This window comes from Rattus rattus, chromosome 4, assembly GCF_011064425.1.
Source record: "Rattus rattus isolate New Zealand chromosome 4, Rrattus_CSIRO_v1, whole genome shotgun sequence".
Taxonomy (NCBI): Eukaryota; Metazoa; Chordata; class Mammalia; order Rodentia; family Muridae; genus Rattus; species Rattus rattus.
Window position 1 is genome coordinate 111,193,828 of NC_046157.1, and position 72,089 is coordinate 111,265,916.

Here is a 72,089-nt window from a genome sequence, read left to right on the forward strand (position 1 = left end):
CTTTAAACTGGGAAAGTGAAAAAAAATAACTTCTGTCTCTCCACAAGGTTTTGCTGGACTGTGAACTGTTTCAGTACATTTCATCAAATGGATGCCTTCATAGACAGTCAAGCCAAGCATGAGCACTGTGTCTGGGATTTCCGCCCTCTCCCCCTCCACCCCTGCACCTCCCACCATTAACAATGCTAGCCAACAATGGACACACATATGGGCCAACAACACACAGACACAGACACAGACAGATATTTAGACATACACATATACACAGAGAGAGAGAGACACCCAGACACATATTCACACATACACAGAGACACACAGACATAAACACATACAGACACACACACATATATACAGACACACACATAGACATATACACACAGAAAGACATACACAGACACACACACAGACACACATAGAGACACACATAGACATGGATACACACAGATACAGAGACTCACACAGACACACACATAAACACAGACATACACAGACATACACAAACACACAGGCACACACAGATACAGAGAGAGACACATACACACACATACATAAAGAGAGAGAGACACACACACATAGATACACAGACACACACACATATACATACACAGACACACAGATACACATGTACTCCTGAACTCATGCATCCTGGGCAAGTACTTTGTTAATCTCCCACTGGGCAAGAGATAAGGCCACTACCACAATTTTGAGCCAAATTTGAAGCAAGCTTTAATTAAATGCTGGCCAGGATGATGGGCCAGGTTTAGTCCTCTGTTCACAGAAAATGGAAATGAGTCACTTTTGTAGAGACTTACAAAGGCAACACCATAAGGCCACCATATTTCCCATCAGGTCCAATCAGGGGCAAGTTTATATCCTGACATATGTCCTGCCTGAGCTCCTATCACCTCCACCCAGTCATGAGCAAGTGTACACCCTGATATATCTCCTGCCCCTGCACCTCCCACCCACGTGGGATCAAGCATATCTGGTGTAGTTGAGTCTAACGAATTTGTTTAGGGGAGCAAAAGCATGTTACTTGTTATCTCACATCAATAGCCTACAGCATTTCAGGAGTCTCTGTCCTTGGACAAGGGGTTTATAGGTTAGAGGCCTTTTCATTTCATGGAGCTCTAGAATGAGCATCTCTGACAACAAGACCAACTTAGAAAGCCTCAAGCCAGCAGCTCTCACCCACTGAGGCTCTCAGGGGAAATGGTGCCATGTACACCCAGCGCCAAGGGGATGATCTGGCCTAACTGGCACTTACTTCCAAGTTTGTTAAAACCCTTGTGCTTCCTCTTGGTGATGGGTTCAAAGCCAGAATTGTACCTTGACAAGTAGATGCCAGACGGTTAGATGTAGAAGACACTAGAAAAAAAATACATAGCCGACACTGACTTCTGACATCCACACACATGTGCATGCACCTATGCCTGCATGCACATGTGCACTTATGCGCACACACACACACACACCACCACCACCACCACCACCACTACAGCCCACCTCACCAAAATATCCTAACATAAAGTTTATCACCACAAAGAAGAGTAGCTGTGGAGTCTGGGAATGAGAGCACTCAGTGTCTTAGGGTTTTATTGCTGTGAACGCACACCATGATCAATGTAAGTTTTATAAAGGACAACATTTAATTAGGGCTGGCTCTCAGGTGCAGAGGTTCAGTCCGTTATCATCAAGGCGGGAGCACGGCAGCATCCAGGCAGGCATGGTGCAGGAGGAGCAGAGTTCTACATCTTCACATGAAGGAAGCCAGGAACAGACCGAGCATCCTCAGGCAGCTAGGAGGAGGGTCTCCAAGCCCACCCCCACAGTGACACACTTCCTCCAACAAGGCTGCACCTTCTCATAGTGCCACTCCATGGGCCAAGCATATGCAAACCATCACACTCAGCTACCTTCTAGCCTCTGAGCCCAGTGTCCCTGGTTGGGTTTTGCCTTTGGCTTACCCAGCTCTATCACTAAGAAGGCTTGATGGCCAGGGCAATTTCATGCTGTGGTGTAGCAGGTAGGGAGGGGCTCTGAGCCAAGTGAACAGGCATAAATCCTGTTTCTGTCCCCTAATGGTGGGTATGCCTGGAGCTGGTCACCTGGTCCCTTTGGGTCACTGTTTCCTCGGCTAGAAAGTGGGGACAAATCACCACGTCAGTGTTTGTGACAGTGACACAGAGTAAGGTCAGGTCCTTTCCCCCCTGTTTCCTCCAAGATGTCCCCAGAGGCATTGGGCAGTTCCAGAGAACTCCTTTTGATTGATGGAACCCACCTGGCTGGCCGGCATTTCATTCTGGTTGAGCTGACCTGGGGGTTTCTATTATTTCCAATTTGCTTAGCCTAAGAGGCAGTGAATTTATTTTAAGGTAATGATCTTGCTCTCTTTGTCTTGTTCCCATAAATTATGACCCAGTGGGTTGTGTGCAAACAGTTTGGTTTGATATTTCCCATTAATCTTTGCTTTCTTAAAAAAAATTCTTTTAAGGCAAACTTCAGTTCAGTAGACTGGTTTTAATTAAAACTTGAATTTCCAGTATTTCATGACTTACTCCTGCTGGATGATTAAAAAGGGCAGTTCATACAATTTCAGGGAGCAATTCCCTTAACTACAGATGTGCCAAGTAGGACCTGCTTCCTTAGTCTTGCTAGGATGTTGTTCTTTCTGGCATGGATGGGGCAGTCAAGGTTTCCAGGAAGGGGGGAAGAAGAGCATGATGTGAAAAGGCTTGCCCCCTTTAAGACACTGGCCACCCTTAGCAGCCACATCCCATAGCCTGAATACATCTGACCCCTATGCCCCTCTGCTGCCCCCTGCAAAGACATCAAACCCAGACATTTTCCTTTCTTTGGACGATTTCTTTGAAGACTCTCTTCTTGGCCTCCTCCGTTAGTTGTCTTGTCCAAGGTGGCAATCTCTCTGTCATCTTAAGCTATGCTTCTTAACGAAGCTCCTCCCCAGGGCTTAAGAGACAGCGATGCTTACCCTTTAAGGTCCTATTGTGCTGTCTATGATATGAGTACTGTCCCTTTTCAATGCTTCCCCTCCTCAAAGTCTGTTCATGGCTCCCCTGGTCACAGTGTCCCCTCTCCTAATAAGCTTACTTCTGAGGGGTAATTTTGTATTAGCTCCCTTCCTGAACCACCTGTGGCTGAACCCTCTCTCCTAAGAGAGGATAACATCTGTGTTTCTTTAGACTGATTTACTCCTCGGTGCATCGTCTTCCCACCCAGATGCCAGTGCCATGGTAACAGCCCCTGCTGTGAACACTGTGGTCGATCAAAGATGGCCATTTCCAGAACTCCAGGGTCACTCCCAGGAAGAAATACCCATGTTCTCGAACTCTCAGAATAACCACCGGCATCCAGAAAGTGGTGTGGTTTGTATATTGGTCACCTGAACCAGAATTCTGCCACCATATCTGCTCATCCCATGGGACGACGGTTTACATGATTCCTCTAAAACCTACGTTGAAATGTAAGCACTGGGCTGGGGACCCCCATCCGTTGGAAGGGCACTTGCTGCACAAGTGTGAGAACCTGAGTTTGATCCCTGACACCCCCATATAAAACTGGATGTGGTTGTGCACATCTGTAAAGTACATGTTCCTACAGTAATGTGGGAAGCAGAGGCAAGAGAACCCTTTAAGTCTCATAGGTCATCTAGCCTGGAATATACAACAGAACCAACAGGGGACCCCCATCTTAATGAAGGAAGGCAAGAACTGACATTCAAAGTTGTCCGGACTTCCACATTTTCGCTGTGATGTGTGTTTACTCACACTCATACATACAAACATGTACATACACACGTTCACACATATACACATACCACATTATTATAAACAGATATTTTTTACAAATAGATTTATTTATTTTATGTGTATGAGTACACTATCAATGTCTTCAGACACACCAGAAGAGGGTATCAGATCCCATTACAGATGGTTGTGAGCCACCATGTGGTTGCTGGGAATTGAACCCTGGACGTCTGGAAGAGCAGTCAGTGCTCTTAACTGCTGAGCCATCTCTATAGCCCCCAGAATTTTTTCTTAAAGAGGTAGAAATGTTGAGATCAGGACTTTTCAGAGTTGACTTCCTACAGGGGTGATGTCCTCATAAATAAGGAATAAGCTCAGACCCATTTCTCCATCCTGTGTGCTTCTGTGGTGTCTTGAAGTAGCATGAAGGCTCCCCAGATGCCTGTGTCATGTTCAAGGGCCCCTCAGCCTCCAGATTGTGAACGGAATAAGCAAAATCTTTGTGTTCATGGAGTAGGAGTTAAGAGTATAGAACCTATATACTAGAATGTTCCTGCAGGTGTCCTGGAGGAGATTCAGAGAGAGCATATATGTTGGCCATTCCTGTGTGTGTGTGGTCTGTGAGAGTACGTGTCAGTGTGTATAGATGTGTGTGTGTGTGTGTGTGTGTGTGTGTGTGTGTGAGAGAGAGAGAGAGAGAGAGAGAGAGAGAGAGAGAGAGAGATATGGTGTATATGGACTGTGCGGAAATATGTGTAAATGTAAATGTGTCAATTTGTGTATGCATTATGCCATATGTATATGTATGACTAAAGTACATGGAATTCTGGGCTGAGTTTCCAGGTTCTCCCAACACCAGCTCTCCTGTTAGGTCAGTCCCTAAGCTGTACAGGCCATGATATCTAAGTCCTGGGGATCTACCCAGTGGGAACAGCTCTTGCTTCCTATTTAAACCTAAGCACCTTGCCTCTACTCACAGGAATAAGCAGGGGCATACATACTCTTTGAACAAATCAGTACCTTGGACAGTGATAACCCATGTTCAGCTGTCTCCACTATGGTCCTTGGAGTGGTTTGCCCATCAGAGAGTGGTTTGTTCAGAGGAAAGGAGGGGTGAAAGCTAATACCCCTTGTATCTAAGTATCCACTTATTGCCCCCAGAGAGGTAGGGCTATCTTATATTACAGAGGAGGAATCTAGAGTCACAAAAGTTGGGCCCATTTCCTGCCCTTATCCTTCCTTTGCTATGATTCAGTGCCACCATCCAGGAGGGGTTTTAGCACTCCTCTGCAGATGAGAATATGGCGGCTTATAGTCTTATGGAAAAGGTCTTATTAAATATCACCTCAATTCCTGGTGGCCAAGGGTTTCTGAACCTCAGACCATCTTATCTGAAAGTCTTCCTACCCTCCAGAGATGGAAACCACACTTCTACGAACCGAATTCCCAGAAACAATCCACACTTGTTTTAAACATTAAGACTGTTTAGAAACTTCCATGACTGTGGGGGAGACGGGAGAGTGCAGATCCAGGTCCAAATAGCTTGTTTATTCTTAGTCCCTAAATACTCATTTATTTCCGCCTTTGCATCTGACTGACATCCTTGTGATGATTGGGTACATCCTTTGGAATGTGTAAACAGAGTGTTCACATCTACCAATCCAAAAGCCAAGAACACTACGCCCAGTTCACCCTCCCCAGTTTTACGTAGTCCAGAATACCCAGTCCACCGTGGGCAGAGCTTCCCACGTTAATTAACACAATTAAGACAACCTCTCACAGACTTTCTCAGGGGTCCATCTCCATCATTCTAGACTGTTCCAAGTTGACAATTAAACTGATCACCACATTGACCGTGTTGGAATGTGGCGCTTGGGGTAACGTTTGGCTTCATCCCACAGTGGGTGATCAGGGTTTTCAGACTGCAAGGATGTGTTTTCTGGATTCTCTTCAGGCTCTGTGGCACCCTTGCCAGCTACCAGTGCTCCCAGCTGTATTTTCATCAGAATTACGCTCAATCATACTACCTATCCAGGGCCTCGAGGGAAAGGAGAGGCATGAATGCTGCCTGTGAGAGTCAAGTAATTAAAAACCCAGCATTTTCAAAAAACAAAACCAAACCAGAGCAACATGAAGTTCTGGAGGTAAACAAGATTAACTGTCTTCTCAGGAATTAATATTTAATCCTCATTCTTCCCAGAGCCCACTAGATGTTGAGACTACTCCTTTTCTGGTCTTGGGCTAAATGTCAAATTTACATTTAAATAGGTCTGTTTTGCAGGGAGCCTGTAGCTGCTGGAGTCCTAATGAGAGACTTAATTTATCTAGTTTTAGATGTTCAGGTTTGATGTGAGGTAGGCCTTGAGACAGGTAGTGAGGTCTGATTTCAAGGGTGCTCTTGGGGTTACTGGAAGAACACCCTGTCTTCCAGAGAACAGGCACTTCCAGTGGAACTTACCGACCGACTGACTTCTGGGGATGCAGATTTTACCCTCGTCCTCTGGTCCCTGCCTCTGTGAGAGGGAAGGAGGCGTTAACCAAGAACCCCCGGAAGTTCCGGACTGCTCAATTGTTGTTGCTATGTGGTCAGGTGGTAATACTCTGGAGCCATCGGTCCAGTATTCTTTGGATATGGTGACTTTCCCTCCAGAAGGTGTCATTTAAGTCTGGAGTAACAAGCATTGGCATGCTTTGGATTGGAGCAAGAAAAAGACAAGTGCGGTGGGGCATGTCCCAGCATTCACTTTGGCGTCACTGGTAGCCTTTGGATGTCAGGGCATCCAGGTGGGAAAGTCAAGTGTAGGGGATAGTTTAATAAAATGGGAGCTTTTACTGTGTTGGCTTATGCATCTCCTCCTCTTCTAATAATGCACTCGGCAGCCCAGTTCCTTTACCTGTGGCCGCATGAGCGTGTTTATGCACATGCGCATGGACATGCGGTGCTATAGAAACCTAGCTTGAGGATCAAACACTGGGATAAGTTCTTCTTCTTTTAACAACTGTCTACTTTAGATAGTTTCTATTCAAACAAATTCCCAGTGTCTTCAGTACAGAGGATGGAAAGGCTGATCTCGCTTGACATGACTTGGGGTACTTGTGCAAAACTGGGTCTCCAACTGAACTTTTAGGGAGACTGACCTGTTCACCATCTTATGCCTGTGTGTAGTTGGGCAAGCATAGGATTTACATCAGATGCATTATGGGAAGGGACACACACAGGAGAAAAAGAGTCTATACCCTGATCTACCAACTGAAACAGAGAGTCATCCTCACCACACCCATTAGTAACCATTCCTTTGAGTCCCATAAAAGGAAGCCCCAAATAATAGTCAGGACCCTTGAGTAGCCTCATTCATGTGGCCTGCTGTCAATCTTGACAGTACATCACTCTCTACAATCCTTTTCCTACAAATAAAATTATCTGACTCTGTTTGCAAATCAATATGGATTTATTTTCAGTTCTTTGACTAGCATGTCAAGAACTGAGAAACACCCAACCTCAACCACCTTAACACTGTGAGTGTTTATGTGTAGGGCACATACTTGTTTATGTTTGAAAGTGTGTGTGTATGTGGGCAGATGTGCACATGCATGCATGCGAAGGCTCAAGATTGACAGCAGAAATTATCTCCCTTATTCACTGAGGCAGCCTGACTCAATCAGATCTAGAATTCACAGATAATGGCTACCCATTGCCAGAAATGGGTAGTCTTAGTAGCCAGCCAGCATCCTCAGAGGACTGGTTTCTATCTTATCTGTGTGCTGCCTGAGTTGCCTGTTGTACCAGCTGTTTTTGTGTGTCAACTTGACACAAGCTGAAGTTATCACAGAGAAAGGAGCCTCTCTTAAGAAAATGATTCCATGAGACTCAGCTGTAAGGCATTTTCTCAACTAGTGATCAAGGGGGAAGGATTCCTTGTGGGTGGTGCCGTCCCTGGGCTGGTGGTCTTGGGTTCTATAAGAAAGCAAGCTGAGCAAGCCAGGGGAAGCAATCCAGTAAGTAACATCCCTCCATGGCCTCTGCATCAGCTGCTGCTTCCTGACCTGCTTGAGTTCCAGTCCTGACTTCCTTTGGTGATGAACAGCAATATGGAAGTATAAGCTGGAATAAACCGTTTTCTTCCCAACTTGCTTCTTGGTCAAGATGTTTGTGCAGGAATAGAAACCATGACTAAGACAAATTGGTACCAGCATAGTGGTGTATTCCTGTGACAACCTGACCATGTTTTGGGCAAGACTGTATAAAAATTTTGGAACTTTGAGCTAGAAGAACCATTAGGATTAAGAGTTCTGTGGGATGTTTGGTAGGAGCTTAGAAGAACAGTGCAGAAGATGGAGGCCTAGTTTGTGAAATTTCAGAGGGAAGATTAAAGATTCTTATCAGGGCTGTTGCTGTTTTGATTGTGAAGATTCTGTGGTTTTGGTTAGCTGGGGAAGAAGAATCAGTGATTAACAAGATACCAGAACTACTAAAGCAAACCTTTGAGTTACTGTGACTATTGATGCTGGTCAGCTAGAGCTAAGAAATTAGTGGTGAATAAGAAGAGACCAGCATCATTGAGGTGAAATCTTCTGGAAAGTGTTTTCTCAGAGCACAAAGAGGCTGTGTTCCAGAGATAGCCAAGGTTGTACCTTGTGCTATGGCTGGACTCAGTAATGTGTAAGAGTCACCCAGGTGGTACTGGTTTTGAAGGCATGAAAGGGTCATGAAGAGCAGCTGAGGCTGGGCACTGTGAGGCCATGGAAGGCCATTGGTGAAAGTGCATCCTCAGTTGCAATTGATGGCCCAGGACTCAAGGAGTCATGTTGAGGCTTGGCACCATGAAGAGAGCCTGTGAGAGGCTGTTAGTGAAGCCTAGTTGCAGCAGAAGAGAGCAGCATTTTGGAGATGCCAGTACCATGAGATGACCGCCAAGAGCAGCAGCAGCAGTGGAGAACAGGCATCTGGCGCCTAGAAGACAAGGTGTGAGCTACAAAGGGCAGAGCTGGAGGAGTGACTGCAGCCCTTGGAGGAGCCTAGAAGATCGTGAGTGGATCCCAGGCACTGGATGGTTAGAGTTTGACTTCACTTTTGATTGTGACTCTGCCCTGAGATTTTCCCCTCTTTAGCGAAGAAAATATCTTAGTGGAGTCCACTAGCCCAATAGAGACTTTGAATTGTAAAAACGACTTTGAATCTTAAAAGAGATTAGACATTTTAAAGGGCTTGATATTTTAATATGTAAGAATTTGTAAAGACTGTGGGACTCTTAAAGTTATTTAGATCTTGGGGATCAATAAGAAAGTAAGGGTTGAGGCTTAATAGTGATGTGTTTGTGTGTCATGTTGACAAGGGGTCAATTGTACTGATTGGTTTTTGGTCAACTTGACACAAGCTGGAGTTATCACAGAGAAAGGAGCCTCCCTTAAGGAAAGGCCTCCATGAGATCCAGCTGTAAGGAATTTTCTCAATTAGTGATCAAAGGGGGAGGACCCAGCCCATTGTGGGTGGTGCCATCCTTGGGCTGGTGGTCTTGGTTTCTATAAGAGAGCAAGCTGAGCAAGCCAGGGGAAGCAAGCCAGTAAGACACATCCCTCCATGGCCTCTGCATCAGCTCCTGCCTCCTGACCTGCTTGAGTTCCAGTCCTGACTTTCTTTGTTGATAAATAGCAATGTGGAAGTGTAAGCTGAATAAACCCTTTCCTCTCCAGTTTGTTTCTTGGACATGTTGTTTTGTGCAGGAATAGAAACCCTGACTAAGAAAGACACCTGTGGTAATTGTCTTTTTTTTGTATCACTTGCTGATATTCTTCAGGTGTCCAGATCTCTCTCTCTCTCTCTCTCTCTCTCTCTCTCTCTCTCTCTCTCTCTCTCTCAACACAAGATATTGTGTCTGCATTCCACAAAGCCCTAGACCGCACATGTCTCCGGCTCGCCTTTCATTCATGTCCCAGGCACCAGCATTGAATTCCATGCGAGATGCACTGATTCTTCCTTCAACTTGTGCTACTTCAGCAGATTTCAGCCATGAGAAATAATATTCCAACAGACACTTATTGTTCTGTTAATTAAAGTGTTTATCTCCTGGATATAGAAATCAATAGTTATTTGGAATTGTGAATAGTCTTTGGGACACAAAGAAGGCCCTAATGGAGAAAGTGCTGCCAGGAAAGTTCTAGAAGAGAGGAGGGAGGAAGGGAGGGAGGACAGGGTCTCTTCTCATCTCGTGATGTGTGTGTCTTTAACAGAGCAACAGAATCTGTATTAGGTACTTGCAAAATACCTGACAAAAGCAACTTAAGGACGGAAGGGTTTACTTTGCCATTTTGGCAAATGTGGCAGCCACAGAGCATCTGCAGAAGTGAGGAATGGAGAGAGAAAGGGAGACAGGGAGACAGGGAGGGGGGATGATGTCATAAAGGTGAGGCAGGTATGAGATAGAATGAGGCCTGTCATTGGATGAGAAGAAGGGATGGGTGGGAGAAAAGTTTGAGAGAAGAGGAGGAGATTGGAACGGAAAGGACGGCAGAATGGAGGAGACCGCAGGGAGAAGCCGCTGCTGAGAGAACATGGAGGCTGATGCAAAGATTCCACTCTGTGTATTTACAGGTTGTTATGAATGTTCTTAAGGGATGGATGTGTACAAGTGTTGGGAGCGATACCCTTAAAACCCTCCATTATTGATGTTAATATTATAGTTAGAGTTAAGTATGACTGGGTTCATGGAAAATCCCCAGCCAGCTGCAGAAGAATAATAAAAATCTGGTGGTCAGGATGACTAGTGATATGGCAAACTTGTGATCTTTCTGAGAAATATATCTGGTGGTCAGGATGCCTAATGATATGACAAACTCATGGTGGTCAGGTTGCTTAATGATATGACAAACTTGTGGTGGTCAGGATGCCTAATGATATGACAAATTTGTGACCTTTCTGACATCCTGTTGACATCAGCTGATTGCCTGACCACAAGAGCTTCGTCCTTGGCCTGCATAAATGTTTCCCACTTCCCCCCTCCCTCTGTTACCTCTGCTATGGTATAAATTCAGCCTTGGGAAAAAAATTGTCTTGATCAGACTCTTGTCTTGGCGTCCTTCTTTGCATCTCTTGTCCCCCATTCTCTTCCAGGAACCCTCTGCACCCTCGTTGACTCTCCTGCAGGACGGAACATGTTTAGGTGGGCAATTATATATTATCAATTGGATCAGAGGTTATTGGGTTGTGTGTTCTTTCTTGTGGCGATTTGACTTTGCGAGAGTGTGTGGCAGTAGAGACACTAGGCCATCACGGAGTTGGGATGTGTGTTTCTGTCAAGATATCAGCAGATTTCTTGGGGCACTGCAGTGCTGGACCTAGTGGGGGGGAAAGACAGCTCCATTTATAATTTTACAACAACAGAGAGAGAGAGAGGGAGAGAGGGAGAGAGGGAGAGAAGGAGAGAGAGAGAGAGAGAGAGAGAGAGAGAGAGAGAGAGAGAGAGAGAGATATGCTGGTGCATTACTTTTCATAGAAAGGTGCCACTCATCTTAGGGGCCATCCTTCCATTCTGACTAAAGTGATCTAGAAAATTCTTCACAGACATGATGTAAGTTTATCTGTTGGTTCTAGATCCTGTCAAACTGACAATCCTCATTAACCATTACAGCATATAATATAATTGTGCATAGTCCTGACAACACTTGCCATCTGGTAGAATGAGCTTTCCATAGGGATTGGGCCAGCCCTACTAGACATGGCTAGATAAAACAGCAGTCTTCATTTTACTGAAGTCATTCTTTCCTTGCAGGGGGTGGGTGAGGATCCCCAAGATATTCATTTTTTTAAGTTCTAGAAGAGAAGGAGGGAGGATAGGGCCCATATTTATCTCATGATAAGTAACTCCTCATTGCCTGTGTCTGTGACCCATAGGGGCTCTGTGTGCAGGAAGATGTGCCAGCCATGTCCTGTGGCTTCTTCAGTTTGTTCTTGGTACCCACAGTGGGATGTGTGCTGACCTTTCTCCATCTCGACCCAGTTCTAGAGTCAGGCTGGTCAGAGAAACAGAGTACCACTCTGTTGAAGGCTGGGGCAGCCCTACCTGGTCATACTCAGACTGGGGTGATCCAAGGTTGGAATATGAGAAGAGATCAAGAGGTTCCACATGGCCCTTAGACTAGACATGACATCATTGCTGGGCAGATAGGAAATGAGAATCCTAGACAGAACCGGTCAGATATTCACAGAGATGATGTCACTTATTTTATAGCTTCAGACCTCAAGGTTGTAGTCTGGAAAAATATCAGCAGGATATCCTCAAGTAATTGGCTTTTAATGTCTTAGAGAAATTGCAGGTCCTGGCTGATAGAGCATTGAGTACCTGGATAAATAATGCAATGTTGCATTAACTTTTCCTGCCGTGATGTGAACATCCCAGATAAAACACCGATGACAGGCTAAAATCATGACTCCGCCAGGATTCAATGTGGTCAACCAAACCAGTGGGTTTTTTGGGTTTATTTGCAGTAGGGTGGGTAATCCTGAAGTAGCTACATCCCTTCTAAGTCCCACCCCATCATAGATGATGACCTCCTGGAAGCTGCATCACGGGGTCCAACCTTTGGTTAATTTTACTCTTCTTATTTACTCTGGCATCTCCCAAGAAGCACTTGGAGGGGAGCAAGGGAAAGGAATGTTTGGAATCTCAGGTGAGATTCCCAAATTCTTATTACTATGCAATCATACAGGCCAAGTAATCACTGTATTGTACTGCTCAATTGGTTGTCATGGCTGTTGGTTCACACTAATCTCTACTCCAGAAGTGGCAAATGTATGATATGTTACAATCCCAAAAGCTATGCTACAAGTGAATGACCAGTATGTCTGTACACATGCCCTAGGCTGGAGCAGTACTGCCAGGGAAGAAGCAGGAACTGAGCACACTTCACTCTCCTGGGACTCCTTCCTGCTGAACATCACGGAGAATGTGACAGAAGTGGTCGGTCTAGAAAGGAAGCTGACATGTAATTCATAATCCCCCTCCTGATGAGGTTTATTAGAATGAGATGGCTTCAAAGCAGGAGGGAGATATTAGATAGAAATAATAGAATATATGGAGATCTTAATAAGACAGGGGCTTAATGGGAAGGAGAACAGAGTCGCTTCCTTTTAAAGCTTGGAGTGTAGCCTTGCTTAGAATGACAATGGGAGGCAGAGAGAAGTTGAGAGGGCGAGAGAGATAGAAAGACACACAGAGACACACAGAGACAGAGAGATACAGACACACAGAGACAGAGAGACACAGACCCACAGAGAGAGACAGACAGACAGAGAGCTCCTGTGTAGGCTAACTTTATGTCAACTTGACACAGTTAGAGCTACCTGAAAGGAGGGAACTTCAATAGAGAACGCCTTCATAAGGTCCAGCTCTAGGGCATTGTATTGATTAATAATTGATGGGGGAGGGCCCAGCTCATCATGGTTTGGGCCAATCCTGGGGTGGTGGTCCTGGGTTCTATAAGAAAGCTGGCTGAGCAAGCCAGGGGAAGCAATCCAGTGAGCAGCACCCTTCCATGGCCTCTGCATCAGCTCCTGCCTCCAGGTTCCTGCCCTGTGTGAGTTCCCGTCCTGACTTCCTTCAATGACAAACAATGTTTGGGAAGCAGAAGCCAAATAAACCCTTTCCTCTCAAGTTGCTTTGGTCATGGAATTCATCACAGCAATAGCAACTGTAACTAGGACACCTCCCAAGAAAGGAGTGGTACGAAGAGGCCAGAGGAGCATCTTCAGAGAGCAGTCTTCGGAGTAGCAGTCCTTCCAATGGCGTCTACAGAGCAAATCTCCAGAACAAAGGAAAGGCCTGAGCTTTTATGGCTCGCAGGAAATTTTATGTGGTGATCTAGCTCAGCAGACTACACATGGCACAGCACAGAGGAGCCACATGTTGTGAACCAAAATCTGTCAAGCCACAGGAAATTGTAGGGACACATGGCTTGACTTGGGTTGTAGGGTCTGACCTAAAGGTATATGCTGTGTTCTGATACTTCCCTAACTGCCCAAGATGGCTGAAAGTATCACCAGTGAGGGAAACAGGACAAGGGTGTCAGGTAGAACAATGGCTAGCAGCAACTGTTCAACGAGGGCTAGATAGTGGGGGACTAAGCAGATGGGTAGGGTCCACACTCCTAGGTGTGTTTATCTGGATGAAGAAGTCAACTGCTGGGGCAGGACTTGTTCAGGTGGGGAGGCTGTTGTAAAAGAAAGGTGGTGCATGAGGTGTTGGGCCTGGCCTAATCATCTTTTCTAGTTTCTGTATCCTGAAGCATTGGCACGCAGTCTGGATGTGAAGGAGTCTAGTTCTTACTAAAGGGTAAGAGCTATTAAGAGGCTTGGCCTGGTAGAAAGTAGGTAGGTTATGGGGACCCTAGGGGCTTTCACCAGTTTTACACCCACCCACTCAGGTCAAGATTAGGCCAAATACGAGCTTCTTGCCTCAGGTCAAGGCTAGACCAAGTTTCATTCTCCACCCACGATTCTTGGGAGGAGCAGGGACAGGACATTCTTGAAAAACTGCAGAATGTACTGATAGTCACCTGACCCTCTGGTCCCAGATAAGAGTTTGAATACATGTCATATGCTTGCTAGCTAATATATTCAAAGGTCAATATGCTTAGCCAATAAGTTTAAACTATAACCTTGCTGATGCAACCTATACCCCTAAAAGGTATAAAGACTGCTTGTTATAGCCATTCAGGATCGCCTTCCAGTCTTTCGCCATGAGGGGCTGATTGAAGGTTGACCCTGACGCTCTGGAAAATAAACCTCTTGCATTTTCACCAAACTCTGTTCTCGTGTCTCACTTGGGGGTTCTCCGGGTAGTTAAGACTCACTTCGAGCCTTACAGATGCTAGCCTTGTCCCTCTGTCTTAGTCAGGGTTTCTGTTGCTGTGATGAAACACCATGACCAAGAAGCAAGTTTAAGAGAAAAGGGTTTATTCAGCTTACATTTCCACACTGCAGTTCATCACCAAAGGAAGTCAGGACAGGAACTCAAGCAGGACTGGAACCTGGAGGCAGAAGATGATGCAGAGGTCATAGAGGGGTTATGCTTGCTGGCTTGCTCCTTCTGGCTTGCTCAGCCTGCTTTCTTATAGAACCCAGGACCATCGGCCCAGGGATGGCAGTAACCACAATGAGCTGGGCCCTCCACCATTGATCACCAATTGACAAAATGCCTTACAGCTGGATCTCACAGAGGCATTTTTCTCAACGGAGGCTTCTTTCTTTCTGAAGATTCTAACCTCAGTGTTCAGTTGACACACAAACCCAGCTAGCACAAGCTTTGAAAGGACATTTCTTCTAGGGTTAATCATTCCCAGGAGCCAGTGGGAAGTCATTTGAAAGCAAGCCTTTCATATGCAAACACTGACCCATGACCAGCCCCCAGCAGCCTTCCCCACAGGGTTTTCTCAGTGGGACAGCATGTCTCCTCTCATCACCTAGGGCCAACTTCCATAGCCTCCGCCTTCCCCACAGTGGGACTCTGTTGCTGTCCTAATTGCCTAGGGTCAGACTCCATAGCTGGAGACCATTCTAAGTCACTACCCTGTGAGGGAGGAGGCTGCCAGGGTTCTGCTTGCCGCCCTTGTTCCCAGACTCTTCTCTAATAGTTTAACCTTCCATCTCATTCACAGTGTGGTAGTTTGAAAGGGTTCACCTCCCACCCCTCATGGAGGGGTTTATTCAGCTTACCCAAGAGCTCCTGTGTTTGGGTGCTCAGTCCACAGGGATTAGCACTGTCGGAGGAGGGTGCTGCTGTGGGGGTGGGCTTTGGGGGTTCTCATGCTTAAGCTCTGCCCAGTGTGGCATTCCAGTCTCTTTCTGGCTGCCTTTGGATCAAGATGCTTAACTCTTGGCTCCTCCCGTGCCACGTCTGTCTGCACGCTGCCGTGCTCCCCACCATGATGATAATAGACTGAACTTCCGAAACTGTAAGTCAGCTCCAATTAAATGTTTGCCTTTTAAAGAGTTGGCTTGGTCGTGGTGTCTCTTAATAGCAATAAAATACATGGATAGTCTAAGTCCACACACCGGCCTCTGTGGGACCTCTCTCTCTTCCCCTACCTGAGCCGACCTTCAGAGAACGCACACATTTGGAAGGAAAGAAAGACGATGCTTCCCATGAAGACCCAAGTCTGGCCGACTTCTCAAAAGAGAAGGAGGCGGGTCTCCTCTGGAGAGACAGGTCTATCCAGGGTCAGATTTCTGTCACTGCCTGTTGCCCTAGTTTCATGTCTGCTCCTGTGATAAAATATCCTAATAAAAGCCAACTTAGTGGGGGGAAATCTTTTGATCAGGACTCTCAATCTTTTCCCATCACCTGATCACATCTGCATCATGTCTCCTGCCAGCATTGCAGCCATAGTCTTCTCCCCAGTCATTCCGTGCTGGGCATCCAAAGCCCTGTCACGACACTGCACAATACCTTCCAGGGATTCTCATGGCACTGGGAGCAAGTGCAGCCTCATGTCTGGGTGCTCAGGAGGGACCCTGTCTACATGAGCCTTATGACATCCACCCATACTTGCCTTCTTGTTCCCTCAAACATGCAAATTGTACTCCTAATCTGCCTCTCCCCTTTGAACCTCTACTCCGTGTGCTCCCTCACATCTGCACACATCTGCCATTGCACATTACTCAAGCAGCCTTTTAGGGAGGCTGTCTTTAGCTAGCCCTAACAGAAGCTACTGTCCTCAACCTTCTGCAATGTACCCATTTGCATCTTCTCTATACAGACATTGCCCCTTTTATCCGTTTGTTTATTGGCTTCCTTTTTTTATGTGTGCATACATGTGCACACACATGAGTTTGTATGTATGTAGAGGCCAGGGGTACCTAAGTGCTGCCGCTCAGAAACCAGCCACTTGATTGAGACAGCACCTCACTGGGTTCCGGGGCTTGCTGATCCTTCTAGGCTGGATGGCTAGCAAGCTCCAAGGGTCTGCCCATGCCTACCTCCCCAGCACTGGGGTTACGAGCACAGAGCATCACACTTGCCCTTGTAGGTGGGTGCCTGAGATTGAACTCAGGTCCTCCTGTTTGTGCAATCATTGAACTGGTAGGCTGAGACATGTTTCTAGCTCCATGGATCATCATTTTCTGGTGGGCATAAAGCCCTCTGAGAGCAGCCATTCTACCTTATGTACTGTGCTTGCACCCAGCATACAGTTTCTTCATAAATACACCGTGTACCAGGTACACAGCTATCTCAGTCCTTGGGGGGACCAAGGCAGGATCTTGAGTTTTCTGAGGCCCTGGCTCAAATACTCAGATGTTTCTTTGAAATGAATAAAAATGTCCCCTTCCATGATCAATTAGGGCAAAACAAAACTAACAAAACAAAACAAAAGTACGTGTCAGCTTTCCAAAGACACAGCGCTGTCTCCTATGTTCACCTTCACTTTCCAATCTGGAAGAGGTTGAGCATGTATTACTCTTGCTCCTTTGTGGGGTACCCAGCACAGTCAGAGTCAATAAGGGGAGCCCAGAGCCCTGCAGCCTCTGTGAGTCGGCGTGGAACCATGTTGGATACATGTCCACACTGAAGGATCCGTCCATCTCAGTTGTGCCAGCTCCGAGGAAGAAAAACTGATCCAGCACCGTGTCCTGGGAACAGATCGACACCTGGTTGCAGGATCTATAAAACAGGCGAGGTCTTAATAAAGGAGAAGGAAGCAGATCCAGTTCCAAGATGAATGGACAGTTCTCTCAGTGAACTCACTTCTTACTCCCCGAGCTCTGGAAAGCTCTGTAATTTAAAAAAAAAAAAAAGTCAATCTATGTGGGATCTTGAATAATTGATCGATGCTTAACACCCTGTCAGTGAGGTGTCAGGTAATATTTAATTTCCTGTCCAAGGCAGGCATCATGCAAATAGCTCTGCAGACTGTTAATGTGCACCAACCAGGTCTCTCGATAAACAGTGCAGTTCTTTTTAATTAGTAAATAATCAGAGACTGTAAACAATGAGCTGATTACCTACTTTCTCAACTGTATGACTTTCTCTGTGCTGCAGGAGCGAGATGGCCTAGATTTGTGTAGGGACAGAGTTGCATGTCACAGCTAGTCCTGGGAACCCCAGGGTTTGGGGATAGCAGGATTCCTTCCAACACAGGGAGCACATCTTTTACAAGACTGAAGTAGTTATTAGTCTAAGCAAGTGTAGTGGGTTAAGAACCCTGAGGAGGAGGAGGCTATCCATCTGCTGCTAGGGATCATGGCAGACATGTGGCTGGTGGAAAGGGCTGCTTTTAAGCCACATTTGAGCAGTGTTGTTCACTTGCAACTTTTTCCTCCAGGGTCTGCGTTTCTGACAGAGTGAGGTTGTTCATGAGACAGTCTTTTGACTTTTTCCGGGAAGGCATGAACAGAGAGATGTCTGTTCATTCCAGGTAGAAGCTCAACGGCAGACTATAGAGATGAGTCCACCCAAGTCTAGCTAGGTAAGTCGGTGAGTTTACTGGGGTTCCCTACACAGGAGCATGGATGTGCCAAAGCCAGCTGCATCACTACTGAGCCCACCCTAGGCTGGGCGAGACTCTACAGAGCTGTATTCCTGGAGCTCCCTCCAGCACTTGTAGGGAGCTTGTGTTTCTTCTCTTGTTCACAGTACCTTTGTTGCTACTGCTTACGTTACCTGGGGCCCAGGCCTTGTGCACTTCTAAGGGTCAGACCCTCCTCCTCCAACCAGTGTGTTTTATCTGTTTTCTGACATTTTTTTCTTCATATTTATTAACTTGGGTATTTCTTATTTACATTTTGATTGTTATTCCTTTTCCCAGTTTCCAGGCCTCCCCATCCCCTTCTCTATGGGTGTTCCCCTCCCCATCCTCCCCCATTACCAACCTCCTCCCAGCAATCACGTTCACTGGGGGTTCAGTCTTAGCAGGACCAAGGGCTTCCCCTTCCACTGGTGCTCTTACTAGGCTATTCATTGTTACGTATGAGGTTGGAGCCCAGGGTCAGTCCATGTATAGTCTTTGGTAGTGGCTTAGTCCCTGGAAGCTCTGGTTGGTTGGCATTGTTGTTCATATGGGGTCTCAAGCCCCTTCAAGCTCTTTCAGTCCTTTCTCTGATTCCTTCAATGGGGTCCCGCTCTCAGTTCAGTGGTTTGCTGCTGGCATTCGCCTATGTATTTGCTGTATTCTGGCTGTGTCTCTCTAGGAGAGATCTACATCCAGTTCCTATCGGGCTGCACTTCTTTGCTTCATCCATCTTATCTAGTTTGGTGGCTGTATATGTATGGGCCACATGTGGGGCAGTCTCTGAATGGGCGTTCCTTCAGCCTCTGTTCTAAACTTTGCCTCCCTATTCCCTGCCAAGGGTATTCTTGTTCCCCCTTTAAATGTTTTCTGACTTTTAAAGAGCTTCCTTCCAGGATGGCATGCTTAATCAGGAAGAAATTGCTATACAACAAAAGGCAAAGGCCTGAGTTACTACATTGGCTGGTGGATCTCTGAAGCTCAGCTCTGTGCCAAAACCTACTTTATAGTAGCTGGTTTCTCTCTTATTAAATTAATAAGGGCTGGAAAATGTAGATCAGTTTGTAGAGTCCTAGCCTCACAGGTTGGAAGTCCTGGGTTTCATGCCTCCAGTACCTTACAAACCCACCTTACACGTGTCTTTAATATTAATGGAGGCAGAAATTCAAAGTTATCTTTAGCTACGTACCAAGTTCAAGACCCACTCTGGCCACATCAGACTGCTCTTTAAAAATTAAACTAATGTACATCTGGCATACCATAGCCACTTGGTGTTAAATTTCGTCCCTACTAGCAAGGGCCTATTATTTTTTATTTATTTCCTTAAACGAGTCATAAAGAAGGCGCTTACAGCACACGCATCTGTAGTGCCAGCATTCAGGAAGCTGAGGTAGGTGATTCATGAGTTTCAGTCTAGATTCGGATTCATAGCTGGACTTTGTCTCAAAAAATTGATCTTTTTTTCCCCTCTGAGTAGGAAAGCAATGTCACTGTGTGTAAAAGAGAGAGGAACACTGTTTTAAGGACGACTGGTGATCTGCCTGCAGTACAGTCTCAAGAGACACCCTAACTGGTACTGGGGACAGTAGCAGAGGGTGATTTGTAGAGGGACATGACATAACACAGTCATCCTGTACTAGAGCATTCTGTGGACTCTGATCAAGGCAGCATGTTATTTTATAAGCTCCAGAGAAGGCTCCAGGCTGGTGGGACGGAAGGCAGGACAAAGACAGAAATGCGTGAGGACCGGGACCCTGATGCATACAGGGCCTACTACTAGCCAGCAGCCCTGAGTCCTGGGGCCTAGACTATACTGAGGAAAGGCCCAAGTCCTAGATGAGTAAGATTACAGGAGGGCAGGTAGGGAAGGGAGGGGACTCTGATCCAGTTCAATTTCCTGACACCCCTTCCTGTCTCCTCCCATACGTGATCCTGCCCTCCTTTCTCCCTCCCCTTCCTCTCTTTCTCCCAAGTCCCTCCTACTCTCTACCTCCTGTGATTATTTTGTTCCCTCTTACAGGTAGGACTGAAGCATCCACACTTTGGTCTTCCTTCTTCTTGAGTTTCATATGGTCTGTGAGTGTATTATGGGTAATCCAAGCTTTAATCCTAATCTCCACTTACCAGTGAGTGCATACCATGTGTGTTCTTTTGTGACTCTGTTACCTCACTCCCTCTAGGAAGAACAGCATTATCAACCAACCAGACCCCTAGAGCTCCCAAGGCCCAACCAAAGAGTACACATGGAGAAACCCATGGCTTCAACTGCATACGTAGCAGAGGATGGCCTTGTTGGGCATCATTGGGAGGAGAGGCCCTTGGTCCTGTGAAGGCTCAATGCCCCTGTGTAGGGGAATACCAGGGTGGTGAGGCAGAAATGGGTGGGTGGGTGGAGGAGCACCCTCATAGAAGCAGTGGGGAGAGGGTGGGATAGGAGGTTTTCAGAGGGGAACTGAGAAGGGGGATAACATTTGAAATGTAAATAAATAAAATAACCAATAAAAGAAATAAAAGAAAAACTTCTGATCCAGATCTACAGAGAGAGAGAGAGAGAGAGAGAGAGAGAGAGAGAGAGAGAGAGAGAGGAAGAAGGAAGAAGGAGGAGGAGGAGGAGGAGGAGAAGAAGAAGAAGCAGAAGCAGAAGCAGCAGAAGAAGAGTAGTTATTAGCACATTTTTCAAGGCCTAACTAAACGTGCTTTGCACACTTTTCAATGTGATGCCTGAACTAAGGACAAAAGGAGCCCAAAAGCAACTGTAATCCTTAAAGAGAAAACTCAAGAACTCTGCATTGGAAAAGGTGCCTTGGGGATGAGATCCCACCCCTAAAGACTTCACTTTTTGAAAATGCGAATTCATTTGTGAGGAAGGAACCCAAACAGAGAATGCCTCTGAAGGGTCCCTACTCAAAACACTGCATTGAAATTTCCCCGAGAAACATAGCACAAAGCGCTGGCACTGTGGTCCAGTGGGGCTAAGCTCCAGCCATGTCTGGCAAAAGAAGTAAGCTGTATAGGTCCACCCCCCCGCCCCCCGCGTTGATTTTCTAGGAGGGAAACATGTCGGAAGGATGGATTCTCGAGTGCGGCGGAAAGGCTCTAGAGACTTACGGAGGCCCTGAACTATGGCGGTGTCGGAGCTGCAAGAGAGCCCGTGAAGGGGAAGCTGTGTGGGGGAAGCCTAAGTTTCAGTGGAAAACCCAAGATGTTGGAGATGCCAGGACGACCGGGCATCTGCTGAGCGTATCTGAAGGCATGGGCTAGAGCAAACCTAAGAGGGAGGGTATGTGTGTTACCGGTAGCAGAGATGGAGGAGCAGGGCTATCCCAGCCCTTTGGGATTCAGGTGATTCTATAACCAGCCACATGCCTATAAGTACTTTACCCACTGAGCTGTCTACCCAGCCCTTATTTCCATATTTGAAGCCACAAAATATGCAGTATTTTGTGCCAGCAGCCCCAGAAAACTAAAAGCAGAAAATAGCGTTCCTCAACTTTTCCTTTTGCAACACTGAGTGAACGATTAGTGGTTCTTGAACACCATTTTGGAATCAGTTCTTCATAGATGGTCATTGGGCTCTCAGTAGACTGAATTGAGTTTTAGATCACCATGGAGGTTATTGTCATTTTAACTGTCTTAAATCTTCTGTTCTGTGAACTGATGTTTTTTTTTTTTCCATTCAATTAAGTCTTCTTTCTTTTCTTTAGGAAATAAATTATTTTTTAACATGAATATCTTGTTGAGTATTCTTGTTAAACTTATTCCTAGGTATTCAGAAAAAGTATTACAAGTGAGATCACCTTCTTAACTTTTTTTTTTTAGATTTTCTATTGCTGCCATATAGAAACACAATGGAGTTTTCTTCACTGATTTTTATATCTTACAGCATTCTGAAACTTGTTGATTAGGACCAACTGTTGGTATGGGTTCTTGGGATGTTTAAAAACATTAGGTCCTGTCAATATATGAATGAAACAGATACATTTCTTCATTTCCAAATTACTTACTTACTTACTTACTTACTTACTTACTTACTTATTGTCTTAGAGTTTTGATGCTGTGAACAGACACCGTGACCAAGGCAACTCTCATAAAGGACAACATTTAATTTGGGCTGGCTTACAGGTTCAGAGGTTCAGTCCATTACCATCAAGGCGGGAGCATGGCAGCATCCAGGCAGACATAGTGCTGGAGAAGGAGCTGAGAGTTCTACATCTTGACCCCACTGTAGCTAGGAGAACACTCTGTCCTCCAGGCAACTAGGAGAAGGGTCTCAAAGCCCACTGCAGTGGCACACTTCCTTCAACAAGGCCCCCCCCCTCACTTTGCCACACTTTAGGTCAAGCATATTCTTATTATTTGGGGTCACACTTAACTATGTGAGGTTAAATAGCAGCGATGAAAGCTCTCTGTCTTGTTTTCCATCTTTTGGGTAGAAGGTTCTAGTCTTATCACCACTCAATATCATGCCAGCTGTGGGGATTTCATAAGAGACCTTCGAGGTCCTCTTCAAGCCTTAGTTTTCTGAGTGTTGTAAATTTAATTTCATTTATTTAAATGATGATGATGATGGTGGTGGTGGTAGTGGTGGTGGTGGTGGTGGTGGTGGTGTTGGTGTTGGTGGTGGGATGGTGATGTATGTGGGAGAATGCACATGTGCCGTAGTATACACAAGATCAGAGGACAACTCTGTGGAGTCAGGTCTGCCTTCCCACCACTGTGTGAGTTCTGGGGACCAAGCTCAGGTTGCCACGCTTGTGCGGCCAGCGCCTTTACCTGCCGAGCCATTCCACTGAGTAGTTTTTGAACCATGGAATGGTGTTGGATTTTGTCAAATGCCCCCTCACCCCAGTCCTGCAATGTGCATGCGTGACACAATCGTGTTGCTTCTATCAATAGTTATTTTTAAAAATGTTGATCCAAGTAAGATATGTTTAGAAAACTGAAGGGAGACCAGTGTAAGGGGAAGGGAGTGTGTGCAGCAGGTGACGCAGGACAGCAAGGCAGGGAGAGTGGCTGGTGTCTTAGCGTCCAAGAAGCTAGCATGTAAAGAGAAGTGAATGGTTGCCTGTATGGGGCATTCTGAGAGGTAGAACTGCCACCAAACAGGTGACAGGGATGGAAGTGAGTCTCATGTGGGAAAAAGTGGGGTTTAGTAGACAGGAAGTAGAGGTGGAAGGGTCTATAATTACTTTGGAGGGATTTACAGTGAGGGGAAGAAACAGAAATGAGGAAGTCACGCAGCACCTGCAACTAAAACAACACATAGCGAGCCAGGTTATCTAGAGGAAGGGAACTGGCTGAGGGTGGGTGCCTGTAACAAAAGGGGGTTTATTAGAATGAGAGCCAACAAAGGCTGGGCATCACAATGGCTGGCTGCATGCTGCAGAAGCTGCTAAGTCTGTGACTCTGGATGCCATAGCGTGCAGTGTCCAGTAGTAGTAAAGAACTGACTTCCATGTTGCCTCTTACTGTGAATGGTTGCATTTGGTTCTTTTCCTGTCACTGGGATAAAATACCTTTGATAAAAGTTTGACTGTGTACATTGCATAGCAATCCAGAATTCTCCAGCCCTTCCAGTGCTGTCTGTGCTCTCAGACGCTCTCAATGGCCTTTGTTATTCTTGTCCCATCAAGGGTCCCAGTTGGGGAATTTAATTGGCATGAAGACCCCCTGATCTGCTGGATGTTCTGGTTCCCAATAGTAGTGTGGACTTCCTAACCACTTTCCCTCCTTCTCCACAGAACAGATTGCTCTGCATAGACAATAATCTCCCCCTCCCCAATCCCCATATAAATCCAGGCCCTGAGAACTGGCTTCATTGGTCTACCATCTCAAGAGAGTTCTCTAAGAGTGGCTTAATCTCTTTGGAAGGTTTCTTAACTCAGAACTAGTAAGGGGAACATTAAAAAAAAATCCAATCCCTTCTCCTAGGGGAACTTCTAAAACTGGGTCTCTTTTAGTTAGGGTTTCATTACTGTGGAGAGATACCATGACCAAGGCAACTCTTATAAAGAAAAACATTTAATTGGGGCTGGCTTACAGTTTCAGAGGTTCAGTCCGTTATTATCATGTAGGGAAGCATGGTGGCATGCGGGCAGACATGGTGCTGGAGAACGAGATGAGAGTTCTACATCTGGATCTGTAGGCAGTAGAAGAGACTTTGCCACACTGGCCCTGACTTGAGCATCTGAGACCTCAAAGCCCCTACACCTCTTCCAACAAGGCCACACCTACTCCAACAAGGCTGCACCTCCTAACAGTGTCACTCCTTGGTGAGTATGCATCCAAACACAAGCGTCTATGGGGGCCATTCCCATTCAAACCACAACAGGGTCACAGTTCTTTGGGGATCTGAAATGAGAGCTTTTCAGTCTCTCACTTAGATTCCTCAATTGTTTTCTAGCACCTAGTGAAGGATGCCTATTTAACATGAGAGCTCATGTTTGTTCAGGGTCTGTCCAAATGAAAAAGGGTTTTAGACAACTGAGGAAGAGAAAAGGGAGCAGAAGGTATAGTAGAAGTCTTGCCAAGTATCTATGGGGCCCGGAATCCGGTCTGGATAATAGAGTGGGGATAATCAAACAAGGGTTCCATCTATGCTCTCACCTGTTCATCTCTGTGGTTAACCTGATCTTCCAGCTTTTAAGGAGAACAGAGTTATGATACCTTTCCTCCAGCAGAGGGCATAATCAGGCCTCCCTTGGGAGACAGGGCTTTCTGAATTTCATATCCAATTAAGAGCTGGGAGACCCAGTCCTTGTCTGAGCTTAGCAGTACTTAGGGCTTAAAGACTGGCTTTTGGGTCCAAATAAATTATTTATTACCTCTTCTTAAGGACAAGATAACATTCACAGTGCAAACCAAGATGAAGGGCTGTTGATAGGTGGTCCAGTGAGAGTCCCATTTAGCATTTCTTAAAGTTGCCTTACCTGGGGTGGCAAACCAATCGCATAGTTCGCTAGAGGGGCTGTGGCATAAGATGTATAGGAGAAGGAAGAAACACAAGAAAATTGGCTTTCTTTGAGGAAATACAAAATGAACGGCTGGAGGAAGATGCTGAATGTAATGTCATAGCCAAAGAGACAGCCTTGTTCCTATCCTTCACTCTACAGTGGGAGAAACCAGGGGGCCCAAGATCTGCTAGTTTCCTTAAGGACACCATACTCCATGAGTCAGGGTAGTTCCTCGTAGCCTGGTTCTGCATGCTCTGTTGTGTATGTAGAAGACATTTTCTATGCTTGTAGCTTTAATTATTCATTATATTATAATTCATTCGATTTAATTAATAAATATTTAAGTATCGATTGGTTTTTCATTTTGTCTTTTCCTCCAAGTAGAACCCCCATTAAGTTCTTACCTGTTGCTTTATCTGATTTTATATTTTTAGCAGAGCCACGCCCAGGCCTCATGGAGTATGTCCCTCACACCCCTGTTCTGATCTGTAAACCAATAGGGTAAAGCGACCTGGGGGAAAAGTTATGTTGTCTTCTTCCCCCTCCCAGGTCAGGAGTGACAGATAACAAAGGCTGGGAAATTAACGGCTCTTTCTAATAGCTTGATAATTAGTTTGTCAATACCAATTAACTAAAAAACAACTATCTGAAAAGGTAGGTCAGAAAATCCTCTTGACTCTTTCTTGCTTACTGTATACATTGCTTGTTATATACTATACTATACTATACTATACTATACTATACTATACTATACTATACTACTATACATGTCACTGTATATATCAGCTAAGGATATCCTAGCCCAGGGCCGGAAGGACGTAGCCATAAAGTCTGGGTACAATTCTTCCAGGCCCTGGCCAGTGTCAGTGAGCGACAAGGTTTTCCTCACTTTCTTGGGCAATTCTCTCCGTTCCTTTAAGGCAGGTATGTTAATTTGTTGGTAAGCTTGCAAAGAGATGGATGTGGTTTTCTGCTCCTTTGTATCCTAAGGGGGAGATGACTTGGACATGGAAGTGCTTGACAACCAAGAATGAGGATTGGAGTTGGGATCCCAGAACCCGTGTGAAATCTGGGTGGGCGACTCGACCTGTATCCCTAGCATATAGGATCGTGTGGTAGGAATCCTCAGGCAAGCTGGCTGTCGAGAGTAGCCAGAACTCTGAGCTCTAGGTTCAGTGGGAAGCTCGATTTCAATATGTAAGGTGCAGAAGGATTGAGGAAGATATCCCATGCACGTTTTCGGCGGACACACACATGCACCTGCACCTATAGCTATCCACATACACACATACATGTATAGTACTGTTCAAGTAGGAACTGAAGAAAAAATACATTTTAGATAGAACCAAAAATAATACTTAGGACTAGATCTTACCCAGGAGGCGAGATATTAATACTCTGAAGAGTGTGAAACTGTCGAAAGAAATAAAGTTTGAAAATGGTGCTGGGGGTGGGGTGGGCAAGCATAGCGGTCCATGCCTGATATCTCAGCGCTTGTAGGTAGAGGCAGGGAGATCTGAGAATTTGAGACCAGCTTGGGCTATGTAGTGAGGCCTATCTCAAACAAAAATAAAAAATAATGTTCTGGTTTCGTATTAAAAAACTTAACGTTGTTAATACTAACCAAAGAATACTATGGATTCAGTGTGATCTTTATCAAAATTACAAATTCTTTTTCAGAAAAGAAATATAAGAGTTTATCCTTAAGTTAATAGAGAGTCTCATGGGGATTTATTTTGTATGCCTGTCATGGCTATTCTTGACTGCAAACTGGGCAACATCTGGAATTAACTAAACACAAGCAGCTAGGCATACTTCTGAGGAATTTTCAGGATTGGGTCGTTTGAGGCAGGAAGACCCACCTTAAATCTGGACCATACCTTTTAGTGTCAGCTCACATAAAAGGATATTTCCTTCACAAGTGGCAAGGTTATATGAGAGGGGTCTCTTCTCTCTCTCTCTCTCTCTCTCTCTCTCTCTCTCTCTCTCTCTCTTACTTTTTTTTTTAATTCTTTAATCCTTTTTCACAGTCCAGACTTCATCCACCTCCTGGTTTGCCCATGCCCACCCCCAACACATATCTCCTTCCCCCCCACTGTCCCCACCCCCACCCCATCCCACCAGGCCTTCCCACTCCCTGGGGCCTCAGGTCTCTGGAGAGTTAGGTGCATCTTCTCTCACTGAGTCCAGACCCGGGACTCTGCTGTATCTGTGTTGGAGGCCTCATGTCAGCTGATGTATGCTGCCTGGTTGGTGGCTCAGTGTCCGAGAGATCTCGGGGCCCAGGTTAGTTGAGGCTGCTGGTCTTCCTCCTCCTCAGCTTCTTTCAGCCTTTCCCTAATTTAACCACAGGGGTCCCCGACTTCTGTCCATTGGCTGGGTGAGGGTATCTGCATCTGACTCTTTCAGCTGCTTGTTGGGTCTCTCGGAGGACAGCTATGCCAGGCTCCTGTCTGTAAGCTCATCATAGCATCAGTAACAGTGTTAGGGCCCCAGGCCGCCCCTTGAGCTTGATCCCAAATTTGGGCCTGTCACTGGACCTCCTATCTCTCATGCTCTTCTCCATTTTTGTCCCTGCAGTTCCTTCAGACAGGAGCAATTCTGGGTCAGAGCTTTTGACTGTAGCCACTGTCCCCACTCCTTGGGGCTTGTGTTTCTCAGGGAACAGTGGGAGTGGGAGAAGAGAAGCAGCTTTCCAGGAGAGCTGGGGAGTGAGTAATGAGTAATGTGGGGCTTTGGTCTGAGTTCTGACACCTCTGAGTTTTAAGGCCACACGATCTATCCGCCATGCTAAGGACACATGTTAAGAAATATGACAGTGGCGTCAGCTCACCTGAGTATCCTTAAATTTCTTGGAACACATTTTTAATATTTTGTGAGTTGTTGCAGACCCTAAGGGGTCATAATCCAGGCAGGGACTTAGGAGGAGGTAAGAAGCATGGAGTCCCTGCTTGGATTATTCTCCTCTTCTTCTTCCTCCTCCTCTTCTTCCTCTTCCTCTTCCTCCTCCTCTTCTTCCTCTTCCTCCTCCTCCTCCTTTCTGCTTGCTCCTGGTGCATAAGCTCTGCCTAATCTCTTGTTTGTAGAGCAGGGGACCAGGGAACACGGCCTGTAGTGTTCATCTCCAAATCTTTCCTTGTGGAGGCCAGGGTTGCAGCTCTCTCTTGCAAAAGGTCCTGGCAAGACACAAACAAACAAACAAACAAACAAACAAACAAAACCAAACAAAGTCAATAGCAACCTGCTTTGGAATAAGACAAAGAGGTGTCTGGTTGGCAGGTGTCACGGTAATTGTCATTGATAACATTTCAACATGCGAGTCTCCGCCAGGCCCCTTCCTCTGTGATTTGAGATCCAGCTGTGTATATTTTTAGACTTTGCGGTCTATCATAAGCTTCAGGCACTAGACTGAAAGAAGAGTGTCAGCACAGTCATTTCACATCAGGATGGAGCATGTGTGGACGAGGAGACGTGTGTGACAAACCTAGCGTGCTTTTCATGGGGACACTGCTCCAAGGACCGATGTTCTATGGGCAGCACAGGACAATTGAGGCTTGAGTGGCACTTGAGGTGATAACCTACTTTGGGTCTGATGGTCCCTGAGACCTGCTCTTACATTTACGACGGCTCAGGCTTAGAGCAAGCACCCACAGAGGCCAAGCTGGAGGCTTCTACAAGATTCTCCCAGCATTCACATTCAGAGCACCAGGTTGGTTGGTGGCACCATTCCTCTGATCTCTTTGGGTACCAGGTTAACGCAGGGCAAATGGAGGCCAGGGTCTATGGTCTGACATGCCCCAGTTATCCAATTCTGTACTGGCACACATGGAAACATCTGAGACCCTTAGGCTTGGCACCATTTGGGGACAGCTTACCACATACATATTTTTATAAGTGACAGTTGGTTGAAATGTTATTTATGTAAAATAGCACCCCCACAAGAAAGATCGCTCTTGCTTGACAAATCTGGGATGCAAAAAATTCTGGAGGCAAACATCTTTTACTGCCAAAACCTTTCTGGAGGTCCCACAGAATACCTTCCTGGAAGAAATCAATTCAAAATCGTGTGTGTGTGTGTGTGTGTGTGTGTGTGTGTGTGTATGTGTGTGTGTGTGTGTTGAGGCACATACTCCCTAAATGGATTTTGGAGGTGTTAAATGCTCAAGAGTCAGAAAGGGTGCGGCTGTGACGTCAGGATGGATGACATCCAGAGCAGGCTGTGAGAATGGAGATGGCAAAGAAAGAGAGGGTGAGAATGTCAGACTTAGACTGAGAAAACTGACAAGAAACAAACCTACACTCTCTGAGGACAAAGGTCAGGTTCCATGGATATCTGCCAGGCACATTCAGGCCTTACAGCCGAACCCCACTGCTGTTGAATCAGGGCTTCTTTAAGTGAATGTTTCACCACCTGCAGCCTGGAAGGTCTTGCCCAGGCGTCGTGAGGCTCCCAGGCTTCACCCCCTGACCCCCTACCCCTGTCAGAATTCAGAACCAGGGTCAGAGCTCAGGAGATGGGAGGCAGGCAGGTATTCCAAGATGTCCGCTTACTTCCAGAAAAATCTGGAAGTGAGGGGGCTGCTCCACTGCCCCTTACTTTCTCTCTCTGTCTCTTGAAAAGAACTCTTTGCTGGATCCCCGTTCTTCCCTGAAGCTATTTGTCTTAGGGTTATGATGTCTTAGGTTGCAATGAAAAAGCACGACCAATGTAAACTGGGAAGAAATAGTTTATTTGGCTTACATGACCATATTATCATTGAAGGAAGTCAGGACAGGAAGTCAAGCATGACTGGAACCTGGAGGTAGGACCTAAAGCAGAGGCCAAGGAGTGCTGCTTCCTGGCTTGCTCAGCCTGCTTTCTTATAGAACCCAGAACCACTAGCCCACGGATGGCCCCACCCACAGTGATCTGGGCCTCCCCGTCAATCTCTAATTAAGAAAGTGCCCCACAGGATTGCAACAGCGGGATCTTATGGAGACATTTCCTTCATCGAGGCTTTCCCCCTCTCAGATGACTCTATTTTGTGTCAAGTTGACATAAAACTGGCCAGCACACTACTTTCATGTTCTGATATCAGAAGTGAATATGGCAATGATACACTTCTGGGACAGGGTTGTATCTGAATAGACGCAGAAGGATGGGGTAGCATTGCCTATGACAAACACACATAGCATTCACAGCCAGGAGGGAAAGAGGTTGGAGCCTCTTCTCAGTGGATCTCACAAACATAGGTAAGACTGTTCTGTAGCAACTTTCCTCCTCTCCCTGCCCTGCCTGCTGCCTCTGTGGTCTCTTGCTACTTTGTGTCTGTCTCAAGTGTTGTTCTCCCGAGGATCAGAGTCCCGCCCTTCTTAACCAACTGTGTGTCAGATGGCTCATTCAGTAAGGAAGGCAGCAACGGTAAAGATGTGAACTCCCAGGTCCTTATGTCCTCCTTAGTATTGATTCAGAATCCAGATGAGGCAACCAGCATACTCCAGAGCAGAATATCACTTACTAGAGACTATTGATGACCGAAGGTACTGTTGAGGAAGAAAACACTCTTGTGGAGAGCTGGTATCGGGCAGGAAGTTAGATCTTATAGGGACTGACCAAGATTCCCCCTAAGAGGATATAGATTAGAATGAGTGGTAGTGGTCATTCCAACTCAGACCCACATGATAAAGTAAAGAACAGTCATTGACTATAGCTATATGACTTCAAACAGGCTTCAGGGGTTCATTCACCTATGGACTCTCATGTACCACATCCCCCCTTTTATGGTTTTCACCTATGAGCTATCACTCACCCCCCCCACCCCCTTAGTGTAGTAAACCAATGTAATCTGGATCTTCCTCTTGTTCACCTGTCAGTCCAAAGTCGAAGGAAGGAAACTGATACTTTCAGTTACCTGGACCACAAAGAAAGGATTCCATCCTCAATGGCTTCTGGCCTGCTAGTCTAACAGTAGTACCCGCTGAGCTCTCTGACAGTTGCACTTGGAACTCGTGCATCTGGAATGCTTACCGTGCCTTAGGTGAGGCAGGTTAGAAAGATGGAAAATTAAAGGGGCTTCGAGAAGAGAAAGGAGGCCCTTCCTCTGAGGATGATTGAAGCAATCACTCTAGCAGTCAGCTGTTGCTTTAAGGCCTCTCTCCTATCCTCTCTCCTTGGAAACTTCCTGTGCAGTCCTAGTGGTTCCTGGTTTCACCTTATCATATTACAACCTCATCCAAGGCACCTCAGCAGCCAACCTGGGCTCAAGAGCCACCAATTGGTCTATGGTCAATGCTAAGACGACGAATTGTTACTCCCCCTTGAGGAGCCCACACCCAGTGTATGCCTTTCTGAGTACCTCTCTTTCTCTTAACTCTCATGCTTAGTGTCTACATTAAATTATTTGTAATAAAATTGCCAGCTCTACTTCACACTGACCAGCCCTGAAATTTTTTTTTTTCTGTGTTGAAGTCATGAATCCTATTTTGACCTTGGTTCTTACAAGATGAGAACTCCCTGGGTTGCTGAAGGTGACACCATAGAGCTATGTCTTCGTCCCCTTATGCTGACATAAGGCATAAGACAACTCACTTAAACGTCTCAGCAATCCTCAGAAGTAGTAGTGTTAATCATGGGACACAGAAAGTCCGATGAACTTATCCAGAGCCACACAGCAGTAACCGGGAGAGAAGAATCCCGACTCTCCTGTGGTTGCAAGGAGCCAGTGCTGATCGTAAGGATAAAGGAATGGGTGTACAAGTTACTGTGAGTGGAGGAAGATGTTCGGTTGAGAGGCCGCGAAACCTGGTATAGAGAAAGGCTTTATTAAATGGTTGCTTGGCTTGGCAGGATGCTGGGGAAGTGGGTTGTTGGTAGAGGCTACCAATTCTCTGTCTCCTCTGGAGGTGCTGGCGAATAACAGCTCCAGATCGTGCCCCAAATCAGCCCAGGATCAAGCACTTAGGTTTTTTGACCTGGGCATGATTGATTCACTCCTAGAGCCCTGGCGGGTACTTTTGAACGCAGATATTGCACATGAGTGAGTGCGTGCGTGCGTGCGTGCGTGCCTGTTGGGGTTGCTTACAAAGTCTCAGGGGGTGAGTGTTGAACAGACAAATGACAATAGCAGGTCAGGAAAAAGAGGTGCTACAAAATTACCCTGCAAAGTGAGCGACCAAGTGCGCACATACGCAGGGTGTGGGGGGTGGGGTGGGGTGAAGGCCGAGAGAGAGAAACAGAGATAGAGAGACAGAGAGTCAGAGACAGAGAGAGAAAGAGATAGAGAGAGACAGAGAGACAGAGAGAGCCCTTGACAATGAGAGCCAATGAGAGTGTGCCTTGCGACCATGGGAACCATAATTGGGCCCTGAGATGGGATAGGACTAGGAAGGAGAATACATCCCAACAGAGCCTCATAGAAGAGCGAGCTTAAATCAGAATAAGAGAGACAGCTGGCGGTGAAGTCTAAAAGGAAAGAACCATTAGATCAGGGATTCTCAACCTGTTGGTCTGACCACTGGAAAACATGCATTTCAGATAGTCTTGGGAACTTTGTTGCTCCTCTACAAAATTACAGTTACAAAGTAGCAATGAAAATAATTTTATGGTTGCTGGGGGTGGGGTGTGTTTCAGCACAACTGTGAGGAACTGTATGGAACAGCATTAGGAAGATTGGGAAGCACTGCTTTGGATAAATGTCCCACACCAAAGGGGGGATATCTGACTTGTATGAGTTTATTTTTATTTTTCTATTTTTTTTTTTTTTTTGGTTCTTTTTTTCGGAGCTGGGGACCGAACCCAGGGCCTTGCGCTTCCTAGGCAAGCGCTCTACCACTGAGCTAAATCCCCAACCCCTATTTTTCTATTTTTTATGGAGGAGGAAGAGTCACATCACATTCATTTTGATTTTTAGTCTACGTGAATCCAGGCATGAAGCCAAATTCAAGGTAGGACTCTGCTGAGACACAGCAAGAACACCGTTCTGGAGTCAATGTGTCATGCATCAGCTGTAATCAGTGTTTATAGCACCAGCAGAAATTAATAGAGACCCCATAAAACTGTCAATTTGGGGTCACCAAAGGAGATTTTGAGAAAGAAAGTCATCTCTGCCTTCTCTGTGAGGATGAACACCCCATTAGCTGTTTCAACAGTCTTTGTGTCATGTGATAAGTCCATCATGTGATAAGTATGTCATGTGGTAAGTATATCATGTGATAAGTCCATCATGTGATAAGTCCGTCATGTGATAAGTATGTCATGGATAAGTATGTCATGTGATAAGTATGTCATGGATAAGTATGTCATGTGATAAGTATGTCATGTGATAAGTCCGTCATGTGATAAGTCTGTCATGTGATAAGTATGTCATGGATAAGTATGTCATGTGATAAGTACAGCAACTATGCTGGAAATGGCTTGTCTCTCAGTTCTTCTCAACAATGCTTTTATTCCTCTTGAGCTTTTTCGTTTCTTTCCCTTTCCCAGTCATTGGGCCAGCCTGCCCCAGGGCGGAAGTTTTAGAGGACAATTTGTAATAAATATGCTGAGGTCTGAGGTGGGATACCCAAATCTTCAGAGCCAGCTTCTCAGGGAGTTCAAACAGTAACAAGCACTTGGCAGTTTCCCAACACAATCTATTTACAAAAAGGCTACTGCTGGAAGGGTCAGAGAGGGGAGAGGGGACCCAGAACTCTACACCAGACGGGAGACTTGCAGTTTAGTCCCAGTGATGGAAGACTGGACCCACAGTGTCTGCCCTTTCTAACCTGTTTGGAGATGGCCAAATGAATCTTATCAGCTGGGTCATGCACTTGGGATAGAAACATCATGTATCAACTATAATTAACACTTATGCCACCAACATAAATTAATAGAGAAAGCCCCCTAAGACTGTCAATTTGGGGGACAAGACACAGAAAGCATTTTTTCTTAGAGTATTATCAGACAGATTTTTTTGATTTTGGAGGACCTTCCAAGGCCTGACACTATTACTGAAGCTATGGTGTGCTTACAGACAGCAGCCTAGCTTGGCCACCCTCCGAGAGACCCAACAAGCAGCTCAAAGAGTCAGATGCAGATACTTACACCCAACCAATGGTCAGAAGCTGGGGACCCCTGTGGTTGGATTAGGGAAAAGCTGGAAAAAGCTGAGGAGGAGGGCAACCCCATAGGAAGAGGAGCGATCTCAACTAATCTGCGCCTCTAAGATCTCTCAGACACGGAGCCACAAACCAGGCAGCATACACCAGCTGATATGAGGTCCCCCTATACTGGTCTGGCCTCAGTGAGAGAAGATGCACTTAACTCTCAACACTCCCTAGGGAGTGGGGAGGTCTGGTGGGGGGTGGTGAAGATATCCTCTTGGAGATAGGGGGAGGAAGTATGGGATGAGGAACAGTCAGAGGGTGGACTGGAAGGGGAATAGTGACTGACTGGACTGTCAAAAAAAAAAAAAAAAGATAAAAAAATAAAAAAACAGAACAAAACAAAACTACATAAGGTCATGTCAGTCTGCATTTATGACCAGGACGGATCACATTGCCAGAAGTATCTGCCTTTATCCAAGTCTAACCTGACATCCTCCCTTGCTAGACTTGGTTGTGAACAACTTCTTAGAAGCCTGTACCTGCATTGTTTTGTATGTCTATAAAATAAGGCAGACAATTAGGAAAACTTAACAAGAACCTCCCTCCTATAAAAACTAAGGGCCTTTCTCTCGAGGCTTTGAGAGTTAGAATATTTCCAGTTCTTCAGGAGGCCAATGACCAGGGAGTCAGGGAGAATCTTGCAGGCAATGGTTTCAGTTTGTAAGTAAAAGCAAGTGGGAGAATTGAGGGGGTGTGTCCTTTCTTCTACTCCTTTTCGGTCCATGTCTGAAAGAGCACATCCATCCTGGGGGGGGGGTTGGGGGGGGAGAGAGAGAGAGAGAGAGAGAGAGAGAGAGAGAGAGAGAGAGAGAGAGAGCTCATCATGCTCAGATGTGATTTTATCCTCCTGAAGGGACCTGAGCTGGAGAGAGGCACAAGTGGCCTGCGTTTAGCTGTGACTTGTAGCTCTGTCCCCTGATAGCTTTGCCTATACCCTAGATGTCTCTGATCCCACCTCTAAAGGGAAAACAAAACTGGGCAAGATCAATGGAGTTAATTCTTCTCTGGTGTTTCATCCCTCTGCACCTAGAGGTGACTTGGGCCTATGGTGTTGTGGTGGTTGTATATGCTTGGCCCAGGGAGTGCCACTATTTGGAGGTGTGGCCCTGTTGGAGTAGGTGCGTCACTGTAGGTGTGGGCTCTAAAACCCTAGTCCTAGTTGCTTGGAAGCCAGTCTTCTGCTAGCAGCCTTCAGATGAAGATGTAGAACTCCCAGCTCCTCCTGCACCATGCCTGCCTGGATGCTGCCATGTTCCCGCCTTGGTGATAATGGACTGAATCTCTGAACCTGTAAGCTAGCCCCAATTCAATGTTGTCCTTTATAAGAGTTGCCTTGGTCATGGTGTCTTTTCACAGTAGTAAAACCCTAACTTAGGTTTCACCAGTGTTTAATCAGTGTGATCCAACTGGGTGTCCCTAGGATAAGCTTCCAGAGTAGGACTGACTCTTGCTTTCCACTGCCTTTGATCCTGGTCCTTGATATTTTTGCATGCAACTTAAATATTTCTGATGCATCTGTGCTGGCTAGTTTTATGTCACCTGGACAAACGATAGAATCATTTGGGAAGACGGAACCTCAATTGAGAGAATGCCCTGATCAGACTGCACTGCATGCAAGCATGGGGCACATTTTTAAAAGTAGTGATTGATGTGGGAGGACTTGAGAAAATTGTGGGTGGTGCCACCCCCAGGTAGGTGGTGGTGGAGTGTATAGGAAAGCAGGTTGAGCAAGCATTGAGGACCAAGCCAGTAAGCAGCACCCCGGTGTTGCTTCTGCTTCAGTTCCTGCCTTCAGGATCCTGTCCCAAGTTCCTGCCCTGACTTCCCTCAGTGATGGAGTGTTGCCTGAGAGTTTTAAAATAAAATAAACCCTTTCTTCCCCACGTTGCTTTCCTTGTGGTGTCTTATAACAGCATTATAAACCTCAACTAAGACAGTGCATGCTCCTAAAATATGCTAAACTTTGCTGTGAAAAGAACAAAAGCATGATGCCCAAGAGATCGAACACTCACTCTTCACTGAAGGCTACATAGTGGGTTAAGGTTCTATTATTCAGGGTTAAGTAGTCTCGAAGGATCTTCCCATTTCATGCAAAGGGGAATGGGACCCCAAACACATCCCAAATAGTAGCTTGACTGAGTGTTAGCTAATGGGATAGCATTCGACTCTCACCCTGACATAAGCTTTGCAAATTCCTAGCTGGCTGAGAGAATCAGGCCAAGGTTTGAGATATCTTGGGTGAAACAGAATGAGGAGAAATCTCTCAGTTTTAGGGTCTTTCCCATCTGTTAGCTCACATTACATTTAAAAAAAAAAACTACACAGGAAGCAAGCAAGGAAGACATTCATGATGACCTCCTCCTCCTCCTAACTTAAAGAGGTTTGTCAGGGTTGAGAAAGCTTCCCCCACCCCAGTTTACCACATGTAAATGGGATTTAAGTTCATATAATTAAGAGAATACTAAATGTAGAAAAAAAAAAAAACCCCAAAGCCCAAACATTTAATAGAACCGAGAAAGTGATGGCTTCACCTGATGTTTCCTGGGCTTGCCTGGGTTATTCTAACTGGAGGCAAGGAATCTGGTGCGGGGTGGGGTGGGGTTCATTCTATTTCTGCTAGGGACAGCAAGCCTGGAAATAACAGGCAGAGAGAAAAGGAATTAAGGGCCAGCAAAGCCTGTATCTCCAGCCTCCAGCCCAAGCAGGCTGATCCTTCCTCAGATGCAGCAAGCCGCCCACTGACAACACCTGTCTAGCCCTTAGCAGTTTATCCTGTGGTTTCCCTATCACACTTGTGCCTTCCAAACATTTGGCCTTGGGCTGCTCCAAATCTATGTGAAGCTTTCCAGTTTGAGCCATCTCAAAATGTCAGCTCCCTTTGTAAGTTGGCCAGTGTTGGAGGCACAGGGCTGGCAAAACTCTTTAAGTCCTCTTTAAAAACCAGTAAATGCATCATGCAAAAGCAACGTGTTAAAGAACAAAACCAAAACTAAAAGTTAACCACAGTAAAACTACCCACCTTGGAGGTCTGATAGTTGCTCCCTAGTTTGATTAAAAAAAAAAAAAAGATGCATTGGCCATATCATTTGGCATGGAGTCTGTGTGGGAGTCTCCTCTGGACGCCTCCTCCCACCCCCCATTCTATGGTCACAGGAAGAAATCAAGAAGGTCAAAATCAAAAAAGGAAAAAAATAAGATTAAATGATTTATGGTGTGTGACTGACTTCTTTTTTTTTTTTTGGTTTTTTTTTTTTGGAGCTGGGGACCGAACCCAGGGCCTTGTGCTTCCTAGGTAAGCGCTCTACCACTGAGCTAAATCCCCAGCCCCGTGTGACTGACTTCTTGTGGCCTAGAAATTCTTGGCATGTAGTGATTCTCTGACGGCTCAGTGGTACCAGGAAACACAGACAAACACAGGATGGCCTGAATGCTTCACTGCCTCAAAGTGCCCTGGTTTCTCAGGAACTGAAATGCACATAGTGCCCCAGGAACCACAGGCTGTCACCTGAAAAGCCTATGATACATGCCTGTCTTAGGGTTTTACTGCTGTGAACAGATACCGTGACCAAGACAACTCTTATAAAAGACAACATTTAATTGGGGCTGACTTACAGGTTCAGAGGTTCAGTCCATTATCATCAAGGCAGGAGCATGCTAGTGCCCAGGCAGGCATAGTGCAGGAGGAGCTGAGAGTTCTACATCTTCATCCGAATTCTGTTAGCAGAATTCTCGCCTCCAGGCAGCTAGGATGAGGGACTTAAAGGCCACACGCACAGTGACACACCTATTCCAACAAAGCCACATATGTTTCAACAGGGCCACACCTCTAATAGTGCCACACCCTGGGCTGAGCATACACAAACCACCATAATGCCTCTCAAGGCAGCTAGGCTGGGCCAACTCCATGATTTACTGATGTATGACACCAGCTATCGATAAAAACATGCACAGATGTTTATGGATTTACTGAAAACCATAGAACCAAGAAACGTTGCTCAAAAGTTCTGTTATCTCCCAGGAAAAGTAAGTTAAAGCTTTCTGGCATACTTTGCATACCCTACGTATCCATTTAAAGTATGCACTGTGGAGACTGGTGGGTCATGTGTGAATGAAGGCCAGGAGTTAACCTTGGGTGTTGTTCCTCAGGGGCCACCCACACTTTTTACTTTAGGTCAGGGTCCTACACTAGTCTGGAACTCACCAAGTAGATTAGCCTGGCTACCCAAGAAGCCCCAGAGAACCACCTGTCTCATAGCTGGCATTACAAGTGTATGCCACCATACAATCTGCTTAAGAAAACATTTTCATGCGTGAGTGCTGCCTTTACATAGTTTCTGCTCTTCTTCCCTTCCAACTCACAGGGCCTCTTGAAATCCCTCTCCCGTGGCCCCTTACTACCTTCCTGACTTCTATCTGCATTCAGATGTAAAGATCTGAAGCTAGCGTTCACATATGAGAGAAAAATATTTGGGACTTGTCATTATAGGTCTGGGTTACCTCACAAAGAATGACGATTCCCAGCTCCATCCATTTGCCTGTGAATTTCATATGAATAGTACTTTGCAGTAGAAACAACTACATTTTTTTCCTTTTAAAAAACAAATCAGGAAGAGTTTATTTTCCCCTTTTATTAACCATAGATTCCTTTTATTCATCCAATATAATCTGAATGGTTTCCCCTCCTTTATTCCTCCCAGCTCCTCCCCACCTCCTGTCCTGTCCAGATCCACTCCCTTTATGTCTCTCATTAGGAAACAGCAGGCTTCTAAGACATAACAACAAAACATAATAAAAGATAAGGTAAAATGAAATCTATCCTATCAAACCTGGACATTATCCATTCACCTGTTCAGCTATATCCATGTTGTTTCTGTTCCTCAAATACTGTGAATAAAGCAGCAAGGAACATGGGTGGCCAGGTATCTATGCCACAGCATACAGGGTTCTCTGGGAATATGTCCAGGACTGGTATAGCTGGATCATATGGTAGATCTATTCCTAGCTATTTGAGGAACTTCCACGGTGATTTCGATAGCAGTTACACCAGTTTGCATACCAACAACAGCAAAATAAGTATTCTCCTTTCTCCAAAACTATGCCAGCATTTATTGTCATTAAAATAAAAAAAAGTCTCAGCCCTTCTAAATGAGGCAAGATGGAATCTCAATGTAACTTTAATTTTCATTTCCCTAGTCGTTAAAATATATTGAAGACAGTTCTTGGTCATTTATATTTGCTCTTTTGAGAATGCTTATTTCATGCCTTGATTTTTTTAATGTTGTATTTGTTCTTGGTGTTTAGTTTTTTAAAAATTCTTTTATGAACCTAGACACCAATTCTCTATCAGATACACAACTGGTATTTTTTCCCCCATTCTGTAGGCTTAAGGCAATAGTATTCTAGGGAAAGGTGATTACGATACTGTAACATGCTCAGAAACTGGCTGGGTGAGGATACTGGCCTATCAGCACAGCTGTGAGGAGGGTAACACATAGAGAATAGATTCAAAACAGCATGTGTGACAACCTGGGTTTCTTAGGCATGATGCTCCAAACAGCCATTAAAGGGAAAAGTAAATGAAAATGTTCACTGTGTGGAAGACAGGTGGTGAAAAGGCGATCTCTAGCCCGGGAGAAAATGCCTACAGATCACATGCGTGGCAAAGCACTGGTCTCTAGAGTATTAAACAAAGCTCAAAACTCAACAGTTGGGCTGGAGTAGCACATTGAGTGGAGCGGGTGCCTCGTATGCTCAAAGTCCTGTGTTCGATCCCCAGTACGGAATAGACTGGGCGTGACCATATGTTTCTATGAACCCAGCACTTGGAAGGAAGAGGAGGGAGGATGACAAGTTGAAAATTACCTGCCTCTGCCTCACAGTGGGTTTTGGGGCAGCCTGGGCTACATGAGTTCCCCATCTCATAAAACAAGGCAAAACAAATGAAGCAGTGCCAACCAGATAACCCAGCGGGAAAAGAATAAGCAATCTGTTTGCAAAACGGGCAGGGAGGGAACGTGCATTTTGAAACGCAGGTCTGTGCAGATGACACATTCATGGAAAGAGACTCTGCGCCCCCAGCTACTTCATATGGAAACCCCTGGGAAGGGCCTTCCACTTGTCAGAACCAGAGCCTCGAAGTGGCCGACAAACTCACGTACTGCCAATAAAGCTGAGAACTGGGGCTGCTCACTCTCCCTGTGGACTTGTGAAGCAGCGTCTCTCTTGGAAAATGTGTACATCCCTTCTCAAGTCCAGCGTGTGGCCCATGATGCACAACTCTGGGCATTCATCCCAGAGAGATGAAAGCTTATGTTCTTATAAAATCTTGAATGTGAACGGTCAAAGAGGCCGTCTTTGTAGAAGCCCGAAACTGGGCAGACAGCTGGTTGTGGGCGGCTGTGGGCTGTCATGTGAATATCAATGATCCCTCATGGGATCCTGTTTGACCACTTGTTTGCCAGCTGGTGGCGCTGCTTGAGAAAATGGAGGAACCTTTAGGAGGCAAAGCCTTGGTGGAGAATGTGGATCACTGACTAGAGCAGCAGGGGTTGGGAAAGAAAGTAGAAGGGGATTGTGGGAAGCTTTGTGACTCTCCATCTTCTCCCATTTCCTGTTCTACTTCTCTGGTGTGGATGTAATGGGCTGCCTGCCCCCTCTTCTTACCACCATGCCTATCCTGCCTGCCTCATACTTTTTCTACCATGATAGACTATACACCACTGGAATCATAGCTAAAATAAGTCCCTTCTCCTTAGGTTTGCTTTCCTTATATTTTTATTTTACTTGTGTGTGTGTGTGTGTGTGTGTGTGTGTGTGTGTGTGTGTGTGTGTGTGTGTGTGAATTCATACATGTGTCTATGGAAATCCCTTATAAGCTGTCAATGTGGGTGCTGGAAATGGTACTGAATTCCTTTGGAACAACAAGTACACTTAAGGCTGATCCATTCTCCCAGTCCCTAAGTTTGTTCTTTGTTAGAGTGTTTTTGTTGTTGTTGTTTATAACAACAATAAAGTATCCAATAAAACCAGGGTGCATCCTTACCATACAAAGAAAGAATGGAACTCTAGGGTGGTCTGGATGGAGCTCTAAAAATCCATGGTGAAGAAACAAAATCCCCACTATGAGATAGCGTGTTTTCATTCACAGCGTGTTGTTGAAAGGACACATACAGAAACCTAGATAGATTGCTACTCCTGATGTGTCAAACTGGAGGGGATGGAATGTTTGCTCCAAAGTAATAGAGGAAGAGCAGGGTATGCATGTACCCCAGGGTGAGAGTATGGGAGTGTGTTGTTGTGACAGGAGAGCAGAGGCTGGATAGATGTTAAGATTAATATATGGAAGAAACCCAGATGGTAGCAAAAGATGGGAAACCCTTTTTCATATGGGTGCATGTAACAGAGAAAATCCTTACATACACACAGGATGCTGAACCTCATAGCCCAGAGTACGTGCTTCCCCTCAGTTTATTTACATCTTTGGGATGTTTTCCCTTCTTAATAACCAGTCTCTATTTCCCTTTCTAACCATATGTCTCTGGTGCAATGGTTTTGCCTTGCAACACAAGAATCTGGAGGTGTCAGCACATGCAGACACTGGGACCTGTCCCTCTATAAGATCGCTCTGTGAGAAGAGCAAAGAAGGGGTGGGTGGGAGGGGACCAGTCACAATAGAAAAGTCTCAGGTACTGTCCAGTGTGGACTAAACAGGAAGACTCATGTGCTTCTTGGCTGTGGTACTGTGGATTTGTTTTATTTTATAATTACACTATTTACTGTGCGGTGGACATGCATGCCACGACAGTTGTGGAAGTCAGAGAACAACTTGTGGGCGAAAGTTCTCCAAAGTAGAAACTTCTAGTTTCTTTGCAAAGTCAGTTATGTTAAATGATGTTTTCCTGGGACACAGGGGTGAAAGATGTTTTGCTCGTTAAGGTATAAAAGTGTACAATAGGACAGGTTACCAGGCTTCAGACGTCCAAGCAGCCAAACATCGTGTAACAATGGCCCGGTCAAGGAACATATCACACCCACAGCTGTGAGCTCTGAAGAGGACCCTACCTCGGGATGTCGCTGCTTTGGTTTGTGCAAGCATGATATCTGTCACACAGCGACACACTTCTAGATCACACAGTTTTATCATTAAGTAATGCACAGTCACGAATAGACCTCCCTTCCCCTCCCAAGCAGCCAGAAAAGAAGCCAGTTTCTAAAATGGTCCTGCATCCTTAGGAAAGCTTCCTGATATATGGCAGTGGACACATTCACTAGCTCACGTAGACATCTTGGAAGTCTGATGGTGGAGGTCCCCTGGGATCCAGTAACTTTTTGTTTGTTTGTTTGTTTGTTTTTAAACTAAAGAGGATGAGTTTTAGATCTATCCCATAAGAACTTTAGTAAAATATCAAGAATTTATTTCATCTCAAAAGGGGCCCAAATAATGGACTCAAAGAAATCAAACCCGCGTTCAGTACCTATGGATTTCATGAGGAACCTACTCTATGAATACAGTAAGACACTAAAACTTCAATTTGATAATCAGCAGACAACTCTGTCCCCATGCTTATGTTTATTAAAAACTGACAAAAACAAAACCTGTACAAAAAAAATCCCCAAATTCCTTATCAATTTGAAACAGTAATCTTGAAAGACATTATCGCCTAGGACACCCCTCTTCCTCTGCCGCGACCCCGTCTTCTCCCTCTACCCCTGCCTCTGCCTCTTTCTGCATCAGCTTCTCTTTTCTTAGATTTCACCTTCGGTTCAATATCCACAAGTAGTGTATCTAGAGGTAAGCTGTCTGGTGGAATAAAATGCCGAATGTTATTGCCTCAAATACTCAATGTTTCCACCTGTACGGGATCTCTGTTCTTCAGGGCCATTTTCACAGCTTTAAGGTGCGTATTCACGCTGACATCTACACCTGCGATTGTTCCATGGACTTGTGTTCCATTCTTCAATGGTTACAGTTTCATGACTCGATTTCATCAAAAATCTCACGAGCTTCATCCTAGCGGCGCAGTCTCCATTCTAGTCCGACTGTTCACGGAATTCAGGCTCCAAAGACCCACGGACTAGGGGTATGAATGGCCGAAAGAGTGCGCGGAGGCCTGCGGATGCGCGGCGCGAACCAGCAACTTTCTAAAATGGGACGTAGATCTGTGTTTGTTTGCCAGAGTCTGCCCTTTTGCTAATACCCTTTGCTTGCCCAGCCGTGCCAGGTAGTAGGAGATCTGAAACAGGGGCTCTTCTTGGAACTGCCAATCGAGGGAAAAGAATAGGTTTAACACAGTGCAACTTTTAGGGGACAATTAGATGGGGGGGCAGTGTGGTGTTGATTGCTGAGGACAGTGCATCCAGTTGTGGGCATGCAGCTGCTCCAAGAGGAAGTTTCCTGCTAATGTCTCAAGGAATCACTAGCAGGAGGCCTTCTTAGCCCAACGGTCGCTGTCTCCCTGTGCTGACACCCGCCTGGATGACGAGGTAAAGGGCACACTCTCCTGTCTTTGTCTCCAGGTGAAGACAGGTGTCTGACAGGGTGACAGTGCCCCTTCCTCCCAGTCTCAGAAAATGACAGCGTCTGAGCAGGCTGCCGCTAGCATCGTGAAGGACCAGCATTGTGATCTGCACTGCAGCCCCAGCAAATGGCCAGGGTTAATTTACAGGTGACATCACAATTCAAGGATACCGGAGGCAGCAATGGGAGGGACAAGCATTTGCCTCACCTACCGCTGGCTTTGAAGCATTTCCCCCCAGATCTGTATTTTACAGCATGGCATATATTGGGACTAGAAAAATGGCCCTTGACAAGTGCGCATTGAGGAGATGAGAGGAGAGCAGACTGTCCGTCCAATCATACCCTGTCTCTCAGGGTGATGAGCTTCTCCCCGAGTTTAGTCATAAAATGTAAAATCTTTTCCTTCTGAATAGACACCCTGTGCATTCGCTGGCAAGTGAACATAATAACTGTGTGCTTACTCTTGGGTGTTGAATAGAGAGTGTCAGGCGCCCTTCTGTAATGGCCGACTTACATATTAATAGCTTCACGTCGTTTTTAGGTAGCATTTTTACAACGCTATGACGTAAAACATAAGACATCCTGGAGCAGGGTGTGGAGCTCAGTTGTAGAGTGTTTACCCAACTCTTTAGGTTTGATTCTGGAAAAAAGTAAGGGAAGCAGGGGAGGAAGGATAGATGAGGGGTGGGGGAAGGATGAGGAGTACTGAAAGGAAAAGAAAGATTTTCTTTTCATAAATGCTGTGCAATCCATCTCTTGGTGATGGCCAATGAAACCACCACACACTGTCCCTGCAGTGAAGTGGGAGCGTTAACACCAGAACCAAATGGCTCCTTTGTGACACTGACCACTTAATGACATCCTCAGGGTGTTGGTCCATTCCATCCTCTGCCCATCATCTCTCGGAACTTAGGCATCACTGGGGGCATTGGTGCTCTTTCCTAAGCAAGCTCCTTAGATCCATCATGTGCAGAAAAGTGTCACTGGGTGCCAGCACTCCTGACTGGTTCTGGCTATTTGTCTGGAACCTACATGGCTACCAGGCCTGTCCTTGACCTTCCTTGGGGTGCTTTAAAGGAGAGGCACAAGGGTTCTGCCTCAGACTTTGTCACCAGGTACAGACTCAGTGTCTCCCTTAGCTGGTCTGTTGGGAGGATGACAACTCTTCTTTACAAATGCCTCTTCCACACGCATGCTCCTGGAGCCCAGGCTCCCCCAGGTCCCTGGTGAGTGTGTGTGTGTGTGTGTGTGTGTGTGTGTATGTGTGTGTGTGTAGAGCTCTCTGCTGGACTTGCAGCAGACACTGGACTCTGGAGGTCTCCAGGCTTATGGGAGGGTAGGTCAGAAAATGGGCGGAGTGGGGTCAATGGTAGAAGTAGACATGTATGAGGCCTTGGTTTCAATCCCTGGCATAGTCAATCAGTGGAAGAGATAGATAGAGATAGGGAGATAGAGAGATAGATAGATAGAGATATAGATAGAGAGAGATAGAGAGATAGAGAGATAGAGAGATAGAGAGATAGATAGAGATGGATAGATAGATGATAGACAAAGATAGATGATAGACATTGGATAGGTAGATAATAGATAGATAGATATAGAGATAGATAGATGATAAAAAGACACTAGATAGATAGATAGATAGATAGATAGATAGATAGATAGATAGAGCGAGCTCAGTGTCATAGGTTTCCAGGTTCACTATCAGCTAGACATAAAGAAACGTCAGCTTGCTTGGGTAGGAGGATAGGTACCATTGGGTCTTAATGCCTGTTCTTTTTGCTTAATGCCTCTGAATATGTATTCCTCTCTTCTTTCCTCCCTATCATCTGCTTTTGTTTCTGCCCCCACTGCACCTTGGTAACCCCTAATTTTATTAGCACTCTCCAGTTGGTGTGAATAACCAGGCTAAGAGAAAAGCATTTTATCTTGTGTAGGTTAGGGGTGGCTCATTCCCCGAGTGCTTGCTTGCAGACTATACATTTGAGAAAGAGGGCCAGCTAAAGGGAATCTTTATTCTAGGAAGTTTTTGAGTGGTGCATTTTACAAAGACAAGATGAGGCAGGAATTCATCTCAGTTACTGAGTATTAAAAGAAGCTGGGCAGGAACAACACCAATGGACATACCACAGAGGGTGAGAGAAAAGCCTGTGAGGCCTCAACCCTACACAAACAGCCGGGGAGAGTGGGAGAGGTGGCCTTGCCCGGGGAAGAACACACTGATTGGTTGCCAGTGCTAGAGCGTAAGCCCTGAAACATACATACAAGTCACATTATAAGGGCCGAGCAGATTATATTTAAGAATAGGTATGCATATACACATATACATTCAATACAGTAAAGAAGAGGTCACAAACTTGAAGAAGATTTGTCGAGAGGAAAGGGAAGGGAGAGGTGTAATCATATTATAATCTCAAAAATAAAAATAACATTTTATCCCCTCCCTGCCAAAAGCTGCATTTCACACTGACAGCTCAAATGATCTAGATGGGCTCCCACCTCTTTTATGGTCAGTGAAGAGGAAGAGGTTATAGACACTCAGGCTCCTACTGGTGAAACCCTGAAGAACACCCTGAAGAAGGAGACAAAGAAGACTTGGGAGAAATTCAGCAGCCTGAAAACGTAAACAGCTTCCAAGGGTCTGAGTGGTTATACATGGTGTGCAAAAGATCAATTTATTACATTGATATCAAACCTCTGCTTAAATCAATGGAGTTATTGGTCTATTCTTCATAACAATTAGAAAGACTGGCTCAAAAAAAATCAAAATTATTTAGGTGTTTTTTTTTTTTTTGTCCAGAGTTTTATCTAAATATTCCACAGTAGTTAAAAGTTCCATTCTGGTGTAACTGTTCTTCTGAATACTTAGAGGCCTGTACTGATGTAGTCAGAGGGATTAAAAGAGAGAATATTTTTTCCTTGTCATCCAAGATCAGCTATGTCTTATGGGGCTTTGGAACATCTCTCAAAAATGCTCTTCAATGTGGGGAGTCACCTGTTCTGTTGCTCAGAGGCTGCAGAGACCACCACCACCCATTTCCAGTCTACAAAGAGCAGGACCAATAAAGGGAGAAATGTCCTTCAGGCTTCCAAGTGAAGTCCTGGCTACATGAAGCCTTTGACTCATCTTCACAAAGATGGGACAACTGTTAAAACGAAGGATGGAGGAGACAAAGGTTCCTCTCAAGCCCACATGACCCCCGAGAACCAGATGCTCAAAGTGGCCTTGATAGTAAAAAATAAAAGTGATTAATTTTAGTCACCTCTGTGCTCCTAAACACCTGGTAGGAAAGTGTAGCTAAGGGGCAGAAGGATTTGTTTGCTTCTTTAATGCTAAAGAGATCACATTCTCTAGACACAAGGCTTAAATTCCTTTGAGATATTGTTTATACAATATAGGGAGACAAATGCTGATCAGATATAGGGCGTTATGACCTTGACTTAAATCCACAGTATCTACCTGCAGCCAAGAGAGACAGGCCCACCATAGCTTTAGCCTAAAATTTAAATGATGATTAAATTTCTTCTCTCTTTCCCTCTCTAGAGGGGAAAAGGAAGGGGACCCAGATGTGATTCTAGCCACTCGGACACCCATCAAAGTGCCTGAAAATGGATTCTGGTATCACTGTCCTTGAGACCAGCCTTGGAGGTGAGACTTTCCTGGGAATGGTTGCCTTATCTGGACAAAAGCTGACAGTGGCCTCTAATGGTCACGCCTTTCCACTCCTGCTGCTTCTACAGATGGCCCTGCACATGGAGCCCTAGAAGCACTGTCTGCCAGAATCTTATCATAGCATCCTGAACCAGTCCTGGGAGCCACTCTCTTAAGAGCATCCCCTCTTTTAGACTAACACTTCCTACTCTCTTTCAACATTAAGCAGCTACTGTTAGCATCACCTCCTCCATCCTCAACCTGTGGTATCAGTATCTGAGCAGGAGGAATGACGGGAGCTAGATGGCCATAGGAAGACTGGGAAAGTAAAATGGCTTCCTGAAATGGTCCCTTCTTGTTCTCAGAGGACATGTAGAAGAGAAACAGTGAGAAGGGGGTCAAGTATCTCAAAACAGGACCAGTAGCAAAAAGGGAAGGACCCAGGGACTCTGTAAAATACCTAAGCCAGCTCTGTTTCACTGACCTCTGACCTTAGGTTTCTCACATCCCAAAGGAGTAAAGATGTTATTCTTTCTTTCTCTGAAGCTTGGCATTGTGTCTTTCTGGGTCATTCAATTCTTTGTGCCAGGGAAGGAACTTCATAATTCTATGATAACTACCAGCACCCCTGTTATATCTACTTTGGGCCATTCCAGAGTTCAGAATCCCTCCTGACTAGAAGCTGCCTAGATAGTGTGATGCCCTGTGGTGCCAGGTTTTTATGTGCAGATCCTGGGTTCGTCATTCTTAGACTATCCTTGGATGTAGGACTTAACTGGCAAGTCCTTTTGACAATACCACACTTCACCAGAAAGAGTCACAGAAGTGGACAAACCAACTCTAACAGAGGATAAAAACAAAGAATGTGATAACACCACCACCTATAACTACCCCAATGGACTCCTTGCTCTATAAAGGAACATTTAAAAGTCTTGTTTTATCAATTTAAATAGTATATTTTAAAATCCACATTATTCTGAATAATGACAATTTTTTTTTTTATAGAACAGTGAGAATACTCGAATGTTCTAAACACAAAAACTAATTGTGAGTAAAGTAGGGGCCTGAATAAACCATTATGATGAAAAACATGATCAATAAAAGGGCACTAGGTCTTCCTATGTATCGCCATTAAAACCGAGGTTAGCTTTAATTTGATCACTTTAGAAATATACCAAGTAAAACATTACCCATTGGGCAATTTAAAAATATTTATAAAAGGGTTTGAGTAACAAAGGGAGAGAAATGTCTTTAGTCCCTTGGGGCATGCAGTTGTCAATGTGGCTGATGCTGGGTGTCATCCAAGATTTTGGAAGTCCACACACACAGGTCTATCCCTGACAACGTGGACACATGCTTCATGTGAGAATGGGAAGTGGAAAGTTCATTTCCAGCTGTTTAAAAAGCTTCCACCTTTCACTGGGGTTTATGAGGCATTAGAGCAGGTTGGTATTTTTCTTTGAGCTGTTTTCCTTTTAGAACCCATGATGGTTTGGATGGGAAGGACACCCATCGGTGCATAGGTTTGAACACTATGTCTCCAATTGGTGGGACGGCTAGGGAAGGATCAGGAGGTATGACCTTGTTGGAGGAGATGTGTCACTGCTGGGCTTTGATATTTCAAACCCACACAATTCCCAGTTAGTTCTGCCTGATACTTGTGGATCAAGATGGACGCTCTCAGCCTCTGTTCCAGTTGCCTGCTCCCATGCTCCCTGCCATGATGGCTATACGCTCTAATCTCTAGAACAACGAGCCCCAAATTAAATGCTTTATTTTATAAATTGCCTTGGTCATTGTGTCTTATTACAGTAATAGAAAAATAGCTAAGACAGAGCCTCTGTAACTTTTGTCGTGACTATGTTAACCATTTAACAAGTGTTTTACTTAGTTATATAACTAGAACCAGAAGAATATCCATCTTAAATGTATTATGTAACATAGTAAGATGATCTGTAAATTTGAAGATGTCGTTGTAAGCCTTGAAGTAGGTGTTTCAAATAACCATTTTTTAAAGTGTTTAGAGTTATCTTTTGCATAGGTATGAATTAAGATATAGACCGTGTGCATTATTTTTTAGGGAATCAAAAGTGGTAAAAGTATTCTTAAAATTCTATATTTCTCATAAATACACAAATGTGTAAAAACACTTGCATGAGTCACCTTCTGAAGCCTTATAAAGAAGCCTTTAGTCTCAGAGGACAGCAGTTATCCAATAGGAATGATTGTACCCTGAGGCAGGAGTAACCATCTTGTCAACTTACTCCCACAGCAGAGGTGCCCTCTAAGAGCTGTCTAAGCAGATCTAGGACTTCTGGCAATCTTCTTTGGTAATTTGCACCATGAGGCTGCATGCCTGCTCCTGAGGTGTGGTCACAGATGTGGGCCTGTCCCTATATCACCCTTGCTACTCAAACATCTCTATCCCACATACATTATGTGGATCCGTGGCACTCAGGGCCTTGTCTAGAACTTGGGGTCACCTGTGCCAGATTCTAGGTCACCCTAGAATTCATGATCAGAGCTATAGGCACATCAGAGGCCACTTCAGCCTCAGGAGGTGCCGTGTGGAGGCAGTTCATGTCTTATCCCTTGTGGATAGCATTTCCAGTGGACCCGGTGCCACCCTCCAGAGTTTTTTGCTCAGAGGTCTTTTACTTTGCCCCGATCGGCCTTGGAGTCCTCCTGTGCTTTCTCTGCTAGCATCTTCTGATGCTTCACTGTTAAACCCAACTCAGGCCAGGGTATCATCCGTCTGGCCAGTCAGTCAGTATAGCCCTTGGGTGGTGCAGTATGAGGTGGCATGGATTAACTGTGTCTAGCATGGTTATTTGACCAAATTCATTTGCCACAGTACATAGTTTAGAATAAAAAACCAAAGCAAAGCAAAGCAAAGCAAACAAACAAACAAACCCTCATCGCTCCTATAGTCCTCTGGCCTGCCCTCTAAGGTTTCATTTCTCCCCTCCCTGCAAACTCCACAGTTCTTCTGTAAAAGGCTCCTGCCCTACTTTGCCACATGGGTGCTGGGAACCAAGCCCAGGTCCTCTGAAAGAGCAGCCAGTGCCCTTAGCTGCTGAGCCCTCTCTCCAGCCTCTTCTCTCAGGCCAACAGTCTTTGCATACGTCCTATTTTCTCAACCAGGGAAGACATTTCTACAACTCTTTCATACCTTACTTGAATGGTCTTGTGCTACTGTGAACTCCTTCCACAATGGGGGCCACCTCTGACCCAGGACAGAGCCGAGAGGCCAGTATGTCACACCCTGTAGTCTCTAGGACCATGAGCCTAAATCATCCCTTTCTCTTGGTCAGCTTGGTTATTTCAGGTGTTTTATCGTGTGAATGAAAAGTTCATGAGCCTGCGTACTTAATGATCAGGCCCATGGAACGATCAAGGGAAGGACATGCTCGAGCTCGCTGCTGCCCTCTTCATTCCGCCCTCACGTTCACCCCACAGCCTATCTCTAACTATTGTCCTCATTATAGTGAAAGCCATTATAAGGAGGAGTTTACTCGAGGCCACGGGTCAGTCACAGCAGGAGGATGAGGTCATGAAGCATTCACAGCCAGGAAGCAGGGAGAGGCAAACGCTGGTGTTCAGCTCACTTCTCTTTGATTCTTCCTGAGACCCTGGTCCACAGAATGGTCTCACCTATAGTCAAGGCTGCTCTTCCCTCTTCAGTTAAACAGATCTAGAGGCTCCGCTATAGGCACTCCCAGGGGCTTGTCTCCTAGGTGGTTCTTGAACCTGCTGACTTGACAATTGCCATCAATCCTCAGACACTTCCATACAATAATCTGCCACTTTTATTACACAATGAACATCCCCTAAAGGTCAAGCCGTTACTTGTCAAAACTGCCCTGTGAGGAACTCAGTCTAGTGTCCCCTTTTCCTATTCACCAGCTACATACATGAGGCAGAGGTACCCCAATGATCCAGATCTATCATCAGCTTGCCTCTCCACACCTGCACGGAATACTCTTAATTGATCTTTACTTTTGATTTACTTAAATTTTTAGTTTATGTGTGTCCTGGTACAATGTGTGTGTGCATGCGTGCATATGTTTGTGTGTGTGTGTGTGTGTGTGTGTGTGTGTGTGTGCATGTGTGCCTGTGTGTGCATGTTCATGTACATGGTTCACAGAGGCCATAGGATAGATAGCCTTGGGAAGTTGTTTTCCTTATTCCTTCTGGCTTGATTTTTTTGTTGGCTATTTTTGAGATTGTTATTTTTAAAAACATTTTAACTCGTTCTTCATGAATTTCACATCATACACCCTAATCCCACTCATTCCCCCTTGACCTTGTACCCACTCTCCACCCTTGCAAACTGCCCTCCCAACAAAAAAAAATCTCATTGTAGAAGTCGTAGTGTGTCACAGTGTGTCCCTTAGTATACCCTTTTGTCCACACTTTTTGCTTGCAATTGTTCATTGCAATGAGTTGTTAGTCTGGTACAAGGCCTCTTGCTTCTGTTACTCTATCAATACTGGAACCTCTCTGGGAGGCTTCTAGGACAGCCTGTTGTTGCCCTGTATCATGGAGATCCTGTACTTTTCAATCTATAGTACTGGCCTCTTCACAAAGTCCTACAGTTCATCAATGGGGTAGCTGTTGGGATAGGTCAACTCAAAACCCTTGATCTGGGCCCGAGATCTGGAACTGGTCACCCTGCCAGCTCTCCCACACCAACACCAGGATGAGCTATCCTGCCCTACTCCTGCTGGCTCATCCAGTGCCACAGCCAGCAAGTTATGGGGCCAGCTCTCCCATGTTCACACCCCTGGGACTGGATCAGCCACACCCCCACCACTAAGATCAGCTCTATTGTGCTGCCCAGGTGAGGTGCAGGGCCTATTCTCCTTAGTGCTGTAGTAAGGGAAGGGTAGGGTCAGCTCTCCTGTTCTCATGACCCAGGCATGGACCAGCTGTCCTACCTGCTGCAGTTAGAGAGGACAAAAGGGAGGAGATAGAATCTCTCCCTTGCAAACACCACTGCCACCACCACCACCACCATCACCAACACTACTTCATGGCAGATGAGAGTCAGGACCTCTGATACTCAAGTCCTCAGGCTGGATCACTAACAACCACAACATCCAGGGCCAGCTCTCCTGCACTGTCCAGGCAAGGTGCAGAGCCTCCTGACTGCTGCAATATGTGAGGGCTGTAGTTAACTTTCTTGCTCTGATGACCTCAGGGCCAGCTCTCCTGCCTTCCATAGGTGGCAAGGGGTATGTGCGTATGGAGGGGTATTGGGATTGTAATTTAATTATACCTTTTCTTCCTTCCCTTTCCTCTTTCCAAACCCTCCAATGTATTCCTTTTGGCTCTCTCTCAAATTCATGGATTCCCTTTCCATTAATTAGTATTCGTATTTCATGCACATGTGCATTTATGTCTACATGCACATTCCTGAACGTAACATGTTGATTACATATAATGTTATTTGCATGTATGTTTTCAGGGCCCATCAGTTGGCCCAGCTTTACCCTGTTACCTGTAGTTCTTTATGCAAGACTGAGGCCTCGTGGGCTTTCCCTCATCCAGCTTGGCATATTCATTGGTGTCCTTGTTCAGTTCACACATTTGAGCAGTCTTGTTGGTGAGACTTTATGGGTCCTGCTTCTGATGGTACTAGGAGATACGATCTCACCGCCAACTCCCTAATCCTCTGACTCTTTCCAAGTTTCTGCTGTGATTCTGGAACCTGCCACGTAGGTTAGGCTGTCTGACCAGTGAGCCTCATGGATCCACCTGTTCCCTTTCCACAGTGCTAAAATAACAAGTGAGAGTCACCTCAGCTACTTTTAAGCTAGTTTAAAACACACACACACACACACACACACACACACACACACACAGAGAGAGAGAGAGAGAGAGAGAGAGAGAGAGAGAGAGAGAGAGAGAGAATGGTGTTTTCTACATTTTCATGTTATGTAACATTTTGCAGCTATCAAAAGCATGTTTTACAAACCTCAATGGCATTACAAACACCATGGGGCAAGGTGACCATTGCCTTTTAAACAGTAAAACACATGTTTCTATGTGTAGAGAGAATCTCTTATAAGCCCCACTTGCCAATAAAAAATCCGATGGTTGATGATCAATGAGCCTAGGAAGGAAATGGGAGGTGGGTCACTGGCAGGAAGAGAGGATTCTGGGAAGTAGCCTGAAAATAAGAGGAGACCCAGAGAGATTCCAGGGAGCTGTGGGAGATGGACCCAGTGGAACAGGGGTGAACTAGGAGGCAGATGGACTCAGGGAGACGCTAACGAGACTTGAAGGAAGAAGTGGGCTGGGACTGAAAGAGGGGGAACTAGCCCCATGGTAGACAGACTAGCTTAATAGTTTAAAGGGTTTAAATAAGTTACTAGCTAGTTAGAGATTGAGCCAAAGCTTACATAGTTAGTCTCAGAGTCATCTTGCTGGCAGCAGGGCTGGGAAGGAAAAATAGTTAAAACTTACTTAATAGATACGAATCAGGGCAATATTGTAAGTCCTTTTTAAAAAAATCCCCACAATTCAACAAATGCAGAACACAGAATGTGGCTCACCAGGACCCAACCAAAGGCAGTTCTGCAAGGTCCCTGGTCCTCGAGTCACTTAGTTAATTCACTACATCAAATGTTCACGCTTGTGTGTGAAAGCAGGTGTGCACATGTGAGTGTGAGCGCACGTGGAGGTTAGAGGTTGATATCAGCTGTGTTCTGCAGTTGTTTTTCTAGTATGGAGTATCTGAAGAGAAAACCTCCCAAGACACCCGAATAAGTCTTTTTTTTTTTTTTTACCTCCACTGGGGCAGCCCCAACCAGAGTGGTGGAAAGCAGCCTTGACCTCTAGTTTGTTTAAGGTTTTAAAGGTACAACCATATAATTGTGCAATATATAGAAAGGAATCTCGGAACATATCAGCAAGCAAGCTTTGAATTGAAGGAGCTGAAGGGGTCTGCAACCCCATAAGAACAACAACCAGAGCTCCCAGGAACTAAACCACTACCCAAAGACTATACATGGACTGACCCATGGCTCCAACCTCATAGGTAGCAGAGGATGGCCTTGTTGGGCACCAGTGGGAGGAGAAGCCCTTGGTCCTGCCAAGACTGGACCCCCCCAGTGCAGGGGACTGTCAGGTGGGGCGGGAAGGGGGGTGCTTTGGAAGGGAGAACACTCTTATAGAAGAAGGGGAGGGGATGGGATGGGGGCTTATGGACTGGAAACTGAGAAAGTGATAACATTTGAAATGTAAATAAAAAAATCCAATAAAAAAAGCAAGAGTTGTTGACAGAAGCAGAGAGATATCAGTTGGGTGGTGATGCGATTCTCATAGCCTTGTGGTCAAGGGACACATTGTAAAGGGATTTATGGCTGGTCTATGTGACCAGAGACAAGCATACTTAGAGAAGCTTTCATGAGATGACATAATTATAGTTCAATAGCCCACTACAATTTTTCTCTCTCTGAACTTGGGTCTCAGCAATTCTGTGTGACAGGCCGGCTAGTGAGTTCCGGGATCTTTCTGTCTCTGCCTCCCTGGTGATGGGATTAGACCCGTATGGCACTATACCTGTCTTTTAACATGAACGCTGGGGATTCTTATGTTTCCACAGCAAGCATTTACTGATTAAGCCATCTCCCACACCCTGAGATATTTTTAAAATATTTATTTATTTTATGTATATTAACACTAGACTGCATTTACCCTGCACCACCATCGGGTGTTGGGTTTGCGGGAAGCACCAACCGCTCAGGGAGTGGGATAACGCAGCCTAAGACATAGTGCTCAGCCTCAGTGAGAAACCGCACAGACTGAGGCTGAAGCTGCTCCCAGGCGTCCAGTCACCGCTAGAAATCGCACGGAGTCGGGAGCGGGCCGTGAGCTGAGCATCCGTCCCCACTGAGCCCCCTTCCTGACTGTCGATGCAAGGGGACCAGCTGACCCAAGATCCTGTTGCCATGCTTTCTCCATTATGATTGACTGTAGCCTCAAAGCGGGAGTAAGAATAAATTCTTCCGTCCTTTCATAGTTGATTTCTGCAAGTATTTCATTACAGTAACGACAGAGCAGTTTAGAGACAAGGTCCGAGCCGCCGAGAAGGGAGGCCGTGTGCATTGCAGTACAAGCCCAGGTGGACTGGTGGCGTCTACTTTTTATCACATTGTTATAATAAATGTAGAAAAGGAAAATACAGGTGAACATTCCCATAATCCCAAGAGAGGGCCCGCTAAGGAACCAGAACATAGAAAGGGCTAACAGATTACCAGAGCATTTCAAACCGGCACACACAAAACGACAACGGAGAAAAGGAAAAACTAAAGACCCGCTCCCTTAAGTACGCCTATCAATCAGAAGCAGGCTACTGTTTCTCAAACTTAAATAGGTCTGAGTGATCGTTAAAAAGATGAACAGCCCAATACAGAAACTGTGAAAAGAATATATGTGGGCAACTTAAACACTAACAAACACAATTTAGGAATGAGCATATCAAATGTTTCCTAACAAAAATACGAATGTGAGGGAGACACCCGTTACTTTGCCTATAAAATCTTCACAGATTTTTAAATAACAAGAGATAAAGGAAGGCGCATGTCAACCATGAGCAAGAAGCCGAAGGCAAAACGCAGCGAGGACAGAAACACCCTGTGCGTGTCCCCCCCCAAACATCCCCCCCCCCCCCCCGCTATTTCCTCGTCTAGCAATTTGATTCAGGAAAGTTTAAACTGTTCTAAGTACGAAAGTGTTCAGCCTGGGTATGGGGACCTCATCCTTAATCTCAACACAGAGGGAAGAGGCAGTTGGATCTCGGTGAGTTCAAGGCCAGGCTGGTCTACATAGTGAGGTCCAGAACAACCAGGGCTGTACAGTGAGATCTGTCTTAAAAAATACTGTAGGGGGAAAAAAAGAAAACTGAAAACACCCCGTCCCCCCCAAAAAAAAAAAAAAAACCCATGAAAATCAACAATAGAATCATTCAAGCCTGATGGAGAGTGTTAGGTTCAGAATAAGGTGGATGCTTCATGAGAAGACGGAGACACATTGCTGGAGACCAAGGTTTCCGTCTCACAACCATCCACTAGATCCACCCCTATACCAAAGACTATGCCTCTAACAGGCAGGCGGCTCAAGGGAGCAGCAGATCAGGGAGACAGCTAGTGTTAAATCCTGGCCTGCCCTAAAGCTCCCACTTCTCTTCTTGAGAAAAGCATAATTCTGCCAGGCGGGTAAGATGACACAGAGCAATAAGTATTTGAGGAAAAACAATGTTGTTGTACTTACAGAACCTGGTCTGCTGTGTGGATTTCCTGTTTGCCCAAGTGGCCCAACTTTCAGTTTTGTGTGTGTGTGTGTGTGTGTGTGTGTGTGTGTGTGTGTGTGCTTATAGTAAAGAGATTTTTTTTTATTTATTTATTTTTTTATTAACTTGAATATTTCTTATATACATTTCGAGTGTTATTCCCTTTTCCGGTTTCCGGGCAAACATCCCCTTCCCCCCTCCCCTTCCTTATAGGTGTTCCCCTCCCCACTCTCCCCCCATTGCCGCCCTCCCCCCGACAGTCTAGTTCACTGGGGGTTCATTCTTAGCAGGACCCAGGGCTTCCCCTTCCACTGGTGGTCTTACTAGGATATTCATTGCTACCTATGAGGTCAGAGTCCAGGGTCAGTCCATGTATAGTCTTTAGGTAGTGGCTTAGTCCCTGGAAGCTATGGTGGCTTGGCATTGTTGTACATATAGGGTCTCGAGCCCCTTCAAGCTCTTCCAGTTCTTTCTCTGATTCCTTCAACGGGGGTCCTATTCTCAGTTCGGAGGTTTGCTGCTGACATTCGCCTCTGTATTTGCTGTATTCTGGCTGTGTCTCTCAGGAGCGATCTACACTTCTGCACTTCTTTGCTTCATCCATCTTGTCTAATTGGGTGGCTGTATATATATGGGCCACATGTGGGGCAGGCTCTGAATGGATGTTCCTTCAGTCTCTGTTTTAATCTTTTGCCTCTCTTTCCCTGCCAAGGGTATTCTTGTTCCCTTTTTAAAGAAGGAGTGAAGCATTCACATTTTGATCATCCGTCTTGAGTTTCATTTGTTCTAGGCATCTAGGGTAATTCAGGCATTTGGGCTAATAGCCACTTATCAATGAGTGCATACCATGTATGTCTTTCTGTGATTGGGTTAGCTCACTCAGGATGATATTTTCCAGTTCCAACCATTTGCCTACAAATTTCATAAACTCGTTGTTTTTGATAGCTGAGTAATATTCCATTGTGTAGATATACCACATTTTCTGTATCCATTCCTCTGTTGAAGGGCATCTGGGTTCTTTCCAGCTTCTGGCTATTATAAATAAGGCTGCGATGAACATAGTGGAGCACGTGTCTTTTTTATATGTTGGGGCATCTTTTGGGTATATGCCCAAGAGAGGGATAGCTGGATCCTCAGGCAGTTTAATGTCCAATTTTCTGAGGAACCTCCAGACTGATTTCCAGAATGGTTGTACCAGTCTGCAAACCCACCAACAATGGAGGAGTGTTCCTCTTTCTCCACATCCTCGCCAGCATTTGCTGTCACCTGAGTTTTTGATCTTAGCCATTCTCACTGGTGTGAGGTGAAATCTCAGGGTTGTTTTGATTTGCATTTCCCTGATGACTAAAGATGTTGAACATTTCTTTTTTAGGTGTTTCTCAGCCATTCGGCATTCCTCAGCTGTGAATTTTGTTTAGCTCTGAACCCCATTTTTTTTTGAACCCCATTTTTTAATAGGGTTATTTGTCTCCCCGCGGTCTAACTTTTGAGTTCTTTTGTATATTTTGGATATAAGGCCTCTATCTGTTGTAGGATTGGTAAAGATCTTTTCCCAATCTGTTGGTTGCCGCTTTGTCCTAACCACAGTGTCCTTTGCCTTACAGAAGCTTTGCAGTTTTATGAGATCCCATTTGTTGATTCTTGATCTTAGAGCATAAGCCATTGGTGTTTTGTTCAGGAAATGTTTTCCAGTGCCCATGTGTTCCAGATGCTTCCCTAGTTTTTCTTCTATTAGTTTGAGTGTGTCTGGTTTGATGTGGAGGTCCTTGATCCACTTGGACTTAAGCTTTGTACAGGGTGATAAGCATGGATCGATCTGCATTCTTCTACATGTTGACCTCCAGTTGAACCAGCACCATTTTGCTGAAAATGCTATCTTTTTCCATTGGATGGATTTGGCTCCTTTGTCAAAAATCAAGTGACCATAGGTGTGGATTCATTTCTGGGTCTTCAATTCTGTTCCATTGGTCTATCTGTCTGTCTCTGTACCAATACCATGCAGTTTTTATCACTATTGCTCTGTAATACTGCTTGAGTTCAGGGATAGTGATTCCCCCTGAAGTCCTTTTATTGTTGAGGATAGTTTTAGCTATCCTGGGTTTTTTGTTATTCCAGATGAATTTGCAAATTGTTCTGTCTAATTCTTTGAAGAATTGGATTGGTATTTTGATGGGGATTGCATTGAATCTGTAGATCGCTTTTGGTAAAATGGCCATTTTTACTATATTAATCCTGCCAATCCATGAGCATGGGAGATCTTTCCACCTTCTGAGGTCTTCTTCAATTTCTTTCTTCAGTGTCTTGAAGTTCTTATTGTACAGATCTTTTACTTGCTTGGTTAAAGTCACACGAGGTATTTTTATATTATTTGGGTCTATTATGAAGGGTGTCGCTTTCCTAATTTCTTTCTCAGCTTGTTTCTCTTTTGTGTAGAGGAAGGCTACTGATTTATTTGAGTTAATTTTATACCCAGCCACTTTGCTGAAGTTGTTTATCAGCTTTAGTAGTTCTCTGGTGGAATTTTTGGCATCACTTAAATATACTATCATATCATCTGCAAATAGTGATATTTTGACTTCTTCTTTTCCGATCTGTATCCCCTTGATCTCCTTTTGTTGTCTGATTGCTCTGGCTAGAACTTCAAGAACTATATTGAATAAGTAGGGAGAGAGTGGGCAGCCTTGTCTAGTCCCTGATTTTAGTGGAATTGCTTCAAGTTTCTCTCCATTTAGTTTAATGTTAGCAACTGGTTTGCTGTATATGGCTTTTACTATGTTTAGTTATGGGCCTCGTATTCCTATTCTTTCCAGGACTTTTATCATGAAGGGGTGTTGAATTTTGTCAAATGGTAAAGAGATTTTTTAAAAAAATTATTCTGTTAAGTGTGTAGAGCTGTTTCTCACTGGGAAGGTAAATTACTCCACTCACGGGAGGGGTTGGGGGAGGCAGGAAAGAATGTGAAGAATGTGAGAAAAACATACTGTGTGATATCTTCAAGAATAAATAAAAACATTTAAAAAATAAAGGGATGGTTTTATAGGAACGAGAAATAGAGGAAGGGACCCATGGGCCAGTAGGCTTTGGGAACAGACCCAAGGCATTCGAGCAGAAAGCGGAAGTCACATTACAGTGGGACCTTTTCATCCAGAGGAAGTAGTCGGGGGTTGCTCTCTGAGTCAGAGGCTGGCATCTGTGTTTGCACACCAGGAGGTGTTACTGAGTCCAAGTGGCATGCTGGCTGGTATTCTGAATGAACAGGGCAACATGCTGATTAAGAAGGACCTGCCTACTTCGAGCAACGACTCCAGAAAAGAAGCTGTGTTGGCAGATACTGATGGGCTAGAATTTCGGTGCTGAGGAGAGGTTGGAATGTTGCGGGTCTAAAGATCAAGTATCTTATCTTGGGCTAGTTCTAGCTCTCTAGATCAGCCATTCCTTGCCTACTTCCGTGTTCAAGTTTGTGACTAACAGAAACCGTTTGGAATCTATTAGCTGAGAGGACCACTAGCTTCCACCAATCCAGAGCTAAGATTGCCATCAGCTTCTTGAACCTAGAGAAGAGCATCTCCCACTTCGCTGTAACCGCCTCTCTGACATGCCCACCCGTTTATTTGAACTTTCCTTGATTTATGACTTTCTTTGTTCTATAAAACTATAAAACTTTATGAAACTACTTCCACATTGGAACATGGAATTCCCTGGCCATGGTCACTCAAAATGGTTTCCAGAATAAATTCTTATTTCCTTTTAAGAAGAGAACTGTGGTTTTTGTATCGATGTCATGGATATGTCAAAACAGTTATTACACACAGTCAGACATATAGTTCAGGGAACCCATGGAGAGTTTTAAAATTATCTTGAGTTGGAATGATTGAGAAAAATAGGTGGAGATGAACAGAAGAGTAAATAATGGTGCTTGCTGGTCAAGGAGCATACACAAGTCTCCCATCGTTGTTAGAGATTATGGGGAAAGGCCAAGAGTAAAGTTGATACTTCAAGTCAATTCCATTAGATAGTTTTTGAGCACTAGTCACAATGAAGTTATGTCATATACAGAGGAAAACAATTCATTTGGTAATTTTTTAAAAAGGCTAAAATAGCCCAATATAACTTTGGCTGTGAACCTGGGACAATCTAACCATCTAACTCCATCTAGCTATGAGGTGTAACGACTCAAAAGAAGACAGCTGAAAGTGTAACAACTCAAGAGAAGACAGCTGAGGTTATGCAAGATGTATCTTCTTTGGCTATAGAAGCCATCCTAGGGAAGAGGCTGAGGTATCTGAAAGGTCCACCTCCAGGGAGAGAAATGGCTACCATTAAGAATGAAATTTTCTGATCATAATACCTATTATCCATGTTATAATCTGGGTTTGATTATTTTTGTCTTCTCCATTTGGCAGAACAGTGATGTAACAAAACCAGTAGCTAATACTAAAATAATTGAAAACGTATCAGACAGTGGCAAGGGTAACATGGAGGTAAGGCTCTTGAAGCTAGAAGACTCGGTCACTTCTGTGTCGATTTGATCTCTACTATAGTGAGTGAGGTTACAGTGAGAGAAGTGCTAATCTAATTATTCAACCCGGTTAATATAAAAAATAGGAAAAATTTAGGTTTAAGCTTAAAAGGCTTGTGTTTAAAATATCTCCAAGATGGAGTTTGCTTTTGTTCATTTGTAATTTTTCTAAGCTATATCGAGAACACTTTTTACAAAGATAGGGACAACCTCTGTAGTTCAAGACAATGAAAACATCTGGAACATTTTAAACATGGCAGGTCAGAGGTTCTCCATAGTAAACAAATCAAAAGATGGGACTGAGCCAGGTGAGAACATTTTCATGTGAAAGGTATCCTTTTAGACCCATTGGGAGCCATTTTCATCCTGCCCCCCCGCCCCCCACCCCCGGCACCCTATTTGTGTCATGGCCACAAGTATATTAGGCTTGGGATGGGGCAGGTGGTTCATGAGGACACAGATTGTACTGGGCAGTACAGAGTTAATTAAGACCATGGACACTCAGACAGAGAGGCGACAGCATAGCAAGAGCTGTAAGTGTTCGTGTTCTAACATCAGAGACAGACAGGATGGTGGGGTGTCTGATGAGGATCAGAGCCCACCAGGCAGAAGAGGGAGCCTCTTTTATGCTCTCTAATGAGGGCTAGGATCAAAGCAAGATCCTGCAGACAGACTCCTTTATTCCCAGGCAGGAGGCAGAGAAGGAAAGGGTGGGGGGTTGGGATTCGGGTTTCCTAGGTAAGGTGTGGTGGTACCAGTCAGGCTGCTATCTCAGGACTCACAGATGATGTTGGGCCAAGCCTAAAGGTAGCAGTGTATTCAATAGAGACTGCCATGGTTCTGAGGGTTCCTGAGTCCTCCCCTCTGCCTATTTTCTAGATCCCTCCCTCCCCATGTGGTTTCCTACTATTTCTCCTTGCAGGGTCTTCTGGTGACAGGAAGCCACCATCTCAGCGAGCTTGCCCTGATTTTTTTTCTCTAACTACCCAGAGTTCCTCTCACTCTGCTTCAGTCATGCTGTCTGCTGCTGAAACTGGAGCCTGCACTCTCAATGGAGCCCCTGCCCCTCTGGCTATCTGTTTATGGAATTAATGATTCTCTCAATAAACTACACAAATCCCCCGTTAATCCATCTCAGTTCTCTTGAGCCACCTGCCCCATCCACAACTGGGAATGCTTTACCTGACACTGACTTTTCTCACTCATGCATGACGCTCTTCTCTTCTGTTCCCACCACGAAGATGCTTGCCCAACACTGACATGCTTGCTGATGTCTATTGCTGGATATGTCTGCCTAACTCAAGTGGCATGGCTCTCCCTCTTTCCTATCTCTCCTGGCAGCTTCAGAGATTTAAGGCTTGTGTGCCCTGCTCCTTTTCTCTCAAACTCTAACAAAATTTTATGTTTACTTACAAGTCTACTTCTAAATTCTCTTATTAATAAGACTGAAAAAAAAACCCAAAGGGGTGGTGGTGAAGATATGGCTTACTGTTTTTTATAGAGGACTAGAGTTCAGTTTGCAGCACCACACAGTGGCTTACAACCATCTGTCACTCCAGTTCTAGTGGATCTAGTGGCTCTTGTCTGGCTTTTCTGGGCCCAAGGCACATAAGTGGTGTTATGTGTATATATATACAGGCAAATTCTCTCTGTCTCTCTCTGTCTCTCTGTCTCTCTGTCTCTCTGTCTCTCTGTCTTCTGTCTCTCTGCCTCTCTCTGTCTGTCTGTCTTTCTCTCTCTCACACACACACACTTGTTAAAATAAAATGAAAACACCTCAGAGCTTTCCTTTTACCAATGTATAAATATTAATTATAAAGATACATGTCTATAGGGTTAAAACACTGGTTTAGTGTTCTGGTGGACCCAGATTAATATCTCATGAACATCTTTGCATGTCAATAAATATTCTTCAGTAGTCTTCTTTTCACTATCACAATAATATTCCACTATCTTGTTTGATGGTAATAATTGTGCATTCTTTCATTGCTTGGGTTATTCTCTAATCCATGGTTGAAAGCTATCAAACTTGCTACTGACTGTGACTAAACTTTTCTCCCATTGGGCAACACTGTTGGTCTAACCTACCAAATCCTCTCTTAGTCTGTCCTCTCAGCTGAGCTGATACATACTCATCTAGTGACCTGTCTTGCAGGTGGAAAGTCAGCAAGTGACTTACTTCTGACCAATTACATGAAAAGGTAAATCTGCTCGTTACCTGGGAAAATTGAGCTTCCTTCTTGGGGTTCTCTCTCTCTCTCTCTCTCTCTCTCTCTCTCTCTCTCTCTCTCTGTATGTGTATGTGTGTATGTGTGCATGTGTGTATGTGTGTATGTGTGTATGTGTGTATGTGTGTGTATGTGTGTATGTGTGTGTATGTGTGTTTGTGTGTGTGTGTGTGTGTATAAGTGAGTAAGATAGACAAGGGGAGCAGTAGGAAGCACACATTTGTGGTTTTACAGGTACACATGGAGGAAGAGGCCAGAGGGCAACCTCAGATGTTATCCCTTAGGAGCAATATACTTTTTATTTGAGACAAGGTCTCCCAATGGCCTGAAACTCACAAAAGTTTTTGGCCAGCTGTGCAGCAACACCCCAGGGATTCCCCTGTCTTCCTGCCCAGGGCTGGGATTACAAGTATGCATCATTATAGTCAGCTGCTTCTGCTGCTGCCACTGCTGCTGCTGCAGCCTCCTCTCCCCCTCCCCTTCCTCCCCTCCCCCTCCTCCCTCTTCTTCCCCCTCTTCTTCCTCCTCCCCCTCCTCCTCCTCCTCCTTCTTCTTCCTCTTCCAATATGGGTTTTGGGGATAAAACTCAGGTTTCCATGCTAAGAGGACAAGCATTTTGTCAACTGTGTTATCACCTCAGACCCCATTTCACAATTTTTTAAGCATCAACTTCAACATCAGACAACCCACCAGGAAGGTCTGGCACCCTGCTCATGTATGAGCTCCCTAGACCATGAACCCCAACCAATCCAGAAGCAACGGAACTCATCGGTGGTCCTAGCTCAAAGCTTCCATGCTTTGTTTCCTGCCTGTGCTCATTGGCAGTGTAGGTATAGTATGAAGACTTATACTTTCCTTCCCATCTTTCATTATTGCATACTCTTGTCTCTTATTTATGGAGATGTAGCTCTAACCCTTAGGCAGTCATCCTTCAGGAGGGACCCTTTGGTCCCTTTCTGCCTGACGTTGCTAATGGATTAGTAGATCCCTCTGTTTGAGAAATCTCTTCATCTCAAGAGTTTGAATTTAACAACAACAAACACAGGAACACTTATAAATAGTTGTGGATCATTTGAGATCTCTCCTACTAAGACTTGAGGGTCTGTTGTCCCTCCCTTTCTGTCTGAGCTAGCTCTTGATTATTGTAACTGGTAGAGAACCATAGCGCTGATTCCGGCCAGCTTCTATTGTAGCCTTTGGGAGGACTTGGAGCTTCTAAATTCTGCCTTTACTCACAGCAGTGCATTCGAGCAGCTGTGAACTTTAAGTTTAGACTGTTCTTGTCACGATGATAGCTTGAAATCAGCAACATTTATCCAAACATATCTGGATGGCCTGCTATTGGGAAAATGTGTGTCCTCAGTCACCACTAAGGCCTTGAGTACCAGCAGATGGAGAGTGGCTTAGTGGGTCCCCACCTTCCAGCTGTCCCTCCCAAGGGTCAAGAGTTCTCAGGCACACCACGTCAGCCCAAAAACCTCTTGAGTATCATCATATCAACCTACATCAGCCCAGCTAAACTCTACCTAATTCCTGAAGCACAAAATAACAGGGTATAATGAAATGATTTTTTGTTTTTAAGTATATTTAGTTATATTTTAAAGCCTAATATGGAGTACATTTGCAACCTTTTTGAAATACTTCACTAGTGTTTATTTTACTTTCCTTAAGTTGACACCTGTGTTGCTTTTACTGGAACACTAAGTGAGAGGTTAATGAGCTCACCCCAGGAGACAAAGTGTACTGCCCAGTGCAGGGACATTCCTCAAACAGCATCTGAGTGTTGTACAACAAACCTCTAACAGTGGGCCATGCTATTGGTGAACACGATTTTGTTAAGATCAAAGCCAAGAGTACATGTGTGGCTATGGGGAGATGGTTCACCCCAGAATCTGCCAAGCCTGGCATTGACATCTGTGTCACAGTAGAAAATAGTTAAGCACTTTGGGATAACAATTCCCCTATTTGGAAAATGTGAAGTAAAAGGAAATATCTCTGATTTTTCAAAGTTGCCACAAGGTTCAAACAGAATAATGTGTATACAATTTTCTGGTCTAGAGACAGCTATGTGCTGTTGTGACATTATTCACAATAGCTAGGCTAAGGATCCAGCCTAGGTGTCTATCAACAGATGAATGAATACAGAACATATACTATACATTTCAGTGGCAATTTCTTCAGCCGTGAAGGACAAAATTATATGATTTGCAGGAAAATGGATGGAACTGGGGAACATATTACTAAAAGACAAGCCAGACTCGGGAATATTATCACATGCTTTCTCTCATAATGTGGAATCTAGACTTTATGTTATTATATATCACATGTGTGCATACACACATAAATAATCATATATATATATACATACCACACACAGATACACAGTTTTGGAGTATCCCTATCTGTCCACCCATCTGTCTGTCTGTCTGTCTGCCTATCTATCTATCTATCTATCTATCTATCTATCTATCTATCTATCTATCTATATCTAAATGTATATAGATGCATATATATATGTGTGTGTATGTATATATAGAAGGAAGACTATTATCTAGGGAGAAGACGATCAGTAAATTGATATGTATGAATAAGAGAGGGTGAGGGCAGTGAATGGGCAAAGAATGCACATGCACACTTGTAAATGTCCCAACCAAACACCTTATTTTGTAATAAATTAAAACAAATAAAGAACCCTTTGCTGTGCTTTTTGTGTTCAAGTTACAGCCCAGACATTATATATTATATATAATATATATTGCATACCACATTAAGAAGCTTATTATTATCATTTTTATTATTTTATGGATAAATTATGAAAAGTGTCCTTAAGAAACTTTTAAATTTACAGACGACCCCGGATTATAGCTTGCACAATGGGTCCCAGGGCTTAAGACATGCCTAAAACAAAAGAGTTAGCAAGGTGAGAGGGCTAAAGAAACACGCTGATCCCATATAAAACCCTTCAGAGGTAAGGATCCATTCTCCATACAGTTTATCTTCTGAGCTACATGCCCTAATTCCTGGAGGAAGTTCTGTGATTCTTCCTTATTTCATTTCCTGGTATCACAGTAGGCCACTGAATTCTGCTTACACAAAATTATTCATTCAGCAGGAGGAACAAGGGCCATTAGGAAGGTCTTGGGCTGAACAGAACGTATAGACTGTGAAGAACTTCACACCTGCTGGACTTCGCACCAGGCAGGTTACTCACACCCACACACCCATAGTTTCTCTTCCCTGGTGATGTGTATTATAGGTTATGACCACCTGCTCAGCTTTATTCCATGCAGAACTTCACAGCTCAGTGTGGCCTGAAGCTTGTGAGTGCTGGGAGAAAGGCTGTGCTCGTCAAGGTCATGCAGGGGAAGCCAGGGTGACAGATGTTGACAGAGCTCTCTGAGAAGGAAAATAGGCTCTCCACAGCTGTGGCAACCCTTCATTCCCAGTCATGGGTGGCACTTGCTAAGCAAGGCTGATTTTTAATTAAAATTTTTAATTATAATTCTGTAATTGAAAATAGAAAGGAACATCTTGGGCTGTCTTTAATTCTAAACAGCCCAAACCATAGCAAGCACAGCTAGCTCTCATTTCTCAGGGGGAGACCATGCATTGAACCCAATCTAGTAGAAAAACAGTAAACATCTTGATACACAAAGGTACTTTGGAGGCAGGGATAGGGAGAACAATAGTATGCATATGCTTCATTTAATTATAAAAGCAATACACACTCACTGGAAAAGCAACCACAAACAAGGCAAGAGAGAGAGAGAGAGAGAGAGAGAGAGAGAGAGAGAGAGAGAGAGAGAGAGAGAGAGAGAGAGAGAGAGAGAGGAGAAATAAAGTCACCTGAGGAAGTATACAAACATTTCTACCAGGGCCATCCCTTCCAGATGGAGTAGTAAGCATTCCTCTCTCTGTTGACCCTACTAAGTGAGATGAAAATTTCTACATTTTAAATACAATTTTAAATACAAAAGAAGATGTCAGGTAAGGGGCCAGGATGACCACCCTTTGAGCAGTGATGTGGTTCTACTTGCAATATCCATGGAGATAGGTGTCTGGTCCTTTAGCAATGTGGTCAAAATCTATCTCTACTTATGGCAGCTGTGTCAGGGAAAATGCATTCTCACCATCAAACTATGTCACCTATAGTGTCAGCCTATGGGAGCCAGAGGTGGCAACTTACCCAGGGCCCAAAGACTCCCAACTAACTAGCTAGCTAACTAACTAACTAGCTAACTAACTAACTAACTAACTAACTAAATATCACCAACCACACTGAAGGCTGGGAATATCTCAGAATGGAAAAAGAGAGAATATTCATTCACGTCTGCCCTACTATGAGATGTTGGGAGAATTCATCACAAAACATCATCCAGAGCTATGTGAAGATGTGAATAAACTCGTGACAAATAAAAATCAAGACAGAAGTTTCTGAAACAGAATCCAAGAAAAGAGACAGAAGGTTTTTCTTTAAAAAGAAATACTTTAAAATTGAAAAAATATAATAAGCACCCCCTTCAAAACAACAACAACAACAACAACAACAACAACAACATCAACCAACCAAAACAAAAAAGAAACAAATGGACAATGACTGACTGAATGCAGGATCTCTCAAAGCAGAATGCAGACAAGAGAAGGACAAGAGAAGGAACCATAAGTGTCGCTGGGACATGGAGATTGTTCAGTGTGAACATCACAGAGGACACAGCTTGGAAGACCACAAATTGACACTCAGAGATCTCTAAGACCACAAGAGAAGATTCTATAGGCATGTTCTGGAGGGGAAGAGAGTCCTGCTGTGATGAAGAGCTACTAAAAGAACTGCTGAAAGTCTCACAAGTTGGCAAGAGACAAAGACCTTCATACTCAAGAAGCTGAGCAGAGCCCAAGCAGAGATACAGACAGAACCTTCTACAAGAGTCAGTCACAGTTCTACACACCAAAGACAGGATGAACATTACCAAGTGGGTGACAGTCACACATTATCCACCAGGGAGAAACATTAAATAATCAAGGACATCTCAGGAGCTCTGTGAAGTCAGAGAAAGTGATAGAAAGCCATCCAAATGCTGAGAGAAAAACCCCACCAAACCAGAATTCGCTTGTAGGTAAATCCCCTAAAAAATAACTCAAGAGCAAATTGTCAAAATTTAGTAGTCAGGAGGGAAGGGCTCCCAAGGTTTTACTGTTCATTGATGTGGAACTGTAGATGGTTATGGGTGCTGAGAAAGAGAGATATTTTCTTGAGTGATATAGTGGCTGATAAAGTGCCCATGTGCCTGTGAATATTTCCTCATTCCTGGTCTTGTAAGCATGAAAGAAGAGGGAGGTTATGCTGGTTTATTTATTTAGTCAACTATCTATCTATCTGTCTATCTCTCTCTCTGTTTATCTATCTATCTATCTATCTATCTATCTATCTATCTATCTATCTATCTATCTCTGTTTATTTATCTATCTATCTATCATATATCATCCATCTATCATCTATCTATCATATCATCTATCAGTCATCTATCTGTGTCTGGCTATATATCATCTATCATATCATCTATCTATCAATCTTTCTATCATCTATCTATCTATCTATCTATCTATCTATCTATCTATCTATCTACCTATCTAATGTGACACAAACTAGAGTCATCTGTCAAGAGGGAACATCAACTGAGAAAATGCTTTGGTCACATTGGCCAGTAGCCAAGTATGTGGGACATTTTCTTGACTAATGTTTGATATGGGAAGGCTCAGCCTACTAGGGGCAGTTCTACTTTTGAGCAGGTGATCCTGGGGTATGCTAGAAAGAAAACTGAGCAAACTATGGAGAGCAAGCCAGTAAGGAGGTTTCTCCATAGATAGCCTCTGCTTCAGTTCCTGTTTCTGGGTTCCTGGTACAAGAAAGTAGGGTAAAGAAGCCACAAGGAGCAAACCAAAAGCAGTTTCCTCCATAGCTTCTGCTTTGATTACTTCCTTCAGGTTCCTGCCTTCAATGTCTGCTCTTGGGTTCCTCCCTTGAGTTCACACCCTGACTTCCCTCAGTGGTAGATTATTATTGGGATGTGAGTGAAAAATGAGGACTTGACTGTTCCTAAGTATGGTTGAGGAAAAGGTTTATGACAGATAGGAGAGAAAAAGCAGCCAGTTTCATCTAGAAGGGTCCAGACCAGTGGTTCTCAACCTTCTTATGCTGAGACCTTTTAATAGTGCTCCTCATGTTGTGGTGGACCCCCAACCATAAAGTTATTTTGCTGCTACTTCATAACTGTAATTTTGATATTGCTATGAACTGTAATATAAATATATGATATGCAGGATATATGATAAGTGACCCCTATGTGGGTCACAACCCACAGGTTGAGAACTGCTAGTCCAAAGTGAAGTAAGCCAGCAGACAGAACTGGGTCATGAGAGAAGAGGGAGGGGGTAGTAAGACAGGAAGAGAAGAGAGAGGGAACCAAGGGAGCACGTGGAGCAAGAGAGAGCATGTAACCAAATGAATGAGGTTATATAGGGAAGAGAAGCTGGGAAAGTAGAGTATTACGGTAGGGGATGGGGTGAGAATTCTGGGAGGAATCAGAGGCACTGAGGGATACTGGGAGAGCTGGGAGGAGCCACAGGTATAGAGGGATTCTGGGAGAGCTGGGAGGAGCCACAGGAATTCTGAGGGATTCTGAGGGAGCTGGGAAGAGCTGTAGGTACTGAGGGATTCTGGGAGAGCTGATCAGCATCTCTTTGATATGCTAATAGGCACACCAATTAGCTATTTGTTTCTAGTTTCTTGGAGACTTAACAGGTAGTGAAAGGCAAACATACCTTTTCCTCCCCAAGTTACTTTGGGTCAATGTTTATCATCTTGATAGAAAGCACACTAAGACACAGATATTTGGGAAGGGAAAAGGGATCAGTAGGAGTGGGAGGATGGCAAGAGGGATTAGTGAGGAATGGAAAAACAAAGTATTCTGGTTGGTTTGGTCAACTTGACACAAGCTAGGATTATCTGGAAAGGGACTCACAGCTGAAGAAATCCCTCCATAAACATGACCTATAGACAAATCTGTGGGGGTGTTTTGTGGGGGGATTAATGATTGATGTGGGAAGGTCTGGCACCCTCTGGGTGGGGTGGTATTAAAAAAACAGGCTAAGCAAGCCATGAGGAGCAAGCCAGCAAGGAGTTTCCTCCCTAGCCTGTGCTTCAGTTCTCACCTCTAGGTTCCCGCCTTGAGTTTGTGTCTTGATTTCCTCAGGGAGGGAGTGTGATCCAAGAGTTAATAAGCTGAAATAGACCCTACCCTCTTTGGATTACTTTTTTTCCATAGTGTTTCTCCCCAGTAATAGAAATCCTTACAAAGTCGCAGGGATAGTGTGATTGCCACACTCGGCGATCTCATTCAGCTTTAAGGCCAATGGCTCCTTGACCTAATTCCATAAGGGCTGTTCAGGGCACCTCTTTGGATGGTGGCGATAAAAACAGAATGTAATATTTGGCTAGGCATACAAGTTTAGAAGACTCCAAAGGAAAGTAATTTTTTTTTTTTATTCTTGGTTAAAATCCAGAAATGTCCTTGGGTCTTTGGCAGCCTCATCCTTGTCAGAGACCAAAGATATCAAGTGCTTTGGGGGGTTCTTATCTTTGATCTGGTTCCTAAAGGTTTCTAGGGTAGCAGTGAAAGACTGTTCAGAGTTAACTCCCAATGGTCAAAAACAAAACAAAACAAAACAAAAAAACCCGAAAAAACAAAAAACAAAAAAAAACAACAAAAAAGACAAAAACAGACAAACAAACAAACAAACAAAGAAAACCAAGGTTCTCTGGTCCAGGTGGACCCCTAACATTTCAGTCAGACAGAGTCAGTTTCTTGGTCAAGGGACACCCCAGGCCACACCCAGAAAGGCAGACTCACCTTAAGGCATGCCAAAGAGGAGGTGGAATAATTAATTCCTGTTACAAGGGTCTAGAGAATCAAGGAGAATGAACAATCCCTGGTCACTTATCGCAACGATACCAGAAACGTCAGAAAGCCAGAATATGTTGGCTAAATTTGAAGAAAAAAAAGAAAAGAAAATGTATAGAGGGGGGAATTGTGAATATTTTTTTTCTAACAAAGGTAGTCAGCCTGTGTAGGTCTAATATTGCATAAATCTCCCCTATCTCTTAAAACATTCACGGAAAGGAATTAAAATCTAACCCCCCACCCCATCTTATAAAAACATTTGTTTGCAAAAAGACTTCAATGACTTCCAGAAACTTGAAGTCCCATCTCTTGGAGTGGCTATCTCTTTCCTTTGCTCAGATTCTTTTAAAATTAACTAATCTCAAAAGACTGTGAGGTCACACCCTAGCCAGGGAGGGAAAGACACATTGACCACCTACATTAGAATAAAACGAAAGTGAACGTCCTACCCGTGCTGTTCTTGCTTTCTTGATTTGGGTCAAGACTCTTTGTTTTCCAAAACAGAAATTGTCTTGCAAGGTTACCCTCCCTTTGAGTGTTTCTCTGTGTAAAACCAAGACTATTTGTTTCCAACAATG

General features: G+C 44.7%; 1 pseudogene; it reads right to left on the bottom strand.

Annotated features, from left to right (window-relative positions):
• Window positions 1-42,999: 42,999 nt before the first annotated feature.
• Window positions 43,000-43,426, bottom strand: LOC116898472 (annotated as a pseudogene).
• Window positions 43,427-72,089: the final 28,663 nt, after the last annotated feature.